At 52.2% G+C, this 72,089-nt stretch overlaps 1 protein-coding gene across 1 annotated transcript; it reads left to right on the top strand.

Moving 5' to 3' along the window:
* The first annotated feature begins 44,099 nt into the window (after window positions 1-44,099).
* Window positions 44,100-45,241, top strand: LOC105913772. The gene is made up of 3 exons (XM_012843646.1): window positions 44,100-44,300; window positions 44,442-44,630; window positions 45,230-45,241. Exons 1-3 carry the CDS (start codon window positions 44,100-44,102, stop codon window positions 45,239-45,241), a joined length of 402 nt encoding a protein of 133 aa, XP_012699100.1.
* The last annotated feature ends 26,848 nt before the right edge of the window (window positions 45,242-72,089 follow it).

Raw genomic sequence — 72,089 nt, 5'->3', positions numbered from 1 at the left:
CGAAGGTTGTAATCACCGCCGCCACGACGCTTCCCCGCTGCATGCGAACCAAGAGGCCCACCTTCATCAGATATGTGTCACGAGCTATAGAAATCGAAGAAATGGTGGTAGAGCTGGCACCAGGTCCAACCACGTAGCGGGTGAAATCTGTGATGATGGAGTATAGGATCCAAGCCCTCATTGACCGCGGCCTGCTCGGTCCCAAGTACCTCCTAGAGTGGAAGGCAATCACCGACCAGGTGTTCCCCACAGAGGACAAGACTGAAACTGTCATCTTTGCGGTGTTCTTCGAGCGGGGATTCGGGATCCCAACGGGGGATTTCTTTCGTGGTTTACTGGAGTACTACAAAATTGAGTCAATGCATCTGAACTCTAACTCCATACTGGACATGATAGTTTTTATCCACCTTTGCGAAGCTTTCCTCAGCATTCCTCCCCATTTCAATCTGTGGATATATATCTACCAAGGGGAAGCCATGAGTGATTGGTGGTTGTGGATTTTTACTACGGCCAAAGAACGTCCTGAAGTATTTTGATCTAAAGCTCAAGGACTCAAACAAGGGGTGGCACAAGGAATGGTTTCTCATCGCCAATCAGAAGCCCGAGCTACTGCCCTACCTCGGGTATGCACCTGTGACAATGCCGGAGTGGTTGAACCAGCCGACCTCCATAGAAATGGTCCAAGTGAAATAGCTGCTAAAAGACATTGCCAACCTAAAAGGTCATGGGCTCACAACCGGGGCTGTGAGCATCAACTTTCACCGGAGGCTAACGCAGCCAATCAAGGATAGGGTCCACCCGGCGTATGAGTACTCGGGGTCGTTGGAACCGACTCGGGAGGCACATCAGAAGGTTACCCGTAGGAGGTCGCCGGCCGAGTCTGCGAGTTTGTCGGTGGTGTCATCAAGAACAAGCACTACCCCAAGGCGTACTCCCTCGTGAGGCTAGCCGATCCGGTAAGATCTTGATTTTATCGTTTGGTTGGCTTGCTTCGCTTTTGCATCTATTTCTGCCTGATTCTGTTTTGCTTGTCAGAGCTGAGAGCGCGAATTCTTCAGTCTGGCACGACTCCCAGGAAGCACTGAACAATAGTGGCCCAAGCTCTATCCATCCACCGAGGCCGACAAACCGCCTGCTGCCCTTGTCTGGGAGTTAGACTCCTTCGATGGCTCTGATGAGGACGTGCCAGTCCAAGGTAGCGGGATGGAGGTAGGGAGCGCTGCTCCTATTGGGTGGTGGATGCGCCAGGCCATGCAGAAGGTGATGGAGTCCAAGGTGCTAGAGGCGGAGAAGAAGAAACGGAAGAAGAAGGCATCTGCAAAGACCGAGGCCCTAGCTGCGGCATTTGCCTCCGCGGCTAAGGCCTCGTCTGGGGTGGTGAATGATGACTCTGACTTGCCCAGCCCCACCATGAAAAAGAAGAAGGCCGAGCTCCTTGAGACAATAGTCACTGACATGGAAAAGGTCAAGGAGCAGCTGAAGATGGAAATCCGCGGGGGAGAGCAGAAGGTGCCAACCCTGCCACTTCTAGTGCCTCTCTAACCGAAGTTCTGAGTGAAGAAGAGCATGATGTAAGTCTCTTCATGACATCGTTTGTTGTTCAAAGCTTGTCTGTATGCTGTGTCACTTTATCTCTGTGTCCCGCCTTCCGAGCAGGAAGGCGATGATGGATGATGAGCCAAACTAGCAAGATGCTGGCATCGAGAACTAGGCAAAAGGTTGGACGTCTGATGTACCCTAGGGGGCTGCATCGGCATATGTTACTCACGTTGGTGGCGAAAGTGGCCTAGTGACGGAACCTAAGAGGCCTGAGCAGTAGTCACCCCTACGCCAAGACGCTGCCGAAGATGTTGCAGTTGCCGCGCCCAGTGACACGGATGCCAACGTTGAGGTCCTGATGGAGGAAGACCCTAGGAAAGTGCCGGTTAATGCTAGGGCAGCGGTCCATGAGACCAACGTCAACACCCAGGAAGAAGACAATCCCTCCATGCTGGGCTTCTCCGGATGGTTCTGGCACAGGAGACTGCCGAGGACACGAGAGACCTTGCCGAGCTGAAGCAGGCTTCCAACAAGGTCACAGAGCTGTTATACATAAGTTAGTCAACGTAATTTGATATTAATCATCATACCTGGTTTCCTTTTCTAATTAGTTGGGATAATTCTTTCCCAGAACCTGGCCGAGCGCACGCACAATAGGGCAGACGCCATCTACCGCGCTGAGGAGTATCGTCTCGAGGCCGAGCGCTTGGAGGTTGAGCTCAGGAAGGCCAAGGAGGATGCCATAGAGCAGATTCGACAAAAAGATCAGGAGATTGCAGACCAGAAATAGATAACCAAGAACATCCAGAGCAGCCTCGACGCCATGCTGAATGGTAGTGGCTTCGATCCTTGTTGTGAATCCAGATCCACTAGATGCTACCAGTGTCTGTTCTTGAATCTAATTGCTTTGCAGATGCCCAGAAGAAAGAAGAGAGCCTTAAGAGAGACCTCAAAGAGTGCGAAGCAGCCAACGCCCGACTCCAGCAAGATCATGATATTGCCATGCACCGTGAGTATGTCATGTCACAAAAACTTGCCTATGAGGCCAACTTGCGCAAGGATATGGACTGGTGCTTAATTGCGCAATGCATAGTCGTCAGCATGATTAGGTGGTGATTGCAGGGCTGGATGTGGAGCTGGAGGACTTGAGGTTAGCCGTTAGCTACATGATGGACATGATCTAGCTTGAGGCTAACCCTGATTAGCCAACGCTGCTACTGGACCACCTGAAGAGTGCGCTAAGTCGGCTGAAGGCCTTGATGAAGGAGACCGCTGTGGAGTGCGCCAAGAATGTCATGGTGCTTCTGAAGACGCACTTCCCCCAGTTGCTCATAGAGTGCATTGTAACGGGCGTTTTCGAGGACTTTGATGCTGATAACATCCCAGAGCTAGCTAAGCGATATGAACAAGCTGCAGAGGACGTAGTTAAGGAATTAGACCTGTAATGAGAAAAACTATCATGTGTATCAATTTGTATCATGACACAAGTAAACTAGTCAATTAACTTATGCGAGTTAAAAGCCTCCATTCCTCCTTTGGCGCATACGATAGGACATTGCATAGCTTAGGCCTATGGCCGCTAAGTGCCTAGCCTTGCCTGGCCAGCACTCTGCTGAGAGTGGATCTCGAGGTTGTAGAGGGGGCAGACACAAAGTTATCTAGGTTTTGTGAGCTAGGACGCCGTCCACACGAGTTAGGTCGTACTTGCTGTGAGATGGGTAGGAGAAGAGGCAAGACCCGGAGGTCGGCGCGTAACAGAGGAAGCTCCCGAGTGTAGTGGCGAGGGTGCGGTCTGTCGATTAGGTTGGGTAGACCCCAAGTGTAAGTAAGAGCTCAGGTAAGAAAGCAAAAAGATAGTAGGTACACGAAGAACCTCTAAGCTTTTATATCTTAAGGGTAGAAGCATCGTAGGTGCTGGATATTCCATGGGTTGGGGACATCTGAGCCGTCTCCCACTACAATCGGTATGTACCGGGTTGAATGACCTCTTTGAAGATGAAGGGGCCCTCCTAGGGGGCCGACAGCTTGTGCATGTCTTTGGTGGGCTGGATCCGGCGGAGCACCAGGTTGCCGATGTTGAACGAGCGTTCTAGGACATTCATGTCATGGTAGCATCAAATCTAATGTTCATGACGTGCGTGTTGGATGAGAGCCGCCATGCGGTGTTCTTCTAGGTTGTTGATGTCGACCTGCCGACTCTTTTCTGCTTCCCCTTCCTCATAGTATTGAATCCACGGGGCACCAAAAGCTACAACTGTTGGCAGTATAGTCTCTGAGATGTAGACAAGGAAGAATGGGGTGAAGCCGGCGAATCAAACCTTATGTTCCTTGCATCCCATTCAAAGTCTAGGAATGCTCTATCAACTGATCTCCATTGGGCCCCATCAGCGGGGTGTCACAGCATGTCATCTTGCTTACGTTCTTCTTTGTGCCATCGCATAAACTTAGCATTCGCCTTGTTTCTGAACAAATGCTTCAAGCGTGGTATTATAGGGAAATACCACATCACCTTGGTGTGGTGGAACCACCTCGGATTAACTTAATTAAAGCACGATTAAGCCGCTTGACACGCGACACTCATGCCTTAGTCAAGTTAACTCGAAGTGCCGTCAGATTTCATCCGATTTAACCACTTAACAGGACCGAGTTAGCATGACCCACACGAAGGTGAGTGGTTCCAGAGAATACAACAGGTCCACCATTAGATTAACAAGTTATTACACACTCGGTTATAAATCAGAGTTTTACAAGTTCTGAAGAAAACAACAGAAGATAAAACAAAGCGGAAGCTACTCGTCGGGGTCGGATGTCCCTGGTGAGGCCAGCCAGGACATCAATGATCCCATTCCCCGTCGTCCGAGGAAGGATCCCACTCGACCGTCCAACCCGAAGGGAGTTGGGGCGGCCAAGAGCCAGCAACAAGCTCAGAAGCTGCAACTTCACCTGAAAAGAGAGCCACAAACAAGGCTGAGCTTCTAAGCTCAACAAGACTTAACCGACCGGTGGGAAGAACTACTCCACTACTTCTAGACATGCAAGGCTCTTTGGCTGAGGGGTTTGTTTGCCAAAAGCACTATGTAGATCCTTATTTTCAAGTTTTAGCTCAAATTCTAAGTTCATTAACCAGTCTACATTTGCAACTTACTCTAAGCAAACATAGATCCAAATTTATGTATATAAGCTCATCATCAAAACCATGTCATCATCAGATTCCTTCATTACTCAGTGTAGCATTATGATCAAGCAGTCTCAAACTATGAGAGGCAGACAAATCGATTCAAGTTTTTTTAACCATGCATGGTGAACCTAACCTCACGACATCCACGCACCACCGAGGGTCTCTTCCTGTGTCGGCCTTCCCCATCAATTCCCTAACCCGTGTCAGGCCCACTTCCTTTGGTGCAAGGTTCCACAGACCCGGCCTCTGCCGTTCTGTGACCACACTTGCCACCACGTGCGGCCGCAGGGGAACTTCGTTCCAAGGACAGTGGGGCGACCGCTCACGTCTAGGTTCAATCAGGTACTAGGCTTCCCCATCCCATATTGAGTATGAGGTTAGTACTTTCAAACACTTGATCACGAACACCATGCCTTAACAGATTCAGTAAACAGACGGGGCGATCAGCCGACCACCAAAAGAGTTAACCAAAACCCTGCCCCGTCCGTCGTCCTTATAGTTGTAACAGAAGGAGAAACAACCAACTCCTATAACTTGCGAGTGATAGGAAATCACTTGACTTTTACCGATTCCTATTTAAGCATAGCAACTACTCGACCCAACAAACTAGTGTTCAGATCAAGGAACTATGTCATGCATCTATGGTTGCAAACAACTCCTATACGTAAATGCACAAACACGAGAAGGAAGGCATGTGCAAGTTTAGAAATTTGGGGTTCATGCTCCGGGGCTTGCCTTAAAGCGGAGGGGAGGGAAACTGGTCTTCAGCTGGGGTAGCTTTGGCTTCTGGGATTGGCAGCTCAGTTACAGCTCCGTCTTCGGGCACCGGGTGTAGCTCGTAGATGCCATCAGCTAGGTGTAACTTTAAACGAATGCAATGCAGGAGTTAGTGTTTAGACGGTTATTTCAACAACACTTGTAGTTAAAGCTCGGACACTTGTAGCAAAGCTACAGAAAAAGTGGAGCAAGTTCACTTTAGTTGGTGGAGAACAGGATAAAAGGGTCGGATGGGAATAAACTTGTGATCTGACCCTTAAACTTTAAGGGATAACTGTGTTCGGGGTCCTCAGACTTAACGCAGAGAAATCCCGATCTTTTACACAGATACCCTCGGGTCAAGGAAAAGGCTACAGCTGAGTCCTCGGGCGAGGCGGATAAGGGTCGGTGGAACAGACAGGGTCGGGCGAGACGGAAAAAGGGGTCGGGCGAAACGGAAAAAAAAAGGGGTCGGGCGAACTGGAAAAAGGGGTCGACAGCTTACCTTTAGGTTTATAGGTGAAGCTTTGGGGTCGGGAAGGAGCAGACTTGGGCGGAAAGACTTAAGCACTAAGGCTTGGGCGGCAGCGAGGTTTGATGGTGCTCCGGTGGTGACGGGGCTTCTTGTGGGCAACAAGGAAGCTCTAGCACAGCACGGAGGAGCAGACGGCTGGGTGTGTTGGGGAGAAGCGGACTTGAGCGGAGAGGGGAACTTCTCAAGAGTTTTAGTGGGATTGCTCAAGTGTGCTCAGAGTAGGGACGGTGAAACAACAATGGCGAAGGAAGTCCGGTGGGACTCTGGCATTCACTTTTATAGCTGAACGGAAGAGAGAGAGTTGGAGTAGCACGAAGACCGGAAGAAAAGGATGGAGTGCGCTGCCATGGCAGCGATTGAGCGGTGATGGGCGGCGGAACAAAACTTCGGAGATAGCGTCTTCGACCATTGGGCACTGGAGACAAGGCGGCGCAGGCGCGGTTTTGCCGGGGTTGAGATTTGGCAGAGGCGGGCATCGTCGAGCGGCGGATTTGATTGGTGTGACAGGGAGAACGGCGCTACAAGCGAGGTTGCAATAGGTGAAAAGACAGGGCGAATGGCGTCGCGGTCGAGCACGAAACAGCAGCATTGCCGAAGCACAGTTCTGGCAAGGTGGAAAAGGAGCTGTCACGGCCGGAGTCGGGGTTGGCGATGGAGGAATCGTCGCGGAGCGAGTCCGTGGGTGGCGCAACTGTGGAGAGGCGGAAAAGTCGGAAGGCATTGGGTCTTGCAGCTGGGGATCCGGCGAAATGATGGGCGCGGGTCGCGAGGCGGTCTAATGCAGCAGTGGCAAAGCTCTACCACGGCGGCAACGGGGCACCATGGCGCGGCCGGCGAGGGTGCGAGCGAGACAAGGCGATGCAGAAAGGGTTGCAGAGGGGGTTCCGCGGCGATTGGGGAGGACGGCGCGGGAATCAATCCTGTCGCGGCCGGCGACTGCGCGAAGCGGCGGGCGTCGGAGAGATCAAGCCACGCGGCAGAGAAGCTCTGAAGCGGGCGCATGCTGCTCGGGCGCGTCTGCCTTGGGAGATCCGAAAAAAGATTGCGGGTCCACCCGTCAGTCTTGGTTTCTCCTCTGCTCAAGATGGAAAGGAACACTGCTGTTGAGACTTAGAAGGAACTGGTGGTTCTGGTTGGGTTTTCAGGGGTCGGAATTGGGAACCGGAGGTTGTGCACTTAAGCTCAGGGGAGCTGAGTCAGCGGGATTAGGGACTCGGATTAAGATTAACTCGGCTGATTTAACAAGGTCGTTACAGCGTACCACCCTTAAAAAGAATCTCATCCCGAGATTCGGGTGTAAGGGTAACCAGTGGGGGTGTGCAGTCCTTACCTCCTTGGCTGGAAAGAAAACCTCGGAAATGCTTGTTCAGATACTCTTCTGTTTCTGAGGTTGCTTCTTCTTCTGTGTGGTTATTCCATAGTATCTTGTGCATTTTGACTGTTTGCCGTCGGGTATGTATTTCCTTTCGGTCGAGGACCTTGGCTGGATACTCAGTGTAAGTTAGGTCGGACTCAATCTGAAGTTGCTCCTGTTCCAAGATCTTATTTGGAACTTGGACACATTTCTTTAGTTGGGAGACATGGAAAACATCATGAATGGCCGAGAGCTGCTCAGGTAGTTGAATCCGGTAAGCAACGGGTCCGCAAATTTCTACAATCTCATAAGGGCTAATGTAACGGGGAGCCAATTTTCCTTTTACTCCAAAATGTTGCACTCCTTTGGTCGGGGAGACTCGAAGATATACATAATCACCAATGTCAAACTGCAGGGGTCTCCTCCTCCTGTTGGAGTAACTCATCTGTCGAGATTGGGCTGCCTTGAGATTTGCTTGGATTATCTTAACTTGCTTTTTGGCTTCTACTACTAGATCAGGACCATAGGTTTGTCTTTCTCCAGCTTGTGACCAATTCAAAGGTGTCCGACACCTCCGATCATATAAGGCTTCAAATGGTGCCATCTTCAAACTGGTCTGGTAGCTATTGTTATAGGAGAACTCTGCCAACGTTAAGCACTTATCCCAATTCTTGTCATAGTGGATGACACAAGCTCGTAGCATGTCCTCAAGGATCTGATTTACTCTTTCGGTCTGACCATCGGTTTGAGGGTGATAAGTAGAGCTACGAATGAGCTTGGTGCCAACTGATGCTTGTAGCTGCTCCCAAAAACGCGCTACAAACTGAGCTCCTCGATCAGATATGATCGTCCTAGGCACACCATGCAGGGAAACAATGCGGTCATGGTACAACTCCGCATATTTCTTGGTCAGGTAGGTGGTGTGAACAGGAAGAAAGTGGGCAGACTTAGTAAGATGATCCACAATAACCCAAATGGAGTCATGTCGCTGCGATGTAAGGGGCAGTCCAACAATGAAGTCTATGCTGATGTCTTCCTATTTCCAAGAGGGAATAGGTAGGGACTGCAGGGTACCTGCTACCTTTAAATGGCTGGCTTTGACATGTTGACAGGTGTCACATTCTGAAACATACCATGCAATCTCTGGCTTCATTCCACTCCACCAAAATATTTGACGGAGATCATGATACATCTTATTGCTGCCCGGATGAATCGAGAACTTGGAGAGATGAGCTTCATCTAGGATTTGCTTTCTCAGATTGAGGTCGGATGGTACAACAAGTCAATTTCCATAATACACTCTCCCATTCTCATCCTGTCGAAATTGCTTATACCCTTCATCCTTCAATGAAATCTTCCTTTTGATCCGCCTTACTTCCTCATCCTCTAACTGTGCTAACCCAATTTGGTCTTCCAGAACAAACTCAAGAGATATATGGCCGAGGGTTCCATGGGAAACAATTTCCAAACTGAGCTTTCCCATCTCCTGGCACAGAGTCTCTGTGAAGTTGGTTGCCATCAAGCAATTGCAATGAGTCTTGCGGCTAAGAGCATCGGCCACCACGTTGGCCTTGCCGGGGTGATAGTGCACTTCCAAATCATAATCCTTTATTAACTCCAACCATCTTCTTTGGCGCATGTTGAGGTCGGCCTGAGTGAAGATGTACTTAAGGCTCTTGTGATCGGTGTAGATGTTACAGTGGGTGCCTATCAAATAGTGCCTCCATATCTTTAAGGCATGAATCACTGCTGCCAACTCAAGATCATGGGTCGGGTAGTTCAACTCATGAGATCGTAATGCCCGCGAGGCATAGGCAATAACTCAGTTGTCTTGCATAAGAAAACACCCAAGTCCAGTGCTAGAGGCGTCGCAGTATACGTCAAACGGCTTAGAAGGGTCGGGTTGAGCCAAAACCGGGGCTGAGGTCATCAAGTGTTTCAAGGTGTTGAAGGCTTCTTCACATTTGTCGTTCCACACAAATTTGACTTCTTTCTTCAGCAGCTCAGTCATCAGCTTAGCTATCTTGGAGAAATCCGGAATGAAGTGCCGATAGTAGCCTGCTAGTCCAAGGAAACTTCGGATCTGGTGAACTGAAGTGGGCGGCTTCCAGTCCATGACTTCCTGTACCTTGCTATGGTCAACTGCTATGCCATTCCGAGAGATAGTGTGTCCCAAGAACTTGACACTCTCTAACCAAAATTCACACTTGGAGAATTTGGCATAGAGCTGATGATCTCTCAACCGTTGAAGAACCACATGAAGATGTTCGGCATGTTCTTCTTCGCTCTTAGAGTACACCAGAATATCATCAATGAACACCACCACGAACTTGTCCAGTTCGGGCATGAACACCGAATTCATGAGATACATGAAATAGGCGGGTGCATTGGTGAGTTCAAAAGACATAACTAGGTACTCGTAGAGTCCATATCTTGTGGAGAAAGCAGTTTTGGGAATATCACAGGGTCTGATCTTGATTTGGTGATAACCGCAACGAAGATCGATCTTAGAGAACACTCTTGCTCCAGCTAATTGATCAAATAGAACATCAATGCGGGGAATTGGATACTTGTTCTTGACAGTCACCGCATTGAGGGGTCGGTAGTCCACACACATGCGTAGACTTTCATCCTTCTTCTTCACAAACAAAGCTGGGCAACCCCAGGGTGAAGTACTGGGTCGGATGAAGCCTTTCTCCAACAGATCCTTCAACTGGGTTTTTAACTCGGCTAGCTCAGCGGGTGGCATCCGATAGGGTCTCTTGGATATCGGAGCGGTGCCTGGCTGCAGTTCAATGGCGAACTTGATATCTCTGTCTGGCGGCATGCCGAGCAAGTCATCTGGAAACACATCCGGGTACTCGTAGACAACAGGAAGGCTTTCTATCTGGGCTTCTGATACAGGGTACGCACAAGGAATTGCATACTCAGGGTGGGTCAAGGATAGGGTAGAGTTGCCATGAAAGGGTGAGTGGATGTGGAGAGCTCGGGCAGCTGCATCTAGGACCACTTGGTGTTGGGTCATCCAATCCATCCCAAGGATGATATCTATTCCTTCCAGGTCAAGGATGATGAGTTTCTCCCTAAAAAGAGTTTGGCCTAGCTGGATAGGTACAAGGGTAACTATCTTGTCTGAGGCTATCTTTCTTCCCGGAGTGGAGATCACATATGATCCTTTAGTGTGATCGACACTCAGCTCACATCTCTCTCTAGTCTTACTCGCGATGAAGCTATGGGAGGCTCCCGAATCAAACAAAACAACAACAGTTTGATCATGGACAAGGAAGGTACCCGTCATCGCTGGCGCACCTTCGGGGAGCTTGGTCAGGCTGGTGTAGTTGAGCCATCCTTGGCGAACTTGCACCTTGGGCCTTCTTCCTCTGTTCGCCGTGGGGTTCTGGCCAGGCTGTTGATTCTTGTTCCTGGGGCAGTCCTTGGCAAAATGCCCTTCATTTCCGCAGGTGAAACAGCGGTTGCTATTCATAAGGCGCGGCGGCGATAAGGTTGGCTGGGGCGCCTGCGGTTGAAAACTGGGGAAACAAGGTGCCGCTGGTGGTGGAGGGCGAGCAATCCATCGTCCCGACTGTTGAGGCTTGTGGGGCGCCTGAGGGGGAACCATCCTGAATCTTCGAGCGGGCGGGCTCGGTAAGGCCACTGAGGCCTTTCTCTTCTGGTCGGCTTTAAGAGCCTGCATGCAGTCCTCTTGAGAGATGGCCAGATTCACGAACTCATTGTAGGTATCCACCTTGATGGGGTTCAACCTCTCCTTGAGTTCCAGGCTCAAGCCTCTGCGGAACCTATCCCTTTTCTTCTCGTCGGTACCTGCATGAGAGCCGGCATAACGGCACAGGTCGTAGAAGGCTTGTGCGTAGTGTAAGATGTCACAACTTCCTTGGGTAAGGGCCAAGAACTCGTTGAGTTTGCATTCCAGAAGACCTTCGGGAATGTGATGCCCTCTGAAGGCGGTCTTGAACTCGTTCCAGCTGACAGCATGGTCGGCTGGCAGCATGGCATGGTAGTGATCCCACCAAAACCGGCGGAACCACGCAGCTGTTGAGCCGCGAACCGGGCCTTGTTCTGGTCAGGGCACGGGGCGGTGAGAAGTTCAAACTTGGATTCGATCGTACGAACCAATGCATCTGCATCGAGCGAGCCTTCCGTCTTGTGGAAGGTCGAGGGCTGCATGCTCAAGAAGTCCTCATAACGAGCAACTTGAGGTTGTTGATGAGCTCTGCCTCCATGGGGCTGCTGTTGCTGCCCTTGTACAATGTGTCTTAGCAGCTCAGTCTGAGCCGCTAGGATGGCTTCCAGCGAAGGTGAGGGCGGAGGTGGAGGAAGATCCTACCTCTGCTCGCTACCGCTGGGCACAGAGCCAGATCGGGTGCGGTGCGCCATCTGCAAGAGCCAACGTTCCATTAATTCCATAACCTCAGAAGTATTCCAATCATGCGGGAACGTATACTTTAAATCCTCAAAATGCGACTCTTGCCGATAGTGCAACACAACAACATCTCTTATTAAGGAGATACACACTTCCTCTTGCCATCTTAGTTAGCAACTATCTTAGTTCTGCACACAACTTCGGGCGAACCAAACCCGTATCCCATGGGCTCCACTATATCCGACCTTATGCCAAGGGGTCGGGCTAAGCGAAACAGTGCAACCAGGGGTCGGGCGAGGTGGAGGACTGCCTCGAGGGGTCGAGCGCATCCGACCTTGCGACTCGGGGTCGGCCAAGCTTTGGTCAGACCCACAGAAAACTTGTGTGTGGTCACAGCACAAAACTCACACAACCTGGCATCCAAGGCGTGTCGCAAAAAGGGTCAAAAGTCAAGCCAAGAGTGAGGAGGAAAACAAGAACTGCTTTCACTAAGATTCTTCTATTTCTGGATTCTTAATACAGAAGGAGTACTCAACCCAAGGTCAACCTATTACATCACTATCCAAAATTTAGGTTGCCGAGGAGTACAACAAAAGATTAGATTCCTACAGCTCTCAACCTATGAGGGAACACTGTGAGTCGGAGAAGGGGCGTCGCCATCCTCAATGTCCATGCTGGACGCTCCCATGACCTCCTCAGGATCTTCTTGTTCGTCCAGCTGCATCTCAAGGGCATGCATAGCATCGAGCTCGGCGTGGTGCTCGTCCAAATGAGCATTAGCAACTTCGAGCTCCATCTCAACTTCCATCTTCTCTTCGGCAAGCTCGATCATGCCATCCACCAGGTCTGTCACTTCTCCCTCGAGCTCGGAGATCCTGGCTTGCATGTCATGGATCTGTATGCCTCTCTGGATGAGCTAATATGACCATCCCACCAAGTCTCTCTTGGCGACATTGAAATGCCCTTGGGTGTCTATGGCTATCCGAGCCAAGACAGCCATAGCTCGGCCTTGAAGCTCAATCAGTCGATATAGTGCTGACATGCACCGGGTGGTGGTAGTGATGGTGACCAACGAATGGGAGGTTGCCAACACCTCCATGTTGTTGACGCGGTCAAGCCAGGCTGGGTCCAACCGATCCCTGGTAGGAAACAAGCCGATTGGGTCCAAGATGACCTCAAGCGGGTGTAGCCGACAGAACTGGGTGAGGATCTGCAGAGCAGCCGACTCCCAGGTATCCTCCAGAGCGTGTCCGCAAGTCAAGACTTCGAGCTGGGGCCACTCGGGCTGCACAGGGGGTAGAGGTACAACCACCTGCACATTGCATCTCTGCACTTCGTGCTCCTGGTACATTTGTCCCACGTACATAGGCGGGGACTGGTACCCAAACCACCTTAAGGTATCCCATAGAATACTAGGAAAACCCTCAAAGTGTAGGCACGTAGAGTGGGAAACGTCGTCAGCGCCGTACAACACGTGTCCGGGGGCGGCCATCTGGAACCAAGAACCGAAACAACGTGAGATAGAAACTCTAAGAAGAAGAACAGGTCAGGCAGAAAAGTTACTCGGATTTGACCAAAGCACAAGCTGGACATGTAGCTAGAAATTCTTAAAGTGAAGAAAGGCTTTTCCAAGGCAAGGTTGTTTTAGAGAGGTGATTTCACAGATTTTTGTTTATGACGCATGCACAACCTATTTCGTCCTCTCAACCAAAACAACTACCAAAAACTTTTGGTCTTACGCGGTCAGTGCCGGTGGCAAGGCAACCAGTACGTCTCTCCCTATAGTAGCTAGTCGATTTCTAGTTGCGTCTCCTAAGAGAACGCAGTTAGTGTACCTGGAGAAAAACACAACCACCTGAACCTTTCATGCCAGCACCCACGAAAGCGTCCCCAAGCATTACCGTTCACTATAGAAACAGCACCCATGCGTTTAACGCTGCATGGACAACACAACAACCGTGGAAATAGGTCCCCTTTGAATGGAACCGTATAACCCTTCGCATACTCGTGATGCGGAATCAGCGCACGTATAATAGATGTGGGCGAACAACCGTGATGATAGGCTTTTTGGAATCGAACCATACCACCCTTCGTATAAATCAACATACGGAACCTGCGCACGTATGATAGACGTGGGCGAAACAACCGTGATGATAGGGTCTTTTGAATAGAACTCCTTATCAACCCTCGTATACTCATGATGCAGATCTCGGCACACGTATGATACATGTGGCGAAGTGCTGGGGGTTAGCAAGATAACCAATAAGTAATAGCCACCTAAAACAACCCAAAATCCCCTAGGGCCTCTCATACTAAAGTCATCCTTAATGATCGTACGAGATTTTTCAACCTTTTTCTTGCAAATTCTTATTCAAAAAGAACGTGTTTTACGACCCATTGTGTTCTCTGTCCTTCTAAACCTGCTTTGGTACCAGCTGTGGCGGAACCACCTCGGATTAACTTAATTAAAGCACGATTAAGCCGCTTGACACGCGACACTCATGCCTTAGTCAAGTTAACTCGAAGTGCCGTCAGATTTCATCCGATTTAACCACTTAACAGGACCAAGTTAGCATGACCCACACGAAGGTGAGTGGTTCCAGAGAATACAATAGCTCCACTATTAGATTAACAAGTTATTACACACTCGGTTATAAATCAGAGTTTTACAAGTTCTGAAGAAAACAACAGAAGATAAAATAAAGTGGAAGCTACTCGTCTGCGTCGGATGTCCCTGGTGAGTCCAGCCAGGACATCAATGATCCCATTCCCCGCCGTCCGAGGAAGGATCCCACTCGACCGTCCAACCCGGAGGAAGTTGTGTTGGAGGTATGCCCTAGAGGCAATCATAGAGATGATGATATTCCATTTGTATCCATGATTTGTATATTGTGTTCATTGAATTTCCATTAAAGGTTACTTGAATTTATTTGCAATTATGTGAATTGTATGTGAAACTCTTTACTTGTATGGTTATTCTAAAGTTGTCCCTAGTCGGAGTTCGTGTGAGGACACACATGAATATTAGACTAGCACATGTATTAGTTGATGACTATGTTTCACAAGTCATGGATATGGAGATGTTGAACTAATAATGTGGACACATGTGGAGACATGTGCTAGGACTGACCCAACACGAGAAGTAGTTCTCTCTTTAAACAACATATACGCTTTGTCCTTAGACCTGAGATTGTCGCATGTATTCAAGATGTGGATCGACATACTTAGGGGCTATCAAACGCTACGCCGTGACATGGTAGTTATAAAGGTAGCTTTCGGGTTTGTCAAGAAGCATGCTATGAGACATGGTCAATCAAGATGGGATTTGCCCCTCTCTGATTGAGAGTGATATCTCTGGGCCCCTCGAGTGATCGGATCCGAAAATGCATGGCCATGCTACATACGGTTAAGAGTTAACCTACAAAGAGATTCCGAATCACAGGATCGAGAAAGAGCGGTCGGCTTGAAGCTAGACCAAATATCGTGAGGCAAAGGTAATAGCATGTATATTATGTTGTGATGGTTTGTCTGATATGATCTTCGTGTGCGTATAGGAGTTGGCACGTCTTGCTAGAGGCCACTACCGACTATTGGGCCGAGTAGGAGTACTCGGGCCATGTCTATACGTATCCGAACCCATAGGGTCACACACTTAAGGGGCTGGAAGTCCAATTCGGATGTGATCTGAGTTGGATTAGGTTTAGAAGTACTAATGGGCCTTGGACCCAGAGGCTCGTTAGGAACCTCTATAAATAGAGGGGTGGGGGCGCCCTAGGGTTTACACCTTTTCGCAAAACACATCTGCCACGCCTCCCCACGCCCTCGCCTGTTGCAACTCGCGGATCTAGCAGCCCAGCTTGCGATGCTTCCTCCCTGCACGTGTGGATACCTTGGAGGTGTTGTGCCTGCAGCACTTGGACGAGCCACCGATGAGCCACGATGAGCCGCCGATGAGCCGACGATGAGCCGCGGCACAAGGGCGATATTGCTGCACGTGGACGAGCTGCTGAGGAGCTGCTGGACGTTGACGTGATCGACTACGTACGACTACGTTGATCGACTATGTATGACTATGTGATCGTCTTCACTACACCGACGCATATCTACATCTTCCGCACTAGTAGTGCGTCGAGTGGTAATCCCGTGATCCTTATACGGCAGTTCTTCCTGGTTTTATGCGGTAGAAATTTTGATTTGCGCTAGTGTAGCCTACCTCGTAACCCAACAGTGGTATCAGAGCCGTAGCTATTTAGTTTTGAATTCGAGATGTGTGCATATGGAGATATGCGAGTTTTCAGTTTGATCTATGTCCTGTTTTCGTGCCCTTGCTGCAATGGTAGTGTAACGATATACTCCTACCGGTCGGTTTCCGCCATCGGAGTTAAGTGATACACGTAATGCCAGTTGCAGTGAGCGAAGATCAATATGATTGGTCGAATCGAAATCCAGGGTCATACGCCAGGCGCATTAGATGTGCAATAGTAGATGGGATCTACTACCGGGGGTCGGGATTTTTGCTGTATGCGTATGCTTCGGTAAATCAGCCGTAACTTTTCGGTACGATCTCGGATCGGGGCGAATTTTATATGAAAATTGATCTACAAAAAAAGTTACACATGAAATTCAACCGCTTTGCCGTTTTCGGCGAAATTAGATTTCCCAAATTCGGCTTGGAAGATGGAGTTTCGGGCCTCCGAAGTTTGGAACGTTAGGACGCTTAACTCTGTTTTGCAGGATGTATGTATCTTGTGATCAGTATGGCCCTTTGTGTATGTGATGCATGTGTGTAACTCATTCGTGACCTGCGTGTCGCGCGTACGGCAACACGACAGGAGCCATATGTGTTGTCACTTTATTGTATTTAATGGTCTGCGTGCCAATCTGTGATGATCCAAGCAACTATGTAATCTTCATTACTAGCTTCTTTACTAGCTATTAGGCGTAATAGCATGTTCTAGTTCTTGGAGGACTCATCACCAGGAGGATGGCACACATGGAATATGGAGATGGAGATCACCATGGTGAACAGGTTCTATGGAGATGGAGATCACCATATGAAAACGGGTCATACTGTGTCACAACTGTGTGAATACTATTCTGTTTATGTTTTACTTTCTGCATGCTGTGATGTTAGAAGTAGAACGATCCCTCACAAAGTTTAAGTTAGTATGCCCTCCCAACTAAAACTTGCACCGTCCCATGTCTTGTACAATTAGTGGTGGGTCTATGAAATTAGGGTGCCACTAGTTTTCCTTGACTAGACGGGTTTGTGTCGGACACTTACACGCATAAGGGTTGGTTTGCTTAACAAGGTTATCTTAATGGTTAAGGACCTTGGGGCATAAAGGTTGGGCGCCGAGACATAGAGATGTCACCCAACAACAGGAGTCATATGTGATATGATTAGCAAAGGTTGCTTACCGATCTACCTTGTTTGCTAGCGGTGATGCTAAAGCTCACTAGTAGACTTGTTAGTTGTGGATCCTGAATCACTAAGTTTCAATAGAGGAATATTGATTTTAGTGGGAGTAGATTCTGTTAAAATAGTTTAATGTGATTTGATCTATCATGGATACGTTTGTCTTAGTGTATTTTGTATTACTTTTGTTGTAGATTAAATGGCACCTAGCAGCACTACACCGTTTGCTTTGCGTTCGGTCCTTGAGAAGGACAAGTTGAATGGAACAAATTACTCGGATTGGATTCGTAACCTAAGAATTGTTCTCAGGGCTGAGAAAAAGGAAGATGTTCTAGACAACCCACTACCAGAAGAACCTGCTGATGATGCACCCGCTGCTGCTAAGAATGCTTACAAGAAAGCATGTGATGCTAACCTCGAAGTAAGCTGTCTTATGCTTGCTTGCATGGAACCCGAGCTGCAGATGCAGTTCAAAACAAACCATGAGGTGCACGATATGATCGTGGCGCTTAGAGACATGTCCAAACACAGGCCAGGACTGAAAGGTTCAATGTGTCTAAGGCCTTTGTGGAGAGCAAGCTAGCAGAAGACGCAGCAGTAGGACCACACGTAATCAAGATGGTTGGTTACACTCAACGGTTAGAGAAGCTGGGCTTCCCACTGGGCCAAGAGTTGGCCACTGATTTCATTCTTTCGTCTCTTCTGCCTAGCTATGGGAACTTCATCTCAAACTACCATATGCATGGGACGGAGAAGGGTCTGAATGAGCTGTGTGGCATGCTTAAAACAGCAAAGGCTGACATCAAGAAAAGTGCTAGTACCAGCCATGTGATGGCTATACAGAACAAGCCTAGCTTTAAGAAGAAGGGCAATTCTTGGAAGAAGAAGGGCAAGGCTGGAACGTCTAAGCCAAACCTAGCGCCCAAGGTTAAAGCTGGACCTGGACCTGCTCCAGACAAAGAGTGCTTTTACTGTCATGAACTTGGTCACTGGAAGAGAAACTGCAAGTAGTACCTAGCTTCGTTGAAGAATGGCGGAAGTAAGAGTACTTCTACCTCAGGTACGCTTGTTGTTAATGTTATAGACAACATTTTCTCGCTGATACAATTATTAATTCTTAGGTATTTGATACCGGATCGGTTGCTCATATTTGCAATTCGATGTAGGGAATGATAAGAAGTAGAAGCGTGGAAAAAGGAGAAGTTAATTTCCGCGTGGGCAATAATGCAAGAGTTGCTGCGTTGACCGTCGGGACGATGCAACTCCACCTCCCGTCAGGATTTATTATGGAGTTGAATAATTGTTATTTCATTCCTAGTTTAAGTCGAAACATTTTGTCTCCTTCATACTTGATGAAGGATGGTTATTCATTTGCGAGTGAAAACAATGGTTGTGTGATATCTAAGAATGATATGTTTATGGCTTTTGCACCCATTGTGAATGGATTATTTGTTTTAAATCTTGATGGTTCACCTGTCTGTAACGTAAGTGCTAAAAGGCCTCGGCCTAATGATTTGAGTCCTACCTACATGTGGCATTGTCGTTTGGGTCATATAAGTGAAAAGCGCATGAAGAAGCTCCATTCTGATGGACTTCTAACTTCGTTTGATTTTGAATCATACGAGACATGTGAGGCTTGCTTGCTAGGCAAGATGACCAAGACGCCTTTCATAGGATTTCCTGAGAGAGGAGTAGACTTGTTGGAACTCGTACATAGTGATGTATGCGGACCAATGAGCACGACGGCTAGAGGAGGATTCCAATACTTCATAACTTTCACTGATGATTTTAGTAGATATGGCTATGTCTACTTGATGAGGCACAAGTCTGAAACCTTTGAAAAGTTTAAGGAATTTCAGAATGAAGTTGAAAATCAGCGTGGCAAGAAAATTAAGGCCTTACGATCTGGTCGTGGAGGCGAGTATTTGAGCCACAAGTTTAGCAATCATCTAAAGAGTTGCGGAATTGTTCCACAACTTACGCCGCCTGGAACACCTCAGAGAAACGGTGTATCCGAGCGATGTAATCGAACTTTGTTAGACATGGTTCGATCAATGATGAGCCAGTCGGACCTACCATTATCATTTTGGGGATACGCTCTAGAAACAGCAGCTTTCACACTTAATAGGGTACCATCTAAATCCGTAGTTAAGACACCATATGAGATATGGATTGGAAAGGTTCCTAGTTTATCTTTTCTAAAGATTTGGGGATGTGAAGTGTTTGTCAAGCGACTTCAGTCGGACATGATCACACCCAAGTCGGATAAGTGCATTTTCATGGGATATCCAAAGGAAACTTTGGGATATTATTTTTACAACCGATCAGAAGGCAAAGTGTTTGTCGCTCGGAACGGGGTTTTCCTAGAGAAAGAGTTTCTCAAAGGAGAAAAGAGTGGAAAGACAGTGCATCTTTTAGAAGTTCAAGATAAGCTGATCGGGCAAGAACCAATGAGTGATGCTAATGTAGCAGAACAAGTTGAGATACCCATGGCAAGAGAAGCACCGCCACAACCACGAAGGTCGGCAAGGCTCCGCGAAATGCGGGAAATATTATTGTTGGACAATGATGAGCCTGCGACATATGCAGAAGCAATGATGGACCCAGACTCCGAAAAATGGCAGAGTGCCATGCAATCTGAAATAGAGTCCATGGGAGACAATCAAGTTTGGAACTTGGTTGACCCGCCTGATGGTGTTAAAGCCATAGAGTGCAAGTGGATCTATAAGAAGAAAAAGGACATGGATGGAAATGTTCACATCTATAAAGCATGACTTGTCGCAAAAGGTTTTTGATAAGTTCAAGGAGTTGACTACGACGAGACCTTCTCGCCCGTAGAGATGCTTAAGTCCATTCGGATTATTCTAGCTATAGCTGCATATTTCGATTATGAGATATGGCAGATGGATGTCAAGACAGTTTTCTTGAATGGAAACCTAGCTGAGGACGTGTATATGGTACAGCCCGAGGGTTTTGTCGATCCGAAAAATGCTGGTAAGGTATGCAAGCTTCAGAGATCCATTTATGGATTGAGGCAAGCATCTAGGAGTTGGAACATTCGTTTTGATGAAGTGGTCAAAGGGTTTGACTTGACCATGAACGAAGAAGAGTCTTGTGTTTACAAGAAGGTTAGTGGGAGCTCTGTAGTATTTCTAATCTTATATGTGGATGACATATTACTGATTGGAAATAACATTCCTATGCTTGAGTCCGTAAAGACTTCACTGAAAAATAGTTTTTCGATGAAGGACTTAGGGGAAGCGGCATATATTCTGGGCATTAAGATCTATAGAGATAGATCGAGAAGGCTTATAGGATTAAGCCAAGATACTTACATTGACAAAGTGTTGAAGCGGTTCAGCATGGAAGAGGCAAAGAAAGGGTTCTTGCCTATATCACATGGAATACATCTCAGCAAGACTCAGTGTCCTTCGACTGCTGATGAGTGGGATCGCATGAGTAGAGTGACATATACCTCAGCTATTGGATCTATCATGTATGAAATGATAAGTACTCACCCAGATGTTTCATATGCGCTAAGTATGACAAGCAGACACCAGTCTGATCCAGGTGAGAGTCACTAGACAGCGGTGAATAACATTCTTATGTAGTTGAGAAGAACTAAAGATATGTTCCTCGTCTATGGAGGTGAGGAGGAGCTCGTTGTAACAGGTTACACCGATGCTAGTTTCCAAACCGACAGAGATGATTAAAAGTCACAATCAGGATTTGTGTTCACGTTAAATGGTGGTGCTGTTAGTTGGAAGAGTTCCAAGCAGGAGATGGTGGTCGATTCTACGACAGAAGCCGAGTACATCGTGGCTTCGGAAGCCGCGAAGGAGGGTGTTTGGATAAGGAATTTCCTCATTGAGCTTGGTGTGTTCCCAAATACGTCCAGCCCATTGAATCTCTACTGTGATAATAATGGGGCAATTGCACAAGCAAAGGAGCTAAGGAACCACCAGAAGAACAAACACGTAATGCGGCGATTTCATCTCATTCGAGACTTCGTTAACCGGGGTGAGATCAAGATATGCAAAATACACACGGATCTGAACATTTCTGATCCATTGACAAAACCACTCCTGCAGGCTAAGCATGATGCGCATGTAATAGCTATGGGTATTAGGTACCTTCTAGATTGACTCTAGTGCAAGTGGGAGACTGTTGGAGGTATTCCCTAGAGGCAATCATAGAGATGATGATATTCCATTTGTATCCATGATTTGTATATTGTGTTCATTAAATTTCCATTAAAGGCTACTTGAATTTATTTGCAATTATGTGAATTGTATGTGAAACTCTTTGATTGTATGGTTATTCTAAAGTTGTCCCTAGTCGGAGTTCGTGTGAGGACACACATGAATATTAGACTAGCACATGTATTAGTTGATGACTATGTTTCACAAGTCATGGATATGGAGATGTTGAACTAATAATGTGGACACATGTGGAGACATGTGCTAGGACTGACCCAACACGAGAAGTAGTTCTCTCTTTAAACAACATATACGCTTTGTCCTTAGACCTGAGATTGTCGCATGTATTCAAGATGTGGATCGACATACTTAGGGGCTATCAAACGCTACGCCGTGACATGGTAGTTATAAAGGTAGCTTTTGGGTTTGTCAAGAAGCATGCTATGAGACATGGTCAATCAAGATGAGATTTGCCCCTCTCTGATTGAGAGTGATATCTCTAGGCCCCTCGAGTGATTGGATCCGAAAATGCATGGCCATGCTACGTACGGTTAAGAGTTAACCTACAAAGAGATTCCGAATCACAGGATCGAGAAAGAGCGGTCGGCTTGAAGCTAGACCAAATATCATGAGGCAAAGGGAATAGCATGTATATTATGTTGTGATGGTTCGTCTGATATGATCTTCGTGTGCGTATAGGAGTTGGCACGTCTTGCTAGAGGCCGCTACCGACTATTGGGCCGAGTAGGAGTACTCAGGCCATGTCTATACGTATCCGAACCCATAGGGTCACACACTTAAGGGGCTGGAAGTCCAATTCGGATGTGATCTGAGTTGGATTAGGTTTACAAGTACTAATGGGCCTCGGACCCAGAGGCCCGTTAGGAACCTCTATAAATAGAGGGGTGGGGGCGCCCTAGGGTTTACACCTTTTCGCGAAACACATCTGCCGCGCCTCCCCACGCCCTCGCCTGTTGCAACTCATGGATCTAGCAGTCCGGCTTGCGACGCTTCCTCCCTACACGTGTGGATACCTTGGAGGTGTTGCGCCTGCAGCACTTGGACGAGCCGCCGACAAGCCACGACGAGCCGACGACGAGCCACGGCACAAGGGCGATCTTGCTGCACGTGGACGAGCTGCAGAGGAGCTGCTGGACGTTGACGTGATCGACTACGTACGACTACGTGATCGTCTTCACTGCACCGACGCATATCTACATCTTCCGCACTAGTAGTGCGTCGAGTGGTAATCCCGTGATCCTTATACGGCAGTTCTTCCTGGTTTTACGCGGTAGAAATTTTGATTTGCGCTAGTGTAGCCTACCTCGTAACCCAACAAGTTGGGGCGGCCATGAGCCAGCAGCAAGCTCAGAAACTGCAACTTCACCTGAAAAGAGAGCCACAAACAAGGTTGAGCTTCTAAGCTCAACAAGACTTAACCGACCGGTGGGAAGAACTACTCCACCACTTCTAGACATGCAAGGCTCTTTGGCTGAGGGGTTTGTTTGCCAAAAGCACTATGTAGATCCTTATTTTCAAATTTTAGCTCAAATTCTAAGTTCATTAACCAGTCTACATTTGCAACTTACTCTAAGCAAACATAGATCCAACTTTATGTATATAAGCTCATCATCAAGACCATGTCATCATCAGATTCCTTCATTACTTAGTGTAGCATTATGATCAAGCAGTCTCAAACTGTGAGAGGCAGACGAATCGATTCAAGTTTTTTAACCATGCATGGTGAACCTAACCTCACGACATCCGCGCACCACCGAGGGTGGCTTCCTGTGTCGGCCTTCCCCATCAATTCCGTAACTCGTGTCGGGCCCACTTCCTTTGGTGCAAGGTTCCACAGACCCGGCCTCTGCCGTTCTGTGACCACACTTGCCACCACGTGCAGCCGCAGGGGAACTTTGTTCCAAGGAAAGTGGGGCGACCGCTCACGTCTAGGTTCAATCAGGTACTAGGCTTCCCCATCCCATACTGAGTATGAGGTTAGTACTTTCAAACACTTGATCACGAACACCACTACTGTGGGGCCTTAACAGATTCAGTAAACAGACAGGGCGATCAGCCGATCACCAAAAGACTTAACCAAAACCCTGCCCCGTCTGTCGTCCTTATAGTTGTAACAAAAGGAGAAACAACCAACTCTTATAACTCGCGAGTGACAAAAATCACTCGACTTTTACTGATTCCTATTTGAGCATAGCAACTACTCAGCCTAACAAACTAGTGTTCAGATCAAGGAACTATGTCATGCATCTATGGTTGCAAACAACTCCTATACGTAAATGCACAAACATGAGAAGGAAGGCATGTGCAAGTTTAGAAATTTGGGGTTCATGCTCCGGGGCTTGCCTTCAAGCGGAGGGGAGGGAAACTGGTCTTCAGCTGGGGCGGCTTCGGCTTCTGGGATTGGTAGCTTAGCTACAGCTCCATCTTCACGCGCCGGGTGTAGCTCGTAGACGCCGTCAGCTAGGTGTAACTCTACACGAATGCAATGCAGGAGTTACTGTTTAGACAGTTATTTCAACAACACTTGCAGTTAAAGCTCGGACACTTGTAGCAAAGCTACAGAAAAAGTGGGGGAAGTTCACTTTAGTTGGTGGAGAACAGGATAAAAGGGTCGGATGGGAATAAACTTGTGATCTGACCCTTAAACTTTAAGGGATAACTGTGTTCGGGGTCCTCAGACTTAACGCAGAGAAATCCCGATCTTTTACACAGATACCCTCGGGTCAAGGAAAAGGATACAGCCGAGTCCTCGGGCGAGGCGGATAAGGGTCGGCAAAACAGACAGGGTCGGGCGAGACGGAAAAAGGGGTCGGGCGAAACAGAAAAAAAAGGGTCGGGTAAACCGGAAAAAGGGGTCGGGCGAACCGGAAAAAGGGGTCGGCAGCTTACCTTCAGGTTTATAGGTGAAGCTTTGAGGTCAGGAAGGAGCAAACTTAGGTGGAAGGACTTAAGCACTAAGGCTTGGGCGGCAGCGAGGTTTGATGGTGCTCCGGCGGCAGCGAGGCTTCTTGTGGGCAACAAGGAAGCTCTAGCACAGCGTGAAGGAGTAGACGGCTGAGTGGGTTGGGGAGAAGCGGACTTGAGCGGAGAGGGGAACTTCTCAAGAGTTTCAGTGGGATTGCTCAAGTGTGCTCAGAGTAGGGACGGTGAAACAGCAACGGCGAAGGAACTCCGGTGGGACTCTGGCATTCCCTTTTATAGCTGCGCGGAAGAGAGAGAGTTGGAGTAGCACGAAGACCGGAAAAAAAGGATGGAGTGCGCTGCCATGGCGGCGATTGAGCAGCGATGGGTGGCGGAACAGAACTTCGAAGATAGCGTCTTCGGCCATTGGGCACTGGAGACACGACGGCGCAGGCGCGGTTTTGCCGGGGTTGAGATTTGGCGGAGGCGGGCGTCGTCGAGCGGTGGATTTGATTGGTGTGACAGGGAGAACGGCGCTACAAGCAAGGTTGCAACAGGTGAAAAGACAGGGCGAACGACATCGCGGTCGAGCACGAAATAGCGGCATTGCCGGAGCACAGTTCTGGCAAGGCGGAAAAGGAGCTGTCGCGGCCGGAGTTGGGGTTGGCGATGGAGGAATCGTCGCAGAGCGAGTCCGTGGGCGGCGCAACTATGGAGAGGCGGAAAAGCAGGAAGGCATCGAGTCTTGCAGCCGGGGATCCGGCGAAATGATGGGTGCGGGTTGCGACGCGGTCTGACGCAGCAGCGGCAAAGCTCTGCCATGGTGGCGACGGGGCACCATGGCGCAGCCGGTGAGGGCGCGAGCGAGACAAGGCGATGCAGAAAGGGTTGCAGAGGGGCTTCTGCGACGATTGGGAAGGAGGGCGCGGGAATCCATCCTGTCGCGGCCGGCGACTGGGCGAAGCGGCAGGCGTCGGAGAGATCAAGCCACGCGGCGGAGAAGCTCTGAAGCGGGCATATGCTGCTCGGGCGCGTCTGCCTCGGGAGATCCGGAAAAAGATTGCGGGTCCACCCATCAGTTTGGGTTTCTCCTCTGCTCAAGATGGAAAGGAACACTGCTGTTGAGACTTAGAAGGAACCGGTGGTTCTGGTTGGGTTTTCAGGGGTCGGAACCGGGAACTGGAGGTTGAGCACTTAAGCTCAGGGGAGCTAAGTCAGCGGGATTAGGGACTCGGATTAAGATTAACTCGGCTGATTTAACAAGGTCGTTACACTTGGTTGAACTCTTTTCTTGGGAGGCTGCCCCTCTACATCACCAGGATTATCTCGCCTGATCTTATACCGCATTGCGCTGCACATAGGATAAGCATCCAAATTCTTGTATTCACCATGATAGAGGATACAGTAATTAGAACATGCATGTATCTTCTGAACCTCCAATCCTAGAGGGCAAACAACCTGTTTTGCTTCATATGTTGTGGACAACAATTTGTTATTCTCGAGAAGCATGTTCTTTACAATTTTCAATATCCCCTGAAATGCCTTATCGGGCACACTATATTTTACCTTCCATTACAGCATTTTCAGTGTGGTACCCAACTTTTTATGCCCCTGCTTGCAATCTGGGTACACCAATTTTTTGTGATCATCTATGAACACTGCAACTTTCTGATTCCTTCTCACTTTCGCAGTATTTCTATGCATCTCGTAGCACCTGACCAAGATCATCAATAGGACCATTTTTTGCAAACTATTCTTCGTCAACCTCACCCATTGTAGTATCTGCAAAAGCTTGGCCTACAGCCTAGTCCGGAATGTTGTTATCATCCTCTTCTTCTTCGCCATCTTCCATTATAACTCCTCTTTCACTATGCTTGGTCCAAGCCAAATAGTTAGGCATGAAACCGTAACTAAACAAGTGGCTGGGAAGAGTTTGCCAGGAAGAGTAGTCCTTCTTGTTACTGCACTGGAAGTATGGACAACATATGAATCACTTTTCTAGCTTGTTGGCTTTGGCCACTTCAAGAAAGTAATGCAAGCCATCAACAAACTCATTGGTCCGTCTGTCTGCGTTGTACATCCATTGTCAATCCATCTGCATCATATTACACAAAAATGGACATAGGGCTTCATATTAGATAAAGAACTTGATTAATACTAGGTAGGGGAAAAAATACAGTAAATGTGTTTATAATATCTAGTCCTTGCAATAAACATGAGATAAGTAAATTATTGGCCAAAGAAATATAATTATTGTTAAATTAGAGTGACATAAAAATTACACCAATCAACCTTCATATCATTCACTAGTTCGACAAAAATGAAAATGCTAGAATTCTGGAACAAGACAATAAAAATACACTAAAGACTATAGACGCTCCATAGTGGAGTTCACGGAGTCAAGAATCCTAAAATAATGGTACCACAGAGTAGAATGTTTGCCCTTCAAGCCATCTCTGCACATGACTCAATCTTCTCCGAAGTAAGTGTTTGCACATCACTAATCTCAATGAGTGTGCCTGTATGCGTCTGATCCCATCAGCTCTTTAGAACACTCCTATTCACCTCAGATTTCTCGACTGAAATCACATTGTTCATGCGAATTCCAAGTCTATGGAGATCCACCTCTACTCCTCCAGTACCAGAGAATAGTGTAAGCACATTCATGCTATGTGCAATTGTAAGCACATTCATACCATGTCCAGACACTGTTCTCTGGTATTGGAGGAGCGGAGGTGGTATATCCATTGCCGGTCCATCTGCATCGTATTATGTGAAAAATGGACATAGGGCTTCGTATTAGATAAATAACTTGATCAATATTAGGTAGGGGGAAAAAATGATTAAATGTGCTTATAATATTTAGTCCTTGCAATAAACATGAGATAAGTGAATTATTGGTAAAAAAAAATATAATGCATGTTAAATTAGAGTGACATGAAAATTACACTAGTCAACCTTCGTATCATTCACTAGTTTGACAAAAAGAAAAATGCTAGAATCCTGGAACAAGACAACAAAGATACACTAAAGGCTACTGATGCTCCATAGTGGACTTCACAGAGTCAAGAATCCTAAAATAATGGTAGAACACAAGATGTTGGGGGGAAATATTAACGACCTCCTAATGCCCCTTAAAACAACAATCATGGAGACCCGGGCCCAGCTGCGGTAATGATGATTACCGCCAACCCAGCATGGGCAGGGAACATCTCGTTCCGTCTCGCCTGACCCAGGGCCCCGAGGTTGGACACTCCCGACCCCTCGATGGTGAAACTCCGCCTTGCCTGACCCATGGTCCAAGGGTCAGGTGCGCCCGACCCCTCGCCGCAAGGCTCCGCCTCGCCCGACCCTGGGCGTAGGGGGTCGGACTCATTCGGGCCCACAAGACAAGGGTCTGCCTAGGGCACAGGCTGGCCGACGAGGGCGCGGATCTCATGGGCCCCCCACCAATCTTGCCATAAATGCACCGTGGCTCTGACACGTAGAAAGGTGCCCGCGCCCCTCGATCTGACCAGCCACAAGTACCCGGGCAGAACACTGTAGCCACGACCGCACAGGCTACAGTGGCCGCGGCTCCCTCTGATTCGTCAAAAGGCACTCATAGCATGCACCGCCCGGCACAGGAGGGAGCGCCGCCCGTTCTCACGCCCAGCATATCCGGAAACAGGGACGTGACATCCGTGTTCCACGGGACGTAAGGAAGATAACAGGGGTCAGCCGTCTTCCCCAACGTGCACTGTTGCGACGACCGGACATCATCATCATGCCCAGCGGCGACGGTCGCCCGGAGGACCAGCGACAGGATCCGGTGGGAGCCGCCCTTCTTCGGTGGCTGCGCTGACAGGAGCCAAAGGCCGGAGCAGGAGGCGGTGACCCGGGGACTTGGTCCCTCTCCTTGTATATTACTTTACTTAGCTTATCTCTTTTACTTCTCCAAGAGATCCGGTCTCACCTGTAACCCTGAACCCTCCTTGCGCTATAAAAGGAGAACCAGGGCCCCGAGACAAGGAGGACTCTCAAGCGAACAGAACCCACACACTCACCTCTAGAGCATCAGTGCACACCCAAGAGACTTGGGACCAGCTCCCTCTCTCGCCCGTTTGTAACCCCTACTATAGACCCTGCGTGAGTAACATGAGCAGCTTTCCTTGCCTGAACCAGTCTAACCCTGTGTCTCCTCACGCCACCATCCAAAGCCTTACGTGCATAAAAGAAATTTAGTAGCCGTAGTCTTGATCAAATAATCTTGACAACGACAGTTGGCGCGCCAGGTAGGGGGCCTTTGTGCGTACATCACCGGCTTCAGATGGCCAGCCGTGATGCCAGCTTTGATCTGGGCTCCATCGTCCGCTTTGGGAGCTTGGATTTCCTCACCACGGGGGAGAGAATCGAGCTGATCCCTCTCCTTGTCTTGCCCGCTCACACCGTCATCTCTGGCTCCGCCGTCGGGATAGTGGCGAGCGGCTGGGCGCGCGCCACGGGGCCACCTTCGGAGGAGTGGCCCTTCGAGCTGCGCAATGCTGTGGCGACCTACGGTCGCCTCCCGGCGCGGTCCATGACCGTGCTGCCCGTGAGCAACGAGCTCGTGGGCGTGGCGATGACAACTTCTGACGCCGGCTCCAACAGCGGGAGCCACCACCCCTCGCGCGAGTGCTTCATGGCCGACGCCCACTCCGAGGAATCCAACGATGACGGCATCAAAGGAAGGCAGCGCACTCCCCCACCGCGCGCCGCAGCCACGACTGGGGCCCTTGCCAAGGCCCTGGTGCGGCCACGACAGCCGGAGGCGCGCGTGGCACCCTACCTGGAGGTCGAGCACCCCCGCAACGAAGGCGGGGCGCGCGACGTCCAGCAACACATTTGCGCGGACGAGGATTGCCCTCAGCTCTTCGCCCGCGCCAACTAGAATATCGCCGTAGCGGCGGTCCTGCTCCGACGACTCCTCGAGCCGGCGACGCCCGAGGAGCGTCAGGCATACCACGAGGTGCGCAACCTGCTCGAGTGCGCCGCCATCCAACAGGCGGAGAGCTCCGCGTGCCGGCAATGTGGACAAAACGCCAGCAGGGCAGCGCCCACCGCACCTTCCGAGAGGCGTGGGGAGTCTATCCACTAGCCTCCTCCCAGGGCAAACCAGGCAGCGCCCGCTCGACGGACACCGCCGCCCGCAGGAGGCGCGGCTCAGTCCGTTCACCAGCGCGTCGGTCCCATTCGCGACGCTCGCGACACTCTGGACGCGCGGAGGTGCTCCCACGCGGACAGGGAGGACGGAGTGGACCGCGGCTATCACGTCCACCGTGGTGGCTGCTATGACAGCGAAGAAGATCGCAGCCCGAGCCTTGACCCAGTGGGGCCCAGGGCCTTCTCCGCACGCATCCTGAACACACCGTTCCCGGCACGCTTCAGGCAGCCCACGAACGTGGCCAAGTACTCTGGGGAGACGAACCCCGGGCTTTGGCTCAGCGACTACCGGCTTGCATGTTAGGCCGGTGGGGCGGATGATGACATGTTCATCATCCGCAATCTCTCGCTCTTTCTAGCCGACTCGGCGCGAGCCTAGCTGGAACACATCCCTTCGGGTCGGATCCGTAGTGGAATGACCTGAAGAAGATCTTCATGGGGAACTTCCAGGGCATGTACATGCGCCCTGGCAATTCTTGGGACCTCCGGAACTGCTGCTAGGGGTCAGACGAGTCCCTCCGGGACTACATCTGACGCTTCTCTAGGAAGCGCGCCGAGATCTCCAATGTCGCGGACGCCGATGTCATAGGAGCTTTCCTGGTAGGAACTTCCTGCCGGCCCCTTGTCCACGAGCTGGGACGCAGCTTGGCGGATCCACTTCAGATTGGCTTGATTAAACATGATTAAGCCGCCTGATATGCGACACTCATGCCTTAACCAAGTAAACACGAAGTGCCGTCGGATTTCATCTGATTTAACCACTTGAACAGGACCGAATAGCAAACTCACACGAAGGTGAGCGGTTCCAGAGAATACAACAAGTCCACTGAGTTAACAAATTAACCATTTAGTTTGGCCATAAAACAACATCAGAGTTTACAAGGTTCAGAAGAAAACAACAGAAGGTAAAACAACGAGCGGAAGCTACTTCGTCGGGTCGGACATCCCTGGTGAGGCCAACCGGGACGTCAGTGATCCCTCTCCTCGCCGTCCGATGAGGGATCCCACTCAACCGTCCAACCCGGAGGGAGTTGGGGCGGCCAAGTGCCAACAGAGGATGGCTCAGGAGCAGCGACTTCACCTGAAAAAGAAGAGCCACAACAAGGCTGAGCTACTAAGCTCAACAAGACTTAACCGATAGGAGGAGACTACTCCGCCACTTCTAGACATGCAAGGCTCTTTGGCTGAGGGGTTTGTTTGCCAAAAGCACTATGTAGATCCCTATTTTAAAAGTTTTAGCTCAGGTTCTAAGTTCATTATCCGGTCTAAGTTAGCAACTTATTCTAAGCAAACATAGAACCAACCAAAAGGTATATATATAACTTCATCAAGACCATGTCATCATCAGATTCCTTTCTTACTCAGGGTGACATAGCGATCAAGCAGTCTCAAACTGTGAGACGCAGACGAATCAATTTGAGTTTCTTAACCATGCATGGCGAACCTAATCTCACGACATCCGCGCACCACAAGGGTCGCTTCCTGTGTCGGCCGTCCCCATCAATTCCCAGGCACGTGTCAGGTCTAAACTTCCCTTGGCATGCAATGCTCCACAGTCCCAGTCTCTACCGTACTGTGACCACACTTGCACCCACATGATGCACCATGGGAACCTCGTTCCAGGGACAGCAGGGGTATAAGCCACGCCCTAGTTCAATCAGGTACTAGGCTTCCCCATCCCATACTAGGTATGAGATTAGTACTTTCAAACACTTGATCACGAACACCACCACTGTCGGGCCTTAGCAAGTTTCATAGACAAACGGGGCGATCAGCCGACCACTAAAGAGTTACCCAACACCTTGCCCCATCCATCGTCCTTATAGTTGTAACAGAAGAGGAAACAACCAACTCCTACAACTCGTGAGTGACAGGAAATCACTCGGCTTTTACCATTTCCTATTTAAGCAAAAGCATCTACTCGGTCCAACAGCTAGTGTTCAGATCAAGGGAAAACTAAGTCAGGCATCTACGATTACAAACAACTCCTATACATAAATGCACAAGCATGATAAAGAAGTCATGCGCAAGTTTGGTAAAACACAGGGGGATTCATGCATCCAGGGCTTGCCTTCAAACAAGGAGGAGGCTTCCGGCTCTTCTTCTTGGGCGGCTTCAGCTTTTGGAGGCAAGAGCTCGACCACACCTTAATCTTCTGGCGCCAGGTGCAGCTCGTAGAAGCCATCGGCGAGACGCAGCTCTACACGAATGCAATGCATTGGTTAGCATTTTAGACGGTTATTTCAACAGCGACACTTGCAAGTTTGAGCCCAGAAACTTGCGGCAAGTTACGGGAGGGTGGGGAGGTTCGCTTGAGTTGGTGGAGATCAAGATATAAGGATCGGATGGGAAGGAACTTATGATCAGACCCTTAATCTAGAGGAATATATGTGCTAGGGGTCCTCAGATTTAACGATGAAAAGTCCCCAAGTTTTACACATATACCCTCGGTTCAAGGAAAAACATACAGTCGAGCCCTTGGGCGAGGTGGAGGAAGGGTCGGCGAAACAGACGGGGTCGGGCGAGACGAAGAAAGGGGTCGGATGAACAGAAGGGTCGGATGAGGCGGACAAGGGGTCGGACGAACAGATGGGGTCGGACAAGACGGACAAAGGGTCAGTTGCTTACCTTCATCTTCCAGATGAGGCTTGGGGTCGGGAAGGAGCAGACTCAGGCGGAAAGACTAAGGCTTGGGACAGTGGCGAGGTCTGGTGGGTTCCGGCGGCGGCGATTCCTCTTGTGAACCACAAGCAAGCGTTCGCGCAGCGTGGAGGAGTAAGCGACTGGGTGGATTGGGAAGGGCGGTGTTGAGCAGAGAGTAGAGTTCCTCAGGAACTTAGGCAGTGGCGCGGTGAGCACGAACAGGGAGCAAAGCGGGAGGGCAGCGATGGCGAAGAAGAACTCCGGCGGAGCTCTGGCATTCCCTTTTATAGCCGTGCGGTCGAGACAGAGGGTTGGGGCGGCGCGAAGACCGGGAAGAGCGATGGAGTACGCCGCCGAGGCAGCGATTGAGCGACGAGGGCGGTGGAGCAGGACTTCGGGGATGACACCGACGGTCATTGGGCACCGATGACAGGGCGGCGCAGGCGCGGGTTTGCCGGTGGTTGAGATTTGGCGGAGGCGGGCGTCGTCGTGCGGTAGATCTGATGGAAGTGACCAGGAAAACGGCGCTAGAAACAAGGGCGCTCAGGTGAGAAGACAGGCGGCTGCGGTCGCGCGGGCGAGCGCGGAGCAACAGATTGTCGGGGGTGGAGCTCTGACAGGGCGGAAAAGGAGCTATCGCAGCCGTGGTCTGGGTTGGCGGAGGAGGTATCGTCGCGTAGCGCGGACCGGGGCGGCGCGACTGTGGAGGGGCGACGGAAAAGACGGGCGGCCTCGGGCTCTGCAGCGGGGGTTTAGCGAGGTGATGATGGGCGCGGGTGGTGAGGTGCTGCAGAAAGGGTAGCAGAGGAGCTTCCGCTGCGATTGGGGAAGGGGGCGCGAGAATCCATCCGGTCGCACCCGGCGACAGGGCGGAGCGGCGGGCGTCGGAGAAGTTGAGCCACGCGGCAAGAGAACTCTGAAGCGGGCATGCAACTCGAGTGCGTCTGTCGCGGGAGATCGGGGAGAAAGATCTCGTGGGTCCACCGGTCAGTCTCAGTGATCCATTGCTCAGATTGAAGGGAGGCGTTGTGGGAGGACTCAGATAGATCCAGCGGGTTAGTTGGGGTCAGCAGGGTCGGAACTGGGGAAACGATGGGGAGGGGTCGGATCACAGGGGTCGGGACCGAACTGGAGGTGGAGTACTTAAACTCGGGAAAAGCTGAGACAGGGGATCAGGGACTCGGATTAAGTTTAACGTGAAGGATTTTAACCGAGGTCGTTACAGCCTACCCCCCTTAAAAAGAATCTCGTCCCGAGATTCAGATGTAGAAGTAACCGGTGGGGGTGTGTAGTCCTTACCTCCTTGGCTGGAAAGAAAACCTGGGAAAAGTTTGTTCAAGTACTCTTCTGTTTCCCACGTTGCTTCATCCTCCGTGTGGTTTCTCCAGAGGATCTTGTACATTTTAACCACTTGGCGTCGGGTGCGCCTCTCCTTCTGGTCAAGGACCTTGGCCGGGTATTCTGCATAGGTTAGGTCAGGCTCAATTTTAAGCTGCTCCTATTCTAAGATCTCATTTGGGACTTGGATACATTTCTTCAGTTGAGACACATGGAAAACATCGTGTATGGCCGATAGCTGTTCTGGGAGTTGGATCCGGTAAGCAACTGGTCCATAAATTTCCACAATCTCGTATGGGCCAATGTAACAGGGAGCCAATTTTCCCTTTACTCCAAACCGTTGTACTCCTTTTGTCGGGGAGACCCGAAGATAGACATGATCACCAATGTCAAACTGCAGGGGTCTTTTTCTCCGGTCGGAGTAACTCTTATGTCGGGATTGGGCAGCTTTGAGGTTGGCTTGAATTACCTTCACTTGCTCTTCGGCTTCTACCACTAAGTCGGGGCCATAAGTTTGTCTCTCTCCCGCTTGGGACCAATTCAATGGTGTCCGGCATCTTCATCCATACAATGCTTCAAACGGTGCCATCTTCAAACTGGCTTGGTAGCTATTGTTGTAGGAGAACTCCACCAATGGCAAGCACTTGTCCCAATTCTTGTCATAGTGGATGACACAAGCTCTCAACATGTCTTCAAGGATCTGATTGACTCTTTCGGTTTGACCATCGGTTTGAGGATGATAGGTTGAGCTACGGATGAGCTTGGTGCCCATGGATGCTTGTAGTTGTTCCCAAAAGCGGGCTACAAACTGAACTCCTCGATCAGAGATGATGGTCTTGGGCACACCATGTAGGGAAACTATGCGGTCAAGATACAACTCTGCATACCGCTTGACCGTGTGGGTGGTGTGGACAGGAAGAAAGTGGGCGGTCTTGGTCAAACGGTCCGCTATAACCCAAATGGAATCATGTCGCTGTGATGAAAGGGGCAGTCCAACAATGAAATCCATGCTGATATCTTCCCATTTCCAAGAGGGAATAGGTAGGGGCTGCAGGGTACCTGCTACTTTTAGATGACTGGCCTTGACTCGTTGGCAGGTGTCACACTCTGAAACATACCAGGCGATTTCCGGCTTCATTCCACTCCACCAGAAGGTTTGATGGAGGTCATGGTACATCTTATTGCTGCCAGGATGGAGTGAGAACTTAGAAAGATGGGCTTCATCTAGGATTTGCTTCCTCAAATTGGGGTCGGCTGGGACTACCAGTCGGTTTCCATAATACACTTTCCCAGTCTCATCCTGCCGAAACTGCTTATAGCCTTCATCCTTCAAGGAAATCTTCCTTGTGATCCACCTGACTTCCTCATCCTCTACTTGTGCTGACCTTATTTGGTCTTCCAAAACAGACTCAAGGGCGATGTGGCCGAGGGTTCCATGGGAAATAATTTCCAAACTGAGTTTTCCCATCTCATGACACAAAGTCTCGGTGAAGGTTGTTGCCGACAAGCAGTTGCAAGAGGTCTTGCAGCTAAGAGCATCGGCCACCACATTGGCCTTGCCGGGGTGATAGTGCACTTCCAAATCATAGTCCTTTATCAACTCTAACCATCTTCTTTGGCGCATGTTGAGGTCGGCTTGGGTGAAGATGTACTTGAGGCTCTTGTGGTCGGTGTAGATGTTGCAGTGAGTGCCCATCAGATAGTGTATCCATATCTTTAAAGCATGAATCACCGCTGCCAACTCAAGATCATGGGTCGGGTAGTTCAGCTCATGAGGTCGTAACGCCTGTGAGGCATAGGCAATGACTCGGTTGTCTTGCATAAGAACACACCCAAGTCCAGTGCCAGAGGCATCACAGTACACGTCAAACGGCCTAGAGGGGTCGGGTTGAGCCAAAATCGAGGCTGAGGTCAGCAAGTGTTTCAGGGTCTTGAAGGCTTCTTTACACTTGTTGTTCCATACAAATTTGACCTCTTTCTTCAGTAGCTCAGTCATCGGCTTAGCTATCTTGGAGAAGTCCAGTATGAAACGCCGATAGTAGCTTGCTAGTCCAAGGAAACTTCGGATCTGATGCACTGAGGCGGGAGGCTTCCAGTCCATGACTTCCTGTACCTTGCTGGGGTCGACGGCTATGCCATTCCTAGAGATAGTGTGTCCCAAGAACTTGACACTATCTAACCAAAATTCACACTTGGAGAACTTTGCATAGAGCTGATGATCTCTCAGCCGTTGGAGAACTACATGAAGGTGATTGGCATGTTCTTCTTCGTTCTTTGAGTACACCAGAATATCATCAATGAACACCACTACAAACTTGTCCAACTCGGACATGAACACCGAGTTCATGAGATACATAAAGTATGCGGGTGCATTGGTGAGTCCAAAAGACATGACCAGGTACTCGTAGAGTCCATATCTTGTGGAGAAGGCAGTCTTAGGGATGTCACATGGTAGGATCTTGATCTGGTGATAACCTGAACGAAGATTGATCTTGGAGAACACTCTAGCTCCAGCTAACTGATCAAACAAGACATCAATGCGGGGGAGTGGGTACTTGTTTTTGATAGTCACCGCATTGAGGGGTCGGTAGTCTACACACATGCGTAGACTGTCGTCCTTCTTCTTCACAAACAGGGCCGGGCAACCCCAGGGCGATGCACTAGGTTGGATGAAACCCTTTTCCAACAGGTCATGTAACTGGGTCTTCAACTCGGCCAGCTCAGCTGGTGGCATCCGATAGGGTCTCTTGGATATTGGAGCGGTACCGGGGATCAACTCTATGGAAAACTCCACATCTCTATCGGGTGGCATGCCGGGCAAGTCCTCTGGGAACACATCCGGGTACTCACAAACAACAGGGAGGCTTTCTAGCCGGGCTTCCGATAGGGGGTACGCACAGGGAAGTGCGGACTTAGGATAGTTCAAGGATAGGGTAGAACTGCCATGAAAGGGTGAGTTGATGTGGATGGTTCGGGCAGCTGTGTCTAGAACTACTTGGTGTCTGGTCATCCAATCCATCCCAAGGATGATATCTATTCCTTCCAGGTCAAGGATAAGAAGATTCTCCTTAAAAAGGTTTTGGTCTGGCTGGATAGGCACATTGACACTCATCCTATCAGATGTGATTATTCCACCTGGGGTGGATATTCTAAAAGACCCTCTTGTTTGCCATTCCTGTAACCCACACTTGTCACGGGTCTTTCTCCCGATAAAGCTATGTGAAGCTCCTAAGTCAAACAAAACCAAAGCTGAAAAACTGTGAATCAGAAAGGTACCCGTCATTATCGGTGCACCTTCAGGAAGCTCCGCTGCGTGGGTGAAGTTCAGTTGACCTTGGCGAACTTGCATCTTGGGTCTCTTCCCTTTGTTAAGCATTGCATTGCTCTGCCCGGGGTGCTGGCTCTGATTTCTGGGGCAGTCCTTGGCGAAATGCCTCACATCGCCGCAAGTAAAGCAGCGGTTACCCGTTGCAGGATGTGGGGGTGGCGGCAAGGTTGGTCGGGGTGCTTGTGGTTGGAAACCAGGAAAATGAGGCGCTGCCGCTGGCGGGGGTCGGGCGATCCATCCTCCTGAATGCTGGCGTCGGCTAGGTGCCTGTGGAGGAATCATCCGGAACCTTCGAGCAGGCTGGCTTGGAAATGCCACGGAGAGCCTGCATGCAATCCTCCTGGGAGATGGCCAAATTGACCAACTCGTTGTAGGTGTCCACCTTAGTTGGGTTTAACCTTTCCCGGAGTTCCAAGCTTAGCTCTCTGCGGAATCTGTCCTGCTTCTTCTCATCTGTGTCCGCATGATAACCGGCATAACAGCAAAGGTCATTAAAAGCTTGGGCGTAGTGCAGGACGTCTCTGTTTCCCTGGGTAAGCACCAGGAACTCATTGAGCTTGCGCTCCAGGAGACCATCCGGAATATGATGGCCCCTGAACGCGGTTTTGAAATCGTCCCTGCTGACAATATGGTCAGCTGGCAACATGGCGTGGTAGTGATCCCACCAGAGCCGGGCGGAACCACATAGCTGCTGAGCTACAAACCGGGCCTTGTTGTGGTCAAGGCACTGGGCGGTGAGAAGCTCGAACTTGGATTCGATGGTGCGAACCTAGGCATCTGCGTCGAGCGGGTCTTGGGTCTTCTGGAACAATGGGGGCTGCGTCCCCAAGAAGTCCTCATAGCGAGCCACATGCGGTTGCTGTTGAGCCCTTCCACCATGGGGCTGCTGCTGTTGTTGTCCCTATACCAAATGCCTCAGCAGCTCGGTTTGAGCCGCTAAGATCGCCTCTAGTGGAGACGGGGGTGGGGGTGGGGGAAGATCCTGTCTTTGCTCGCTGCTGCCGGGCACAGAGCCGGATCTGGTGCGATGCGCCATCTGCAAGAGTTAATGTTCCATTAAATTCATAGCTTTAAAGGTATTCCAACAGATAGGAACGCACATGCTAAATCCTCAAACACGATTCTGGCCACAAAGCAACACAACACATCTTTATAAGGGAGACACACACTTCCTCTTGCCATCCTAGTTAACAGCCATCTCAGCTCTGCACACGACTTTGGGCGAACCCTAAGCAGATTCCAGGAGTTCCATTATATCTGACCTTAGGCCAAGGGGTCGGGCTAGGCGAACAGCTCAAGAAAAGGGGTCGGGTAAGGCAAACCGCGCAGGAAGGGGTCGGGCGAGGCGGAGAACTGCCTCGAGGGGTCGGGCGCACCCGATCTCGCGACCCGGGGTCGGCCAAACTTGGACAGACCCACAGAAAACGGTGTGTGTGGTCACATCACAAACTCACGCAGTTTGGCATCCTAAACGTTTTGCAAGGAGTCAAGGGTCAAACTTAGGATCTGATTTCACTGAGATCTTTACAAGGGTGTTCCTAAAAACACAAGGAATACTCAACTCAAGGCTAACCTAATACAGGACTATCCAAAATTTAGGTTGCCGAGGAGTACAACAAAAGAATGGGTTCCCTACAACTCCCCATCTACGAGGGAACACTGTGAGTTGGAGAAGGGGCGTCGTCCTCTTCAATGTCCATGCTGGACGCTTCCTCAACCTCCTCAGGGTCTTCCTGTTCTTCCAGCTGCATCTGGAGGGCATGCATGTCATCGAGCTCGGCGTGATGCTCGTCCAGATGAGCATTAGCAACTGCCAGCTCCATTTCTACTTCCATCTTTTCCTCTGACAGCTCGATCATGCCATCCACCAAATCGGCTACTTCTCCTTCAAGCTCGGGGATTCTGTCCTGCATGTCGTGGATGTGGATGCCTCTTTGGATGAGCTGATATGTTTGGCCCACCATGTCTCTTCTGGCGGCATTGAGGTGTCCCTGAGTATCCATGGCGATCCGAGCAAGGACAGCCATGGCCCGTCCTTGAAGCTCAATCAACCGATATATGGCTGACATACACCTAACATTGGTGGAGATAGTGACCATCGAGTGGGAGGTGGCCAACACCTCGATGTTGCTGACGCGGTCGAGCCACGCCGGGTCTAACCGGTTCCTGGCAGGGAACAGGCCGATAGGGTCCAGGGTGACCTCCAGCGGGTGCAGCTGACAGAATTGAGTGAGGAGTTGTAGAGCAGCTGACTCCCATGTGTCTTCCAGTGTGTGGCCGTATGTTGAGATCCCAAACTGGGGCCAGACGGGCCGTACAGGAGGGGGAGGTACTACTGCCTGCACGTTGCACCTTTGGACGCCTTGCTCTAGGTACAACCGTCCCGCATACAAAGGTGGAGACTGGTACCCGAACCACTTCAAGGTGTCCCACAAGATAGCGGGAAAACCCTCGAAGTGCAGACACATCGAATGGGAGATGCCATCGGTGCCATACAGAACGTGTCCGGGGGCAGCCATCTGGAACCAAAAACCAAGACAGCATGAGATGAACTCTAAGAAGAGGAATCGGACAGAAAAAGCATCCGGATTTTAACTGAGAACAAGCTAGAAGAAACTAGAAATCCTTAGAACCGAAGAAGAGCTTTTCCGAGCAAGGTCGCTTTTGAGGAGGGTGACTTTACCGATTTTTTAGCTTATGTCGCATGCACGGCCAACCTCGTTCTTAACCAAAACAACTGCCAAAACTTGGTCTTACGCGGTTAGTGCTGGTGGCAAGGCAACAAGTACGTCTCTCCCTATAATAACTAGTCGGTTCTAGCAACGTCTCCTAAGCGAACGCGGTTAGTGTACCTGCAGAAAACACAACCACATGAACCTTTCGTGCCAGCACCCACGAAAGCGTCCCCAAACATTACCGTTCACTATAGGAACGGCACCCATGCGTTCAAGGCTGCATGGACAGCACTCAACCGTGGAAATAGGTCCCCTTTGAATGAAACCGTATAACCCTTCGCATACTCGAGATGCGGAATCAGCGCACGTGTAATAGACGTGGCGAACAACCGTGATGATAGGCTCATTGGAATCAAACCATACCAACCTTCGTATGGATTAACATACGGAACCTGCGCACGTATGATAAACGTGGGCGAAACAACCGCGATGATAGGGTCCCTTGAATAGAACTCCCTATCAACCCTCGCATACTCGTGATGCGGACTCGGCACACGTATGATAAACGTGGAGAAGTGCTGGAAGGTTAGCAAGATAACCAAATAAATATTAGCCACCTAAAACAACCCCAAAATCCCCTAGGGCCTCTCGTACTAAAGTCATCCTTAACGATCGTACGAAATTTTTCAAAGAGTTTCTTGCAACTTTTATCTAAAAGAAGTGTGTTAGGGCCTATTCTGTTCTCTGTCTTGCTAAAACCGGCTCTGGTACCAGCTGTGGCGGATCCACTTTGGATTGGCTTGATTAAACATGATTAAGCTGCCTGATATGCGACACTCATGCCTTAACCAAGTAAACATGAAGTGCCGTCGGATTTCATCCGATTTAACCACTTGAACAGGACCGAATAGCAAACTCACATGAAGGTGAGCGGTTCCAGAGAATACAACAAGTCCACTGAGTTAACAAATTAACCATTTAGTTTGGCCATAACAGAACATCAGAGTTTACAAGGTTCAGAAGAAAACAACAGAAGGTAAAACAACGAGCGGAAGCTACTTCGTCGGGTCGGACATCCCTGGTGAGGCCAACCGGGACGTCAGTGATCCCTCTCCTCGCCGTCCGAGGAGGGATCCCACTCGACCGTCCAACCTGGAGGGAGTTGGGGCGGCCAAGTGCCAACAGAGGATGGCTCAGGAGCAGCGACTTCACCTAAAAAAGAAGAGCCACAACAAGGCTGAGCTACTAAGCTCAACAAGACTTAACCGACAGGAGGAAACTACTCCGCCACTTCTAGACATGCAAGGCTCTTTGGCTGAGGGGTTTGTTTGCCAAAAGCACTATATAGATCCCTATTTTCAAAGTTTTAGCTCAGGTTCTAAGTTCATTATCCGGTCTAAGTTAGCAACTTATTCTAAGCAAACAAAGAACCAACCAAAAGGTATATATATAACTTCATCAAGACCATGTCATCATCAGATTCCTTTCTTACTCAGGGTGACATAGCGATCAAGCAGTCTCAAACTGTGAGACGCAGACGAATCGATTTGAGTTTCTTAACCATGCATGGCGAACCTAATCTCACGACATCCGCGCACCACAAGGGTCGCTTCCTGTGTCGGCCGTCCCCATCAATTCCCAGGCACGTGTTAGGTCCAAACTTCCCTTGGCATGCAATGCTCCACAGTCCCAGTCTCTACCGTACTGTGACCGCACTTGCACCCACATGATGCACCATGGGAACCTCGTTCCAGGGACAGTAGGGGTATAAGCCACGCCCTAGTTCAATCAGGTACTAGGCTTCCCCATCCCATACTAGGTATGAGATTAGTACTTTCAAACACTTGATCACGAACACCACCACTGTCGGGCTTTAGCAAGTTTCATAGACAGACGGGGCGATCAGCCGACCACTAAAGAGTTACCCAACACCTTGCCCCGTCCATCGTCCTTATAGTTGTAACAGAAGAGGAAACAACCAACTCCTACAACTCGCGAGTGACAGGAAATCACTCGGCTTTTACCATTTCCTATTTAAGCAAAAGCATCTACTCGGTCCAACAACTAGTGTTCAGATCAAGGGAAAACTAAGTCAGGCATCTATGATTCCAAACAACTCCTATACGTAAATGCACAAGCATGATAAAGAAGGCATGCGCAAGTTTGGTAAAACACAGGGGGATTCATGCATCCAGGGCTTGCCTTCAACCAAGGAGGAGGCTTCTGGCTCTTCTTCTTGGGCGGCTTCAGCTTTTGGAGGCAAGAGCTCGACCACACCTTAATCTTCTGGCGCCAGGTGCAGCTCGTAGAAGCCATTGGCGAGACGCAGCTCTACACGAATGCAATGCATTGGTTAGCATTTTAGACGGTTATTTCAACAGCGACACTTGCAAGTTTGAGCCCAGAATCTTGCGGCAAGTTACGGGAGGGTGGGGAGGTTCGCTTGAGTTGGTGGAGATCAAGATATAAGTATCGGATGGGAAGGAACTTATGATCAGACCCTTAATCTAGAGGAATATATGTGCTAGGGGTCCTCAGATTTAACGATGAAAAGTCCCCAAGTTTTACACATATACCCTCGGTTCAAGGAAAAACATACAGTCGAGCCCTCGGGCAAGGTGGAGGAAGGGTCGGCAAAACAGACGGGGTCGGGCGAGACGAAGAAAGGGGTCGGATGAACAGAAGGGTCGGATGAGGCGGACAAGGGGTCGGACGAACAGATGGGGTCGGACAAGATGGACAAAGGGTTAGTAGCTTACCTTCATCTTCCAGATGAGGCTTGGGGTCGGGAAGGAGCAGACTCGGGCAGAAAGACTAAGGCTTGGGACAGCAGCGAGGTCCGGTGGGTTCCGGCGGCGGCGATTCCTCTTGTGAACCACAAGCAAGCGTTCGCGCAGCGTGGAGGAGTAAGTGACTGGGTGGATTGGGAAGGGCGGTGTTGAGCAGAGAGTAGAGTTCCTCAGGAACTTAGGCAGTGGCGCGGTGAGCACGAACAGGGAGCAAAGCGGGAGGGCAGCGATGGTGAAGGGGAACTCCGGCGGAGCTCTGGCATTCCCATTTATAGCCGTGCGGTCGAGAGAGAGGGTTGGGGCGGCGCGAATACCGGGAAGAGCAATGGAGTGCGCCGCCGGGGCAGCGATTGAGCGATGAGGGCGGTGGAGCAGGACTTCGGGGATGACACCGGCGGTCATTGGGCACCGATGACAGGGCGGCGCAGGCGCGGGTTTGCCGGTGGTTGAGATTTGGCGGAGGCGGGCGTCGTCGTGCAGTGGATCTGATGGAAGTGACCGGAAAAACGGCGCTAGAAATGAGGGCGCTCAGGTGAGAAGACGGGCGGCTGCGATTGCGTGGGTGAGCGCAAAGCAACAGATTGTCGGTGGTGGAGCTCTGACAGGGCAGAAAAGGAGCTGTCGCAGCCGTGGTCTGGGTTGGCGGAGGAGGAATCGTCGCGTAGCGAGGACCGGGGCAGCGCGACTGTGGAGGGGTGACGGAAAAGACGGGCGGCCTCGGGCTCTGCAGCCGGGGTTTAGCGAGGTGATGATGGGCGAGGGCGGCGAGGTGCTGCAAAAAGGGTAGCAGAGGAGCTTCCGCTGCGATTGGGGAAGGGGGCGCGAGAATCCATCCGGTCGCAGCCGGCGACGGGGCGGAGCGGCGGGCGTCGGAGAAGTTGAGCCACGCGGCAAAAGAACTCTGAAGCGGGCATGCAACTCGAGTGCGTCTGTCGCGGGAGATCGGGGAGAAAGATCCCGTGGGTCCACCGGTCAGTCTCGGTGGTCCACTGCTCAGATTGAAGGGAGGTGTTGTGGGAGGACTCAGATAGATCCAGCGGGTGAGTTGGGGTCGGCGGGGTCGGAACTGGGGAAACGACGGGAAGGGGTCGGCTCACAGGGGTCGGGACCGAACTGGAGGTGGAGTACTTAAACTCGGGAAAAGCTGAGACAGGGGATCAGGGACTCGGATTAAGATTAACGTGAAGAATTTTAACCGAGGTCATTACAGCAGAGGCCCGTGGACCATTGAGGAGCCCCTCAACATCGCCACCAGCTTCGCCTCAGGTGAAGAGGCTGTTGGAGCGATCTTTAATCGTTCCAAAGGCAAGGCGAGGTGGGAAGAGGACACCGACGAAGGCACCTCCAACCGCCAGCAAAAGAAGAACAAGCAGTGGCACGAGGCTCCCCTCGTAGCCGTTGCTGAGCGCAAGCGGGGACAGCCGCCCAATGAGGGCAGCCCCGGCTTCTTCGACAAGCAGCTCGAGGGACCGTGCCCGAACCACGAGTTCCCCGCTAAGCACGCCTACAAAGACTGCAACCTCATGAAGAGGTATTTTGTAGCCAACCGTGTGAAGGGTGACCGGAGACGGAAGCCCGAGGAGGAGAAGAAGGACGACGAGGAGAAGGAAGACGACTTTCCCAAGGTGGACGGCTGCTTCATGATCTTTGGCGGGCCGGCAGCTTACGACTCCAAGCGCCGCCGGAAGCTAGAGCGCCGCGAGGTCTACGCGGCGGAGCCCGCCACACCGGCCATCCTCGACTGGTTGGGACCCACCATCACCTTCAACCAGTCCGACCACCCGGGGCGCGTCCTGCAGCCAGGACGCTACCCGCTCGTCGTCGACCCCATCATCTGTACAACGTGCCTCACCAAAGTGCTCATGGACGGAGGCAGCGACCTCAACATCCTCTACACCAAGTTTCTCGACGCCATGGGGATCAAACGCTCTTGCCTCCATCCTAGCGCGGCGCCGTTCCACGGCATCGTGCCGGGGAAACGGGCGATGCCTCTTCGGCAGATCGATCTGCCCGTCACTTTCGGGACTTCTTCCAACTACAGGAAGGAGATCCTCACCTTCAAGGTGGTGGGTTTCCGTGGAACCTACCACGCCATCCTGGGGCGGCTGTGCTACGCTAAGTTCATGGCCATCCCCAACTACACCTACCTCAAGCTCAAGCTGCCGGGGCCCAACGGGGTCATCACCGTCGGCACGTCTTTCCAGAAGGCGTACGAGTGCGATGTAGAGTGCTACGAGTATGCTGTAGCCATCACCTGCGTGGAGGATCCTGCGATCCAGCTCGCGGAGAGCGCCGAGGACCCGCCATCCTCCAAGCAGTCTGATACCTCCTTCGAAGCCACCGAAGGCGTCAAGGAGGTCCCCCTCGACCCCACCAGCTCCGATGGCTGGACTGTACGGATCGGCGCTACCCTATCTCCCAAATAGGAAAGCGCGCTCGTCGACTTCCTCCACGCGAACAGTGACATTTTTGCGTGGAAACCCTCGGACATGCCCGGCATTCCGAGGGAAGTCGCCGAGCACTCCTTGAACATCAAGGCCGGCTCCAGACCGGTGAAGCAAGGCTTGCGTCGCTTCGACGAGGAGAGGCGCAAGGCCATCGGCGAGGAGCTCCAGAAGCTGTTGGCGACCAAATTCATCAAGGAAGTGTACCACCCTGAGTGGCTAGCTAATCCTATTCTTGTACAAAAAAAGAATAGGAAATGGAGGATGTGTGTTGATTATACCAGTCTCAACAAGGCGTGTCCAAAGGATCTGTTTCCTTTGCCACATATAGATCAGATAGTCGACTCAACCGCAGGGTGCGAAACCCTTAGCTTCCTTGACGCGTATTCCGGCTACCATCAAATCGCGATGAAAGAGTCCGCCCAGCTCACGACCTCTTTCATCGCCCCCTTCGGCCGCTATTGCTACGTTAAGATTCCATTCGGCCTCAAAAACGCGGGGGCTACATTCCAATGATGCATGCTTAAGTGTTTCGGGGACCTCATCAGGTGAACCGTTGAGGCCTACGTAGATGATATCATAGTCAAGTCCAAAAGGGGCGACCAACTCATCCCCGACCTCGAACTAGCCTTCGAAAGGCTAAGAGACAAGCGCATCAAGCTCAACCCTGAAAAGTGCATTTTTGGGGTTCCGAGGGGCATGCTGCTGGGTTTCATTGTCTCCGTGCGCGACATCGAAGCCAACCCAGAGAAAATAGCAGCCATCAGCGACATGGGCCCGATTCGAAACATAAAGGGAGTCCAACGCGTCACGGGATGCCTAGCGGCCCTGAGCCACTTCATCTCGCGCCTCGGCGAACGGGGGCTCCCTCTCTACCGACTCCTAAAGAAGACCGACCACTTTGTGTGGACCGTCGAGGCCTAGGAGGAGCTTGACCGGCTCCAGAACCTCCTAACGAAGGCCCTGATCCTGGTCCCACAGACCGATGGGGAGCTCCTCCTGCTCTACATCGCGGCAACTACCCAGGTGGTTAGCGCGGCTCTGGTGGTGGAGCGAGAAGAGGAGGGACACACCCTCAAGGTGCAACGCACGGTGTACTTCATCAGCGAGGTCTTGTCCGAGTCCAAGGATTGCTACCCACAGATCTAGAAGCTCATCTACGCCGTCCTCATCACGAAGAGAAAGTTGCGCCACTACTTCACATCCCACCCGGTGGTGGTCGTTTCGTCGTTCCCCCTCGGCGAAGTGATCCAGAATCAAGACGCCACAGGACGGATCGTGAAGTGGGCGCTCGAGCTCATGGACCAAGGCATCACCTACACCCCCCGTACGGCCATCAAGTCCCAAGTGCTCACCGACTTTGTTGCAGAGTGGACGGAGATCCAGACGCCATCGGCGCCGGAGAAGTAGGAGTACTGGACGATGTACTTCGATGGGTCGTTGATGACGGCTCACGCCGGAGCGGGTTTAGTCTTCGTCTCTCCTCTAGGTGTGCACATGAGGTACATGATCCGCCTCCACTTTCCTGCATCTAACAATGTCATTGAATACGAGGCTCTCCTCAACAGGCTTCGCATCGCCATCGAGCTGGGCATCCGGCGGCTGGACATCCGAGGTGACTCTTAGCTAGTCGTCGAACATGTCATGAAGGAGTGGAGCTGCCATGACCCCAAGATGGCGGCGTACTGCAATGAAGTCCGCAAGCTTGAAGACAAGTTTGATGGACTAGAGCTCAACCACGTCGCAAGGCGTTTCAACGAGGCAGCTGACGAACTGGCAAAGATGGCATCCGGCCGAAAGCCCATCCCCGACGGCGTCTTCATCAGCGACCAATACAAGCCCTCGATCCGTTACAAGGAGCCGGGAAGGGTCAGCGACGCGCCACCTGCCCCGGACTTGGGCGCCGACTCGAGAGAGGTCGGCAACGCGCCACCTGTCCCGGACTCGGACGCCGACCTTGGGAAGGTCGGCGAATCTCCATCTGGCCTGGACCCGCAGGCCGATCCCTTCGACCCTAAAGTCATGGAGATCAACGCAAACCCGGTAGAGGGGCCCGACCCCCCGCCTCACTAGAGAGCCCCATACCTCGACTACCTCATCCGCGACACGCTCCCGGCGAACAAGACGAAGGCGCGCAGGATTGCACGTCGCGCCAAATCCTTCGTCATCATCGACCAGGAGCTCTACAAGCGGAGCTACACCGGCATCCTCCAGCGCTGCATCCCAATCAAGCAAGGGAAGGCGTTGATACAGGACATCCACGCTGGGGCCTGCGACCACCACGCCATGCCAAGAACCCTCGTTGGGAACACCTTCCGACAGGGCTTCTACTGGCCGATGGCAGTAGCCGACGCCACCCACGTAGTGCGCACCTGCAAGGGGTGCCAATTCTTCGTGCGCCAAACCCATTTGCCCGCACAGGCGCTCCAGACCATCCCCATCACGTGGCCATTCACGGTCTGGGGTCTGGACCTCGTCGGCCCCTTCAAGAAGGCGCCCAGGGGCTTCACCCACTTGCTTGTCACCGTCGACAAGTTCTCAAAATGGATTGAGGCGTGACCCGTTGCGCAGATCAAATCCGAGCAGGCGGTACTATTCTTCACCGACATCATCCACCGCTTCGGAGTCCCCAACTCCATCATCATGGACAACGGCACGCAGTTCACCGGGAACAAGTTCCTCAAGTTTTGTGACGACCACCACATCCGAGTGGACTGGTCGGCCGTGGCACATCCCCGCACGAACGGGCAGGTTTAACGGGCCAACGGCATGATACTCCAGGGTCTCAAGCCAAGGATTTTCGACCGCCTCAAAAAGTTCGGTGGCCGATGGGTTGCGGAGGTCCCAGCGGTCCTATGGAGTCTGAGGACAACCCCCAGTAGGGCAACCGGCTTCACCCCATTCTTCATGGTCTACGGGTCTGAAGCAATCCTCCCCACTGACCTAGAGTACAGGTCGCTGAGGGTCAAGGCGTACGATGAAAAAGGGAACCAGGCATCGCTCGAGAACGTGCAGGACCAGCTTGATGAAGCGCGCGATGTGGCCCTACTGCACTCGGCCAAGTACTAGGAGGCCTTACGACGATACCACAGCCGCAAGGTACGAGGCCGAGCCTTCAACGTCGGCGACCTGGTGCTTCGTCTCCTCCAGGACAACAGAGGCCGGCACAAGCTGACCCCTCCATGGGAGGGTCCCTTCATTGTCGCGCAAGTACGGCGGCCAGACACATACAAGCTGGCGACCCCCGACGGGCAGATCTTCACCAACCCTTGGAACATAGAGCAGCTAAGACGCTTCTACCCTTAGTTATTGTTCCCAAGCTTGTACATACATACTTCTGTAACTTGTTAATTCACGGAAAAGGGCAGTTTTGAGTCGATCTCGTTCGAGTTTCGTGCCGAACTCAGGGATATCTGACCCTGGCTCCACCCCAGGGTCGCATATCCCTCGGGGGCTATCAGGGGCTCCGGCCCAAGACACTTGACATCTTCTCAAAACACCATTTCTTTTCGAACTGACCCTCTTCCTAAACAATTGGGCGTGAAAAGGAGAGAGTGCACGAACGACGCTCAGGCAAGACTGATCGGACTGCGAAAAACCTACGCCCTAGCGGCTACGGTGCCTTCGCTCGTCAGCACTTACTAACGTGCCCAACCCGCACTCTAAACTTTCCAAACCCAAAAAACAAGAAAGAGGATCAAAAAAAATTTCAAAAAATTATAGAAAAGGTCTCTGCGGCCATCACAAAAACAAGTTCAAAGTTAACCAACATATTTACATTCTGGGGCGTCTAAGCCCGATACAACTAACTCGTCCCTGGGTCCTCAGGCGGGATGGCCTCATCCACTAGAAGCTTCGCCAGAGCCTCCGCTGGGTTGAGCACCGACGTGTCGATCTCATCCAGCTCGGCCTCGGAGTAGCTGGAGGCATACCCCCCCTCCCCCCCCCCCCGCTCATCCCGGCGAAGTTGATTCCGGAGTAGTGGGAGCCGAAGACGCTGAAGGCCCGCCTCATGCCGACATGAAGCGCCTCCCGAGCAATCTCACAGGCCCGTCGGTACGCTCCAAGGACACGAGCCGACAACAAACTCGTCCCCTCCCCCTGGACCACGCCGAGGCCATCGCAGACAACGCGGACCGTGTCCCGCAGGTTGCCATGCTCGGCGCATTCCTCATCGAGGATCTCGATTAGTCAGGCGAGTTCATCTATGAGGCCTGTCCACAAAAGTCCGCAAGGTTAGAAACCACCGCAACACCGCAAAAGCAAAGAAACGAGAAAAGACCTCGGATTGACCCTTCAGCTCACGCTCCCGGTCGAGCCCCTGGGCCACGGCAGTCTGAAGCCCCTGCACTTGCACATGGAGCTGACTGACCTCCTCCCCAAGCCCGGCCGCTATCTTCTTAGCCTCAGCCTTCCGGATCGCCTCGGAGTCCCGCTCCTGCCAAGCCTTCTGCCGCTCGCGCTGGATACGCTCGACGGTTTTCTGAAGGGCCTCATAGTCCCTCTTCAGCTGTGCGAGCTACGTGGCATTGTGGCGGGCCTTCTAGGCAACAGCTTGGAACTCCTCAAGATCAAGGCAAGCCTTTTCGACGACGGCCTGGAACTTGTCCTCCACCCGCCGCGCGTCCTCCCGGGCCACCTGCTCATGCCTGCGTAGGTCGGTGATGACCTGCTGAGCGGCGGTGACCTGCGCGGTTAGCTCCCCGGTCTGCTACCTCTCCGCGGAGAAGCGATCCCAGAGCCCCCGCTTGAGCTGGAGGAAATCGGATTTCCCCCGGTTGCACTCCTGGGGGCCTACAAAACAAATTATGCTCAGCAACGGAGGAACGAGAGGAAAACAACCACCGAGGAGAACACCGTACCTGGCCACCGGGGACGACGACGCCGTCCAGCTCTCCCACCGGGGACATTTGCTAGCCCGCCCTGCACCGCCTGCCACTTGTCCCACTCCTCAGCGTCATTCAACACGAAGAGGGGTCTCTGCGGGTCCTCACGGGACGCCCAGCGCAGGGTAGGCCCACCCCACGCCTTGGAGACGGGATGAACCGAGACAAGGGTGGAGGCCGCTCTGGCCGACCCCGGCGTCGCCGTCCCCGACGTCGTCGCTGGGGCAGGCGCCACCGCTCCTGATGCTGCCGGCCTCATCGACGGCCCTGGCACATGCGCCGCCGCCTCCGTCGAAGTTGCCGCGGCCGTCGTCGATGCCGACGTGCGTCCCGCTCCATCCGCCGCTACCACCATCTCCGTCCCGGCTACCGGAGTGGGCGTTCCCTCTCCCGCCACCACTGCGGTCTCCGTCGCGGCCGCAGGAGCAGGCGTCCCTACCTTCGTCGCGGTCGCCGAGGCAGGCGTACCCACCTCCACCGCTGCCGCCACCTTCGTCGCGGCCGCTGAGGCAGGTATCCCCGCCTCCACCGCTGCCGCTATCCCTGTCGCAGCCGCGGGGGCGGACTTTCCCTCCTCCTCCTCCGCCACCATCTCCGCCGTCGCCGTTGGAGCCGCAGGCTCCTCCGCCTCATCATCGAGGTCTATCACCTCGCCGGTCGGAGGGACCCCAGGGGCAACGCCCTATCCCGCAGGGTCGGCCGCGAAGGCAGAAGGTGGAGTGGGGGTCGGACCCTGCCCCGTGCTCGGCTGCGGCACCCTTCCTCCGGTTGCCTCTGCAGCGGCCGCCTCCGCAGTAGGCTCCGCGGTCTCCCCGGTGACACCGCCGCTCGCCGCCGGCGGGGTCGCGGCTCACCCCGCGGAGGTGGACGACACCCGTAGCGCCTTCTTCGATGCCAGCGGCAGGACAAAGTCCCGAGGGGTGGCGCTGTGAAACAACAAACAACACCATCAAAAATAGCTCGATGCTGGGGAAGGAATAAGATGCGTGAGGAATTCCCACTTACACTCCCTCAGTGCGAGGACGGCGAGCGCGTTTCGCCACCGAGCCCGACGCCAACCCAGGGGCATCTGGCAGCAGCCGCTTGCCGCTACTCCTCTGCTCTTGGGACGCAGACAGAGGGTCGGGGGTCGGCTCCGTCGACGCCCAAGGCGCGCCCCACACCGACCACTGGGGCGCGGCCCCAGAGCTTTGCGGGGTCGAGTCCTGGGCAGGCGGTCCGCTCGGCTTGTCCCCCGCGGCCGTTTGGGGACGCTGCTCCCGGATGACGAGCGTGCCCGGCCGGGGAGCCAGAATGAGCTCTTCCTCCTCCTCCTCCTTCTCGTCTTCCTCCTCTTCATCCTCATCGTCGTCGTTGTCGTCGTCCGACACGACCTGGCCCGCCGCCGCCGTTGGAGCTCCTTAGCGGCCTTCTTTTTCTTCCTCGTCGTCTCTTTGTCCTTACACCTCTTCTGCTTCTCGGCGAGGAGGCAGTTCTGCTGCCACCGCTCAGCGTCCTCTGGCACCGGCGAGCGCGAGTCCACGACCCTGGTGTAAGGAAAAAACTCCACGTCAGAGCAACGAACCAAGAAGTGCAGGAAAAAAGAACAAGAGCGCAAAGTCCTCACCAGCTCGACGAAATTCTCGTCCGGGCACATCGGAGCGTGACCAGGCACCGGGTAATCGGCATCCTTGTCGTCCAGTGCCTCCCAGACTCGCTGCTGGCAAGCGCACCCATCGCAAGGACGATGCCCTCGGTCGGCACGCCGGGAACCATCTCAGCGAGCGAGCGAATCCGGAGCATCAGCGGTGCCACACTCCGAGCATGGTACGCCCCGATAACTCTGGCCTCGGTCAGCCCCTTTCCCTTCAGGTGCTCGATGGCCTGAAGCAGATCGGTGATCCGCTTCTTCTCCTTCTCCACCGGACCGTACGACCACAGCTCCGATGCCGCTTTGATGACGCGGCCGGTGAACGCCGGCAAGGGGGAGTTGGAGTAGTTCTTCACATAGAATCACTGCTGATGCCACCCCTTGTGGGATACCGCGGTCTTTATCGCCATATACTCCTTGGCGCGGTTCTGCCGGAGGTGGATGGCGGCGCACCCTATCGGCACCAAGGTTGCCCGCTGCTGGCTCCCCTTCTTCTCAGCCCTCTGGTACAGGCTGACTGCAAAAAAGTACTTCCAGAGCGAGAAGTTGGGCTCGATGCCCAAGAACCCCTCGCACAGCGTGATGAACGCCGTGATGTGCTGGATCCCATTAGGATTAAGGTGTTGCAGCACCAACCTGTAGTAGTGCAGCAGCCCGCGGAAGAAGCGGCTCGGCGGGGTCGCGAACCCCCTCTCGTGGAAGTGGGTGAAAAAAACGACGTAGCCGGCGGGCGGACTCGGCACCTCTTCCCTCTGGGGAACCGCCATTTTCCCCTCTCGGTCCTCTCACAAAGGAGGTCTTTCCTCATGAGGCCGTCGGCGCGCGAGGTATCGAAGCTTGAGCGCGTCCAGGACTCCATCACGAAGGGGAGAAGGGGTCGACGGCGGAGGGCGAGGAAAGTTGTTGCGCTAGGCGGAGGAAGGCGAACGGCGCGCAAGAAGGCAAAGGGCGCGTGAGAAGGCGAAAAGATTTAGGAGCAGTTGCGGGCAGAACCGGTGAGGCAGACCTCCTGTCTTATAGGCGGGCGTGTGGGAAGCGAAAGGGACGGTCTTATCACAGTTAAATGTAGCTGTGGTGGAACCACCTCGGATTAGCTTGATTACTCAGAGTTCAGCCGCCTAACATGCGACACCCCTGGTTAACTCAAGCCAACACGAAGCGCCGTCGGACTTCATCCGATTTAACCACTTTAAACAGGATCGAGTTCAGCAAACCCACACAAAGGTGAGCGGTTACAGAGAATACAACAAGTCCACCGAGTTTAAACAGTCTTACTCAAAGAGTTCGGCCCATAAAATTTTAACATCAGAGTTTTATAATAAAAGACAATAGAGAAAAACACTAGCGGAAGACTTCGTCGGGGTCGGATGTCCGGGCGAGGACAACCAGAACATCACTGAGTCCTCTCCTCGCCGTCCGAGGAGGGGTCCCACTCAACCGTCCAACCTGGCGGGAGCTGGGGCGGCCAAGCGCCAACAAGGGAGGGGTCGGGAACTGCAACCTCACCTGAAAAACAGGAGCCACAACAAGGCTGAGCTGCTAAGCTCAACAAGACTTACCCGGGGAGGAGCCAACTACTCATCCAACTAGACATGCAAGGCTTCTTGGCTGAAGGGTTTGTTTTGCCAAAAGCACTAAGTAACCTATTTTCAAGTTTTAGCTTCGGTTCTAGATTTAATTACCAGTCTAGGTTGTGCAACTTATTCTAAGCAAACATCGAGCCAAAACAAGTGTTTAGATAAAAACAACAACATTGCCATCATCAGATTCCTCATTTACTCAGGGTGACATAGCGATCAAGTAATCTCAAACTGTGAGAGGCAGACGAATCGATTCAAGTTCTTTAACCATGCATGGTGAACCTAGCCCCACGACATCCGCGCACCCGGAGGTCGCTTCCTGTGTCGGCCTTCCCCATCAATCCCCTAACCCGTGTCGGGCCCATTTCCTTTGGTGCAAGGTTCCACAGACCCGGTCTCTGCCGTTCTTTGACCACGCTTTGCCACCACGTGCGACAACCAGCAGGGGAAACTCCGTTCCAAGAACAATGGGGCGACCGCTCACGTCTAGGTTCAATCAGGTACTAGGCTTCCTCATCCCATACTAAGTATGAGGCTAGTACTTTCAAACACTTGATCACGAACACCACTACTGTCGGGCCTTAGCAAGTTTGCATAGACAGACGGGGCAACCATCCGACCACCAAAGAGTTACCAAAGCCCTGCCCCGTCCATCATCCTTATAGTTGTAACAGGAGAGTAAACATGCAACTCCTATAACTCGCGAGTGACAGGAAATCACTCGGCTTTTACCGTTTTCCTAGTTAAGCAATGAAGCTACTCGGTCCAACAGCTAGTGTTCATATCAAGGGTTACTAAGTCATGCATCTAGGGTTTCATACAACTCCTAGACGTAATGCACAAACATGCTATTCGGAAGGCATGCGCAAGTCTGGCAAAACACGTAGGATTTTCATGCAACCGGGGCTTGCCTGCAAACAAAGAGGGCGGAAACTGCTCGACTTCGGGGGCGGCTTCGACTTCCGCGGGCAGGATCTCGACTACAGCTTCTTCTTCGGGCGCCGGGTGCAGCTCGTAGAAGCCGTCAGCGAGATGCAGCTCTACACGAATGCAATGCAAGGGTTAGCTTAGACAGTTAGTTCAACAGCAACACTGGCTCTCCTGAGCCCAGAAACTTGCGACAAAGAGCAGGAGGTGGAGGCTGTTTGAGAGAGCTGATGATGATCAACAGGTAAGGGTAGGAAGAGAACTAGTGGTCTGATCCTTGAACTAGAGGATGTGATAACTAGGATCCTCAGACGTAGGCGCTGAAGGGTTCCCACGTTTTACACATACACCCTCGAGTTGAAGAAAAAGATCACAGCCAAGCCCTCGGGCGAGGCGGACAAGGGCCGGCGAACAGACAGGGTCGGACGAGACGGAACTGGGGTCGGGCGGGGCGGACTTAGGGTCGGCACTCACCTTCTTCCTGAAAGGAAAACTTGGGGTCGGGAAGAGGCAGACTTGGGCGCGGAACTAAAGCTTTGAGCAGGGACTAAGATTGGCGATACTCCGGCGGCGGCGCTGCTTCTTGCGGTTCACAAGAGAGCTCTACACAGCACAAGGGAGCACGCTGCTGGTGACTTGGATGAACTGAGAAGGAACTGGGAGAAGAACTCCACAAGACTGGGCGGATGGAGCTAGGAGCTTGAGCAGGGAGCTAGAGGAAACTAAGGGCGACAAAGGCGGAGGGAACTCCGGCGACGGGGGCATTCCTTTTATAGCTGCTGGGGCAGAGGAACGGAAATGTCGCGGAGAGAGAGAAGGGGAGCGGCGCGAAGGCCGGGGAGAAGCAATGGAGTGCTCTGCCGTGGCGGCGATTGAGCAAACCGGGCGGTGCTGCAGAACTCCGGGGGTGACGCCAGCGATCATTGCGCTACTCCGTCAGGGCGGCGTAGGCGCGGGTAGACCGGTGGTTGGGATTTGGCGGAGAGCGGGCATCGTCGTGCGGGAGAGGTGATAGAAGCGACCGGTTAAACGGCGCTAGGATCGAGGGTGCACAGGTGGGAGAACAAGCTGACGCGGCGCGGGGGAGAGCGCGGAACAACAGATTGTCGGGCGGCTTCTGACAGAGCGGGGAAAAGGAACTGTCGCGGCCGCGGTCGGGGTTGGCGGTGGGGGAATCATCGTGTAGCGACGACCGGGCGGCGCAACTGTTGCTAGAAAGGACGGAAAAGACGGGCAACATCGGTCTTCGGGGCCGGGATCTGGTATCGCGATGATGGGCGCGGGAGACGAGGGTCTGCAGAAAGGGGTGCAGAGGGCTTCCGCTGTCATTGGGGAAAAGGGCGCGGGAACCCACTTGGTCGCTTGCCAGAGACAAAACTGAGCGGTGGCGTCGGAGAAGACGAGCCACGCGGCAGGAAAGCTCTGAGGCGGCCATGCAACTCGAGTGCGGCTGATGCGGGGGATCTGGAAAAAGATCTCACGGGTCCACCGGAGGAAAAAGATCGGACGGGTGAGGAAGATTAGCAGGATCCGACGGAGGGCTGAACTCGCCAGGGTCGGGAAAGGAACGAAGCGGTAGGGGTCGGATCTCAGGGGTCGGAACTGGCGGAAGACTGAGCACTTAGGTGCGGTCAACAGAACAGCTGACTGAGGTTAAGGGCTGAGATCAAACCTAACTGGAAAAGGTTAGGGGTCGGTCGTTACAGCCTACCCCTCTTAAAAAGAATCTCGTCCCGAGATTCGAGATCAAGGGTGTGCTGTTCTTACCTCCTTGATGGGATAGAAAACCTGGAAAACGCTTGTTCAGATATCCTTCCGTCTCCCATGTTGCTTCATCTTCGGTGTGGTTTCTCCAGAGGATTTTGTACATCTTTACCATTTGGCGTCGGGTGTGCCTTTCCTTCTGGTCAAGAACTCGATCGGGGTACTCGGCGTAGGTCAGGTCGGGTTCTACTTGAAGCTGTTCTTGTTCTAGGATCTCTGCTGGAACTCGGACACATTTCTTCAGCTGAGACACATGGAAAACATCATGTATGGCTGATAGCTGTTCTGGGAGTTGGATCCGGTAAGCAGCAGGCCCACATTTCTCCACAATCTCATAAGGGCCAATGTAACGGGGAGCTAACTTGCCCTTTATTCCAAACCGTTACACTCCTTTGGTTGGGGAGACTCTAAGGTATACATGGTCACCAAGGTTGAACTGCAGGGGTCTCCTCCGCTGGTCAGAGTAACTCTTCCGTCGAGATTGGGCAGCCTTGAGATTTGCCTGAATTACCTTCACTTGCTCCTCGGCTTCTGCCACTAAGTCAGGGCCATAAACCTGCCTCTCTCCTGGTTGGAACCAATTCAAGGGTGTCCTGCATCTTCGGCCGTACAAGGCCTCAAACGGTGCCATCTTCAAACTGGCCTGGTAGCTGTTATTGTAGGAGAACTCTGCTAAGGGCAGGCACTTGTCCCAGTTTTTGTCATAGTGGATGACACAAGCTCTTAACATGTCTTCGAGGATCTGATTGACTCTTTCGGTTTGGCCATCGGTTTGGGGATGATATGTTGAGCTTCGGATGAGCTTTGTGCCCATGGATGTTTATAATTGCTCCCAAAAACGGGCCACAAACTGAACTCCTCGATCAGAGATGATGGTCTTGGGTACACCATGTAGGGAAACAATACGGTCGAGGTACAACTCTGCATATTGCTTGACTGTGTAGGTGGTACGAATAGGAAAGAAATGTGCTGTCTTGGTCAGACGGTCCACTATAACCCAGATAGAATCATACCGTTGAGTTGTAGGGGGTAACCCAACTATGAAGTCCATGCTGATGTCTTCCCATTTCCAAGAGGGAATAGGTAGCGGCTGCAAGGTTCCTGCTACCTTCAAGTGACTGGCCTTGACACGTTGACAAGTGTCACATTCTGAGACATAACGAGCTATCTCCGGTTTCATCCTACTCCACCAAAAGGTCTGACGGAGATCGTGGTACATCTTGTTACTGCCAGGGTGGATTGAGAATTTGCAAAGATGAGCTTCATCTAGGATCTGTCTTCTCAACTCGGGGTCGGCGGGCACTACTAGTCGGGTTCCATAGTACACACCTCCCGTTTGGTCCTGCCGGAAAAGCTTATATCCCTCGTCCTTTACCGAGACCTTACTGATGATCCGTTTTACTTCTTCATCCTTAGCTTGTGCTGACCGAATCCGGTCCTCCAAAACTGAGTCAAGGATGATGTGATCAAGGATTCCATGGGGAACAATCTCTAGACTTAGTTTTCCCATCTCGTGACACAAGGTGTTGGTGAAGGCTGTTGACAACAAGCAGTTACAACGGGGTTTGCAACTGAGGGCATCGGCCACCACATTGGCCTTGCCAGGATGATAGTGCACTTCCAAGTCATAATCCTTTATCAACTCCAGCCATCTTCTCTGACGCATGTTGAGGTCGGCTTGCGTGAAGATGTACTTGAGGCTCTTGTGGTCGGTATAGATGTTACAGTGAGCTCCCATTAAGTAGTGCCTCCATATCTTCAAGGCATGTATCACTGCTGCCAACTCAAGGTCATGGGTCGGGTAGTTCAGCTCATGAGGTCGCAACGCACATGAGGCATAGGCAATGACTCGGCTGTCTTGCATAAGAACACATCCGAGTCCAGTGCCAGAGGCGTCACAGTATACGTCATACGACCTAGAGGGGTCGGGTTGAGCCAAAACTGGGGCGGTGGTTAACAAGTGCTTCAGGGTTTTGAAAGCTTCTTCGCACTTGGTGTTCCACACAAACTTGACCTCTTTCTTCAACAACTCGGTCATCGGCTTGGCTATCTTGGAGAAATCCGGTATAAAACGCCGATAGTAACCTGCCAGTCCGAGGAAACTCCGGATCTGGTGTACCGAGACAGGAGACTTCCATTCCATGACCTCTTGCACCTTACTGGGATCCACGGCAATACCGTCCTTGGAGATAGTGTGTCCCAAAAACTTGACACTATCCAACCAAAACTCACACTTGGAGAACTTTGCATAAAGTTGGTGATCTCTCAGTCGCTGGAGAACTATATGAAGATGGTTGACATGCTCTTCCTTGTCCTTTGAGTACACTAGGATATCATCAATGAACACCACTACAAACTTGTCCAGCTCGGGCATAAACACCGAGTTCATAAGGTACATGAAGTAAGCGGGCGCATTGGTGAGTCCAAAGGACATGACTAGGTACTTATACAGTCCATATCTGGTAGAGAAAGCTGTCTTGGGTACGTCGCAAGGTCGAATCTTGATTTGGTGATAACCAGAACGAAGATCGATCTTGGAGAACACTTTTGCTCCGGCTAACTGGTCGAACAAAACATCAATGCGGGGCAGTGGGTACTTATTCTTGACTGTTACCGCATTGAGGGGTCGGTAATCCACACACATCCGTAAACTGTCGTCTTTCTTCTTCACAAACAGGGCGGGGCAACCCCAAGATGACGTACTGGGTCTAATGAAGCCCTTTTCCAACAGATCATGCAACTGGGTCTTCAACACTGCTAACTCAGCGGGTGGCATTCGATAGGGTCTCTTAGATATCGGAGCTGTGCTAGGAACCAACTCTATAGAAAACTCCACTTCTCTGTCAGGTGGCATGCCCAGCAAGTCTTCTGGAAACACATCTGGGTACTCACAGATGACAGGGAGGTCTTCTAGACGGGATCCCAAAAGAGGATAGGCACTAGGAGTCAAAGACTCAGGATGGGTCAAGGATAGGGTAGCACTGCCATGAGAGGACGAGCTGATGGAAAGAGATCGGGCTGAGGTATCTAAAACAACACGATGTCGGGCCATCCAATCCATGCCAAGGATGATGTCTAAGCCTTCGAGGTCAAGGATGATAAGGTTTTCCTTGAAGAGGGTGGGGCCTAGCTGGAGAGGTACAAGAATAACGACGACCTGATCCGACGTTATCCTTCCTCCAGGAGTGGCGATCACATAGGGTTCCTTAGTATGACCGACACTTAGCCCACATCTTTCCCTTGCCCTACTCCCGATAAAGCTATGAGAGGCTCCCGAATCAAACAACACCACAACAGCTTGATTTAAAACAAGAAAAGTACTCGTCATCACTGACGCACCTTCGGGAAGTTCGGTCAAGCTGGTGTAGTTGAGTTGGCCTTGTCGGACTTGCACCTTGGGCCTTCTTCCTCTGGCTGCCATGGGGTTCTGGCCTTGCTGCTGAGTCTTGCTCCTGGGGCAGTCCCTTGCAAAATGTCCCTCATTGCCGCAGGTGAAACATCTGTTACTGGCTGCCGGACGAGGTGGCATTGGCAGGGTCGGCCGGGGTACTTGCGGTTGGAAGCCTGGGGAACTAGGCATTGTTGCCGGCGGGGGTCGGGCGATCCATTTTCCTGACTGTTGGGGTTGGCCAGGGGCTTGTGGAGGGATCATCCGAAACCTTCGGGCTGGCGGGCTCGGAGGAGCCACAGAGGCTTTCCTCTTCTGGTCGGCCTTGAGAGCTTACATGCAATCCTCCTGGGAGATGGCCAGATTGACCAACTCGTTATAGGTGTCCACCCGGATGGGGTTCAGCCTTTCCCTGAGCTCCAAGCTCAGTCCTCGGCGGAATCTGTCCCACTTCTTCTCATCTGTGTCCGCGTGATATCCCGCATAATGGCATAAGTCATTGAACGCCTGGGCGTAGTGCAGCACATCCCGAGTTCCCTGGGTGAGGGCCAGAAACTCGTTGAGCTTGCGCTCCAGGAGACCTTCAGGAATGTGATGCGCCTTAAACGCCGTCTTAAACTCGTTCCAACTGACCACGTGGCCAGCAGGTAGCATGGCATGGTAGTGGTCCCACCAAAGCCGTGCGGAACCACGCAGCTGCTGAGCTGCGAACCGCGCCTTGTTGTTGTCAGGGCATGGAGCGGTGAGGAGCTCGAACTTGGATTCGATCGTACAAACCCATGCATCAGCGTCGAGCGGTTCTTGGGTCTTTTGGAACAGCGGGGGCTGCGTCCCCAGAAAGTCCTCATATCTTGCGATATGCTGCTGCTGCTGTGCTCTACCACCATGTGGCTGCTGTTGTCCTTGCACCAGATGCCTGAGCAGCTCGGTTTGAGTTGCTAGGATTGCCTCCAATGGCGATGGTGGCGGGGACGGGGGAAGATCCTGGCGCTGATCACTACCACTGGGCATAGTTCCAGACCTCGTGCGGTGCGCCATCTGCAAGAGTTAACGCCCCATCAATCTCATAACCTTAGGTGTACTCCAGCAATTGGGAACGTATGAATTAAATCCTTTAATGCGACTCTTGCCAATGGTGCATCACACGTCCTTATAGAGGAAGCACATTCCTCCCATTTTCAACACAGATAGCCCCTACTTGCCCTGGTACTCCACCTTAGGTACCCACACCACATACAGATTCCTAGAGTCTCATCCACTCGAACCAAGGGGTCGGATATGGTCCGTACTCGAAGAGGGTCGGACAAGGCGATAACTTAACTGCCTTAAGGTCGGTGCACTCTAGCTCGCAAACTAGGGTCGGCCAACTGAACAGGCTCCCCGAAAACAACACAGGGTCACGGCACCACTCACTCAACCTTAGCATCCACACCATACGAGAAGGATAAACCATGCACCGGGTTGACTTTATACACAACGATGTTTCAACACAGGGAGTACTCAACTCAAGGCTAACCTATTACAACTTTCCAAAACTAGGCTGCCGAGGAGTACAACAAAAAGAAAGAAGGTTCCCTGAGAACCCTTAAGCTACCACTGGACACTATGAGTCGGAGAAGGGGCGCCATCTTCTTCTATGTCCATGCTGGACGCTCCCTCATCTTCCTCAGGGTCCTCCTGAGCTTCAAGCTGCATGTTGAGGGCATGCATATCTTCAGGCTCAGCTTGGTGCTCCTCTAGGTGGGCATTGGCAACGGCCAATTCCATTTCCACCTCCATTTTCTCCTCCGAGAGCTCGATCATGCCGTCCACGAGGTCGGCAACTTCTCCTTCCAGCTCGGAGATCCGGTCTTGCATGTCGTGGATCTGGATTCCACGTTGGATCAGCTGGTAGGTTTGGCCTACCAGGTCTCTTCTAGCTGCCTGGAGGTATCCATGGGTGTCTGCAGCCGTCCGGGCAAAGAGAGTCATGGCTCTTCCTTGGAGCTCGATCAGCCGGTAGAAAGCAGCCATGCAACGGACGTTGGTGGAGATGGTGACCATAGCACAGGTAGTGGCCAACACCTCGAGGTTTCCGACGCGGTCCAGCCAGGCCGGGTCCAACCGACTCCTAACGGGAAAAAGACCGATTGGGTCCAGGGTGATCTCCACAGGATGGAACTGACAGAACTGCGTGAGCAACTGGAGAGTGGCGGATTCCCACGTATCTTCCGGAGAAAGACCGTAGGCTATGATGCCCAGAGAGGGCCAGTTGGGCCGCGAGAAAGGGGGTGGCACCAGTGCTTGCACCTGGCACGTCTGGATGCCCTGCTCCACATACAGCCGCCCAGAATACAGGGGTGGGGACTGATACCCAAACCATCTCAACGTATCCCACAAGATCGCGGGAAATCCCTCGAAATGTAGGCATGTTGATTGGAAGGTACTGTCCGCTCCAAACACCACATGCCCGGGAGCAGCCATCTGGAACCAAGAAAACCGAAGCCACGTGAGATAACTCCGAGGATCAGGGATCGGATAGAGAAGCAGAAGGGCTTAACTGAAAGCAACTAAGAGGAACTAGAAATCCTTAGATCCAAGAGAACTTTGTCGGACAGGGTTGCTGTTGAGAAGAGAACATTACCGATCTTTGTATGACGCATGCACGGCCTACCGTACTCTTAACCAAAAACAACTGCCCGAACCTTGGGTCTTACGCGGTCAGCGCCGGTGACAAGGCAACAATACGTCTCTCCCTATATTAACTAGTCGGTTCTAGCAACGTCTTAACGAGCGCGGTTAGCAACCTGCAGAAAACACACACACGAACCTTTCGTGTCAGCACCCACGAAAGCGTTCCCAAACATTACCGTTCACTATAGGAACGGCACCCATGCGTTTAAGGCTGCATGGACAGCACTCAACCGTGGAAATAGGTTCCTTCCGAATAGAACCACATAACCCTTCGCATACTCGTGATGCGGCATCGGCACACGTATGATAGACGTGGCGAAACAACCGTGCCAATAGGTTCGTTGGAATCGAACCATATCAACCTTCGTATGGATCACATACGGAACCTGCGCACGTATAATAAACGTGGGCGAAAACAACCGCGAAGATAGGGTCCCTTGAATGGAACTCCCTATCAACCCTCGCATGCTCGTGATGCGGAACTCGGCTCACGTATAACAGACGTGGCGAAGTGCTGGAGGGGTTAGCAACATAACCAGATACTTATTAGTCACCTGAACCAACCCCAAAATCCCCTAGGGCCTCTCGCACTAAGTCATCCTTAACGTTTGTACGAGATTTTCGAAAGGTTCTTACAAATTTTATATTTTCAAAGAAGTGTTTAGGGCTCATTGGGTTCTCTGATATGCTAAACTCGGCTCTGGTACCAGCTGTGGCGGAACCACCTCGGATTAGCTTGATTACTCAGAGTTCAGCCGCCTAACATGCGACACCCCTGGTTAACTCAAGCCAACACGAAGCGCCGTCGGACTTCATCCGATTTAACCACTTTAAACAGGATCGAGTTCAGCAAACCCACACAAAGGTGAGCGGTTACAGAGAATACAACAAGTCCACCGAGTTTAAACAGTCTTACTCAAAGAGTTCGGCCCATAAAATTTTAACATCAGAGTTTTATAACAAAAGACAACAGAGAAAAACACTAGCGGAAGACTTCGTCGGGGTCGGACGTCCGGGCGAGGCCAACCAGAACATCACTGAGTCCTCTCCTCGCCGTCCGAGGAGGGGTCCCACTCAACCGTCCAACCTGGCGGGAGCTGGGGCGGCCAAGCGCCAACAAGGGAGGGGTCGGGAACTGCAACCTCACCTGAAAAACAGGAGCCACAACAAGGCTGAGCTGCTAAGCTCAACAAGACTTACCCGGGGAGGAGCCAACTACTCATCCAACTAGACATGCAAGGCTTCTTGGCTGAAGGGTTTGTTTTGCCAAAAGCACTAAGTAACCTATTTTCAAGTTTTAGCTTCGGTTCTAGATTTAATTACCAGTCTAGGTTGTGCAACTTATTCTAAGCAAACATCGAGCCAAAACAAGTGTTTAGATAAAAACAACAACATTGCCATCATCAGATTCCTCATTTACTCAGGGTGACATAGCGATCAAGTAATCTCAAACTGTGAGAGGCAGACGAATCGATTCGAGTTCTTTAACCATGCATGGTGAACCTAGCCCCACGACATCCGCGCACCCGGAGGTCGCTTCCTGTGTCGGCCTTCCCCATCAATCCCCTAACCCGTGTCAGGCCCATTTCCTTTGGTGCAAGGTTCCACAGACCCGGTCTCTGCCGTTCTGTGACCACGCTTTGCCACCACGTGCGACAACCAGCAGGGGAAACTCCGTTCCAAGAACAATGGGGCGACCGCTCACGTCTAGGTTCAATCAGGTACTAGGCTTCCTCATCCCATACTAAGTATGAGGCTAGTACTTTCAAACACTTGATCACGAACACCACCACTGTCGGGCCTTAGCAAGTTTGCATAGACAGACGGGGCAACCATCCGACCACCAAAGAGTTACCAAAGCCCTACCCCGTCCATCATCCTTATAGTTGTAACAGGAGAGTAAACATGCAACTCCTATAACTCGCGAGTGACAGGAAATCACTCGGCTTTTACCGTTTTCCTAGTTAAGCAATGCAGCTACTCGGTCCAACAGATAGTGTTCATATCAAGGGTTACTAAGTCATGCATCTAGGGTTTCATACAACTCCTAGACGTAATGCACAAACATGCTATTCGGAAGGCATGCGCAAGTCTGGCAAAACACGTAGGATTTTCATGCAACCGGGGCTTGCCTGCAAACAAAGAGGGTGGAAACTGCTCGACTTCGGGGGCGGCTTCGACTTCCGCGGGCAGGATCTCGACTACAGCTTCTTCTTCGGGCGCCGGGTGCAGCTCGTAGAAGCCGTCAGCGAGATGCAGCTCTACACGAATGCAATGCAAGGGTTAGCTTAGACAGTTAGTTTAACAGCAACACTGGCTCTCCTGAGCCCAGAAACTTGCGACAAAGAGCAGGAGGTGGAGGCTGTTTGAGAGAGCTGATGATGATCAACAGGTAAGGGTAGGAAGAGAACTAGTGGTCTGATCCTTGAACTAGAGGATGTGATAACTGGGATCCTCAGACGTAGGCGCTGAGTTCCCACGTTTTACACATACACCCTCGAGTTGAAGAAAAAGATCACAGCCAAGCCCTCGGGCGAGGCGGACAAGGGCCGACGAACAGACAGGGTCGGACGAGACGGAACTGGGGTCGAGCGGGGCAGACTTAGGGTCGGCACTCACCTTCTTCCTGAAAGGAAAACTTGGGGTCGGGAAGAGGCAGACTTGGGCGCGGAACTAAAGCTTTGAGCAGGGACTAAGATTGGCGATACTCCGGCGGCGGCGCTGCTTCTTGCGGTTCACAAGAGAGCTCTACGCAGCACAAGGGAGCACACTGCTGGTGACTTGGATGAACTGAGAAGGAACTGGGAGAAGAACTCCTCAAGACTGGGCGGATGGCGCTAGGAGCTTGAGCAGGGAGCTAGAGGAAACTAAGGGCGACAAAGGCGGAGGGAACTCCGGCGACGGGGGCATTCCTTTTATAGCTGTTGGGGCAGAGGAACGGAAACGTCGCGGAGAGAGAGAAGGGGAGCGGCGCGAAGGCCGGGGAGAAGCAATGGAGTGCTCTGCCGTGGCGGCGATTGAGCAAACCGGGCGGTGCTGCAGAACTCCGGGGGTGACGCCAGCAATCATTGCGCTACTCCGTCAGGGCGGCGTAGGCGCGGGTAGACCGGTGGTTGGGATTTGGCGGAGAGCGGGCGTCGTCGTGCGGGAGAGGTGATAGAAGCGACCGGTTAAACGGCGCTAGGATCGAGGGCGCACAGGTGGGAGAACAAGCTAACGCGGCGCGGGGGAGAGCGCGGAACAACAGATTGTCGGGCGGCTTCTGACAGAGCGGGGAAAAGGAACTGTCGCGGCCGCGGTCGGGGTTGGTGGTGGGGGAATCGTCGTGTAGCGACGACCGGGCGGCGCAACTGTTGCTGGAAAGGACGGAAAAGACGGGCGACATCGGTCTTCGGGGTCGGGATCTGGTATCGCGATGATGGGCGCGGGAGACGAGGGTCTGCAGAAAGGGGTGCAGAGGGCTTCCGCTGCCATTGGGGAAAAGGGCGCGGGAACCCACTTGGTCGCTTGCCAGAGACAAAACTGAGCGGTGGCGTCGGAGAAGACGAGCCACGCGGCAGGAAAGCTCTGAGGCGGCCATGCAACTCGAGTGCGGCTGATGCGGGGGATCTGGAAAAAGATCTCACGGGTCCACCGGAGGAAAAAGATCGGACGGGTGAGGAAGATTAGCAGGATCCGACGGAGGGCTGAACTCGCCAGGGTCGGGAAAGGAACGAAGCGGTAGGGGTCGGATCTCAGGGGTCGGAACTGGCGGAAGACTGAGCACTTAGGTGCGGTCAACAGAACAGCTGACTGAGGTTAAGGGCTGAGATCAAACCTAACTGGAAAAGGTTAGGGGTCGGTCGTTACAGTAGCGCCAGGTACGCCCCATCACACCCTCTTTTTTGGAATCCGTGCACACGATCTACTGCAGGAAAACATCCCCGTCACCCTTGTTTCGCGGGCTGGCACCTTCTACCACTTCGCCTCCCGGAGAACGCACGCGCACAACCTCCTCCACGTCCGGCCCAAGGCCCACCAATAGGTAAAAAAGGGATACAAAGCTGAAAACGCCCCTATGGCCCATTACGGTCCAGGGGTTCGAAGGCTGGCCCACTACGGGTTCGACAGCTGCCCCAGGACACCCCCGAGCGAGGGGTGAGAAGGGACGGGTCCGCTAGCGGCCATCACCCGGGCAAGCGACAGCCTAGGGCATCCCAACCTCACATTCGAGTCTGGACCGGCACCAAAGTTCATAGTTTTCCCCCGAAGAAAAACAACGAGCCCTGGATCCGATCGAACGGACTCGGGAACTATATGAACTGGCCGGCCGGAATCTGGGGTACGCCACCAGCTTGGCCCGAGCCGGACCCCCCCGAACGGGGACCGGGACCCACTCGAATCGACCCGTTCGCAGCTCTACGAGCACCACGATTCGTCCAGCGAGGATAGCGTGGCACGGCTCACCCCCTCCGTCTTAGCGAACGAACGCTTAAGGGGTAACGATCAAAAGTCGATCTAGTCTCCCGACCGGTGTGCCTATGAAACGATAAGAAATCCACCCGCACCAAGTCATCCACAGGACATCTCGCCTGATCAATCTCCCTGGCCAAGCTGAACAAACGGCACTCCCCATCCCTGATTAACTGCAGCTTGCGTGGCGAGCAGAGATCCTCGACGAACGACGAAGGCAGCCTCTGGAGGAGCATCCTCACTCCACCACAGGCTCGGGGGCTACTGTTGGGGGGAAATATTAACGACCTCCTAATGCCCCTTAAAACAACAATCATGGAGACTCGGGCCCACCTGCAGTAATGATGATTACCGCTGACCCAGCATGGGCAGGGAACATCTCGTTCTGTCTCGCCCGACCCACGGTCCAAGGGTCGGGTGCGCCCGACCCCTCGCCGCAAGGCACCGTCTCACCCGACCCTGGGCGTAGGGGGTCGGACTCATCCGGGCCCACAAGACAAGGGTCTGCCTCAAGCGCAGGCCGGCAGACGAGGGCGCGGATCTCATGGGCCCCCCACCGATCTTGCCATAAATGCGTCGTGGCTCCGACGCACAGAAAGGCGCCCGCGCCCCTCGACGTGACCGGCCACAAGTACCCGGGCGGAACACTGTAGCCATGACCGCACAGGCTACAGTGGCCGCAGCTCCCCCTGATTCTTCAAAGGGCACTCATAGCATGCGTCGCCCGGCACAGGAGGGAGCGCCGCCTGGCACAGGAGGGAGCTGTGGCGGATCCACTTCGGATCTACTTGGTTAAACATGATTTAGCCGCATGATACGCGACGCTCATGCCTAAACCAAGTAAACACGAAGTGCCGTCGGATTTCATCCGATTTAATCACTTGAACAGGACCAATTAGCAAACACACACGAAGGTGAGCGGTTCCAGAGAATACAACAAGTCCACCGAGTTAACAAATTACCCATTTAGTTTGGCCATAAAACACATCAGAGTTTACAAGGTTCAGAAGAAAAACAACAGAAGGTGAAACCACTAGCGGAAGCGAACTCGTCGGGGTCGGACATCCCTGGTGAGGCCAACCGGGACATCAATGATCCCTCTCCTCGCCATCCGAGGAGGGATCCCACTCGACCGTCCAACCCGGAGGGAGTTGGGGCGGCCAAGTGCCAACAGAGGGAGGCGCGGGGGCAGCAACTTCACCTGAAAAAGAAGAGCCACAACAAGGCTGAGCTACTAAGCTCAACAAGACTTAACCGACAGGAGGCGCACTAACTACCTCTTCTAGACATGCAAGGCTTTTTGGCCGAGGGGTTTGTTTGCCAAAAGCACTAGATGTATCCCTACTTTCAAGTTTTAGCTCCGGTTCTAAGTTCATTATCTGGTCTAAGTTTGCAACCTATTCTAAGCAATCATAGAACCAACCAAAAGTATATATAACATCAGCAAAACCATGTCATCATCAGATTCCTTATTTACTCAGGGTGACATAGCAATCAAGCAGTCTCAAACTGTGAGAGGCAGACGAATCGATTCGAGTTTCTTAACCATGCATGGCGAACCTAATCTCACGACATCCGCGCACCACAAGGGTCGCTTCCTATGTCGGCCGTCCCCATCAATTCCCAGGCGCGTGTCAGGTCCAAACTTCCCTTGGCATGCAATGCTCCACAGTCCCAGCCTCTGTCGTACTGTGACCGCACTTGCACCCACATGATGCACCATGGGAACCTCATTCTAGGGACAGCAGGGGTATAAGCCACGCCCTAGTTCAATCAGGTACTAGGCTTCCCCATCCCATACTAGGTATGAGATTAGTACTTTCAAACACTTGATTACGAACACCACCACTGTCGGGCCTTAGCAAGTTTCATAGACAGACGGGGCGATCAACCGACCACCAAAGAGTTACCCAAAACCCTGCCCCATCCATCATCCTTATAGTTGTGACAGAAGGTAAACATCCAACTCCTACAACTCGCGAGTGACAGGGAATCACTCGGCTTTTACCGTTTCCTATTTAAGCAAGCATCTACTCGGTCCAACAGCTAGTGTTCAGATCAAGGGAGCTAAGTTATGCATCTAGGGTTCCAAACTCCTATACGTAAATGCACAAGCATGTTAAAGAAGGCATGCGCAAGTCTGGTAAAACATAGGGGGATTCATGCATCCGGGGCTTGTCTTCGAGCAAAGAGGAAGGGGACTGCTCGACTTCTGGGGCAGCTTCGGCTTCTGGGGGCAGGAGCTCAGCTACACCGTCGTCTTCTGGCACCGGGTGCAGCTCATAGTAGCCGTTGGCGAGACGCAGCTCCACACGAATGCAATGCATTAGTTAGCATAGACAGTTATTTCAACAACAACACTTGCAAGTCTGAGCCCAGAAACTTGCGACAAGTTACAGGAGGGTGGGAAGGTTCAATGGAGTTGATGGAGATCAAGAGGTAAGGGTCGGAGGGAAGGAACTTATTATCTGACCCTTAATCTAGAGGGTTTAATGTACTAGGGGTCCTCAGACTCAACACTGAAAGGTCCACAAGTTTTACACATACACCCTCGGTTCAAAGAAAAAGATACAGCCGAGCCCTCGGGCGAGGCGGAGAAGGGTCGGCGGAACAGATAGGGTCGGGCGAGACGGAACCGGGGTCGGGCGGATAAGAGGGGTCGGGCGAAGCGAACAAGGGTCAGCAGAACAGATAGGGTCGGGCGAGATGGAACCGGGGTCGGGCGGATAAGAGGGGTCGGGCGAAGCGAACAAGGGTCAGCAGAACAGACAGGGTCGGGCGAGACGGAACCGGGGTCGGACGGATAAGAGGGGTTAGGCGAAGCGAACAAGGGTCGGCAGCCTACCTTCATCTTATAGAGGAGGCTTGGGCGGAAGAACTAAGGGCTTGGGACGGCGGCGAGAAAGTCCGGCGGCAGCGGTGCTTCTTGTGGATCACAAGCAAGCTCTTGGGCAGCACTGAAAGCAGTGGCTGGCGGATCGGGGAAAGCGATGGTGCTTGAGCAGAGAGGAGAGTTCCTCTGACTTGGGTGGTGGCGCTGTGAGCTCGAACAGGGAGCAAGAGAGATGGCAGCTAGGGCAAGGGAAACTCCGGTGGGGCTTCTGCATTCCCTTTTATAGCGGCGCGGGAGTGAGAAGGGGGAGCAGCGCGAAGGCCGAGGAAGAAGTGATGGAGTGCTCTGCCCGGGCGGCGATTGAGCGACGAGGGTGGTGAAGCAGGACTTCGGGGATGATGCTGGCGGTCATTGGGCACTGGCGTCAGGGCGGCGCAGGCGCGGGTTTACCGGTGGTTGAGATTTGACGGAGGTGGGCGTCGTCGTGCGGTGGATCTGATGGAAGTGACCGGGAAAACGGTGCTAGGATCGAGGGCGCACAGGTGAGAAGACAGGCGGCTGCGGGCGCGCGGGCGAGCGCGGAGCAACAGATTGTCGGGGCGGCTTCTGACAGGGCGGGAAAAGGGGCTGTCGCTGCCGCGGTCTGGGTTGGCGGAGGAGGAATCGTCGTGTAGCGAAGACCGGGTGGCGTGACTGTGGCAAGGTGACGGAAAAGACGGGCGGCATCAGGCTCTATGGCCGGGATCTGGCGATGTGATGATGGGCGCGGGCGGCGAGGCACTGCAGAAAGGGTTGCAGAGGGGCTTCCGCTGCGATTGGGGAAGGGGGCACGGGATTCCATCCGGTCGCGAGCCGAAGACGAGGCGGAGCGGCGGACGTCGGAGGAGTTGAGCCACGCGGTGGGGGAAAACTGAAGCGAGCATGCAACTCGAGTGCGCCTGTCGCGGGAGATCTAGGGGAAAAGATCTCGTGGGCCCACCGGTCAGTTTCAGTGGTCCACTGCTCGAACTGGAGAGCGATGCTGCGGGATGGCTTAGGAAGATCTGACGGTGGGTTGGGGTCGGTGGGGTCGGAACTGGGGAGACCACGGCGAGGGGTCGGATCGCAGGGGTTGGAAAAGCTTGAGGTTGAACACTTAGGCTTGGGAAAAACTAAGATAGGTGATCAGGGGCTCGGATTAAGATTGACGCGAAGGATTTTTGTCCGAGGCTGTCACAGGAGTGTTGCCCGTTCTCACGCCCAGCATATCCGGCGACAGGGACATGATGTCTGTGTTCCACGGGATGTAAGCAGGACAACAGGGGTCAGCCGTCTTCCCCAACATGCACAGTTGCCACGACCGGACATCATCATCATGCCCAGCGGCGATGGTCGCCTGGAGGACCGGCGACAGGATCCGGCGGGAGCCGCCCTCTTTCGGTGGCTGCGTTGACAGCGGCCGAAGGCCGGAGCAGGAGGCGGCGACTCGGGGACTTGGTCCCTCTCCTTGTATTTTACTTTACTTAGCTTATCTCTTTTACTTCTCCAAGAGACCCGGCCCGAGACAAGGAGGACTCTCAAGCGAACAGAACCCACACACTCACCTCTAGAGCATCAGTGCACACCCAAGAGACTTGGGACCAACTCCCTCTCTCGCCCGTTTGTAACCCCTACTACAGACCCTGCGTGAGTAACACGAGCAGCTCCCCATACTGGACGTAGGGCTTTCCTTGCCCGAACTAGTCTAACCCCGTGTCTCCTCACGCCACCATCCGAAGCCTTACGCGCATAAAAGAAATTTACTAGCCGTAGTCTTGATCTGCTAATCTTGACAACGACACAAGAACTTTGAGTTCACAAATTCTGGCTAAATATCATAAAGGAACTTTGTCCATGCGACTTTTGGAGCCACATTTTCTTAATAGAAGTATGGTGACCTAATAGCCTGTCGAGGCAAAAGATCTGTTCACTAAGCATGACTCATCTGGCAAGCCAAAACCAACAAAAAGCTGATGGGTCAAGGTCAGTGCCTGAACAGGCTATCGTGCCACCATACTTCTATTATGAAAATATGGCTCCAAAAGGCGTTTGGACAACTATTTCTAGATTCCTTTATGATATTCGACCAGAGTTTGTGGACTCAAAGTTCTTCTGTTGTACCATTATTTTAGGATTCTTGATACTATGGAGCGTCTGTAATCTTTAGTATATCTTTGTTCTTTTGTTCCAGAATTCTAGCATTTTTCTTTTTATCGAACTAGTGAATGTCACTCAAATTTAACAAGCAAGGCATCCAAAAAAATTTAGCAAGGACCGAATTCTATTTCTTTGACCTACATTTTATTTACCTCATTTTATTGCAAGGAATAAATATTATAAACACATTTACTTTATGTTTTCCCACACCTAATATTACAAATTCTTTATCTAATAGGAAGCATATATAAGTAACAAGCAAGCTATCCATGAAATTGTAGCTTAAAAACATGTATAAATAAAAAATCTCTCCATTCTCCCTAGCTCATTCTAAAAAACTCAATTTTCTCTATCTCTAAAGCATAATAACAATAAATGAAGGGAGGATGAAGTAGCTAACATTTACAACACTTTGGATGAGTAAAATTCCCACGAAATCGAGGGGAAAAAATTGGAGGGGGAAAAAATTGGATAGCACCTCCCTAAGCTTGCTTGGTCGCCATGGAGAAGGAGCCCGAGCTCTCCGTCTGAGTGGCTCGGGCTCGGGAAGGAAGAAGGGGATTTTTATAGGACGAGCATTTAGTACCGGTTGGTAACAATTACCTGGACTAAAGAACCACCAACCGGGACTAAAGAGTCCTATCTAGTCCCAGTTGGAACTACCAACTAGGACTAAATCTTTTGCCCCTGTTGGTAACACCAACAGGGACTAATGGGTGTTCTTTAGTCCCGGTTGGTGTTACCAATGGGGACTAAAAGCCCCACCAGATTCCCTCATCATTTCTAGCCGTTACAACCGGAACTAAAATGGGCTCTTTAGTCCCGGTTGATATTACTAACCGGACTAAAGAGGCCCTGTCGGTGGAGGTTTTCGGACCCGGGACTAAAGCTCCTTTAGTCCTGGATCCAAAAACGACCGAGACATATGTAGCTAGATGGAAGGTCGTTTCTCTAACAGTGCTCTCTCTCTCCCCCCCTCTCTCCCTGTTTCTCCCTTGATGTCCCTCTCTCCCTCCCTCTCCTTCTCTCCCTCTCCCCCCCTCTCTCTCCCCCCTCCCATGAACCAACAGGAGCCCCAATCCTCATCTCCACCGTCATGG

The sequence above is a fragment of the Setaria italica genome, chromosome II (genome assembly GCF_000263155.2).
Source record: "Setaria italica strain Yugu1 chromosome II, Setaria_italica_v2.0, whole genome shotgun sequence".
NCBI classification, from domain to species: Eukaryota; Viridiplantae; Streptophyta; class Magnoliopsida; order Poales; family Poaceae; genus Setaria; species Setaria italica.
This window is presented reverse-complemented; position numbering and strand designations above follow the sequence as displayed.

Bases quoted from the DNA above. Each gene is read 5' to 3' on its own strand.
- LOC105913772 (XM_012843646.1), top strand. From the start codon at position 44,100: ATGGACGGAGGCAGCGACCTCAACATCCTCTACACCAAGTTTCTCGAC. The intron at 44,301-44,441 runs GTGGTGGGTTTC...ACGTCTTTCCAG, and splicing joins AGGAGATCCTCACCTTCAAG to AAGGCGTACGAGTGCGATGT.